The sequence below is a fragment of the Microtus oregoni genome, unplaced genomic scaffold (genome assembly GCF_018167655.1).
Source record: "Microtus oregoni isolate MIOR12 unplaced genomic scaffold, Mior012 000004F_ref0000308, whole genome shotgun sequence".
In the NCBI taxonomy this organism is placed as follows: domain Eukaryota; kingdom Metazoa; phylum Chordata; class Mammalia; order Rodentia; family Cricetidae; genus Microtus; species Microtus oregoni.
The window spans coordinates 29,802,542-29,874,630 of NW_024543063.1; the positions used below are offsets into that span (position 1 = coordinate 29,802,542).

The 72,089-nt window shown below is 47.8% G+C and overlaps 1 pseudogene; it reads right to left on the minus strand.

Annotated features, from left to right (window-relative positions):
• Positions 1–8,303: 8,303 nt before the first annotated feature.
• Positions 8,304–50,297, minus strand: LOC121447319 (annotated as a pseudogene).
• Positions 50,298–72,089: the final 21,792 nt, after the last annotated feature.

Sequence of the window (72,089 nt, forward strand, 5' to 3'; positions counted from 1 at the left end):
TGAGAGGCACACTTGGGTCATCAGGGCTCTGTTGTCAAGTCGGATGCTAAGGAGACGTCACCTAAGTTCCTGCCACACCAGTTTTGTTTCCCTCCAGCTCTACGAAAAGAAGTGGAGCTGAGAAAAGTTAGGTAACTTGACTTGGAATTCTACCAAACAGAGACAATTGGAGAGTTCATTACAGGTTTTGTCGATAACACATAATTGGCCTGTCTACAGCCATAATTAGCTTTGTCACGTGGCCAAAAGGCCAATTCAGTTCCATCACCAGCTGTTGTTTTGGCTGAACTGACAGTCAGGCGCGGCCACATGAATCCCAAGATCTGCATATGAGTCAGGACTGACATCTGAATTTATAAATTCAGATAAATGCATGAGCTGTGGTCCCCTGCAGGGTCTAGACCAGCGACCTGGCATTGCAGTGATGCCCAGGAATCCTGGGAACAGGGCATCTTAGATGGGAGGTCCTACGACTCTAGTTCCAGGCTGTCTCTCAGCACTGGGCTTTGGTTTCCATACACCTTCACTCTGCCCTGCAGAGGTTTCATTGTTCCTTTTTCTCCCCAAGAGCTCAGGATTCTGCTGCTGTTTTTCACGGGTCCCAACACATGGAGGGTACCTTGGACCAGTCTCCAGCCTCAGCATTTGAATAATCTACAGCGCCTGAAGCCCAGCCCATACTCTGCAACCCACTGTGCTTGGGACGTCTTCATCATAAGGCCAAACCATTGCCTCACTGAACATACACGACAGGCACACACACTTCATACGATGGGAACAGTGACTCCTGAATATTCTATCTATGCATGTTTATCAAATATAAACCCAAAAAGTATGTAGTCCACCCTCCTGACGCCTCAGGGCAGACTGATGTGTCCACTGTAGATGCCACGGCCTTCCCACAGTATGAATGGGGACCCCGCAGTGCCAAGGCAAACACGGGCAATGCTTAGGGTCCCCAGATTTTCAGCATGCTTGAAACATATTGGGGTCGATTGGGGTGCTTTCTTATTGACTAAGTGGTAGCAGTATTAAGTTGTGGGCTCCTGTTTTCTTATTGACTAAGTGGTAGCAGTACTAAGTTGTTGGGCTCCTGTTTTCTTATTGACTAAGTGGCAGCAGTACTAAGTTGTTGGGCTCCTGTTTTCTTGAACATTTACTGACACCTCACTTCTAAGTCAAGCGTATCCTCTGGGGAAGTCTACTTTCATTCTTCAGGGAGACAGCCCTGGTGAGAAGCTGGCTGGTGGTAGACGGCTGTGCTGTGACAGTGGAGGACTGTGTGCTGAGGCCACTGTATTGCTGCTTTGGGGCATTTGTGTCCAGCATGACAAAAGTTTTGGGACTCCTTTAAGAGTGCACCGCACAATGCCTGTCTGTGCTCTATGCGCTACCATACAGTTCGTGAGCTTCGGGCAAGGGGCTGGAGGTTGAAACATACAAAGACACACAGACAGAGACACAGAGCTCTAGTCACTGGTGAGAAACCCTTTATTCAATAGCACCATGGAGGCTTAAATACCCAACAGTCAGGTGGGCCAACAGGTGAAAACCTCATCCTCTGATCTTCAAGGCAAGGCAACACATGCTCGTGAAGCAGAGCTGGTAAACAACTTTGACACAGCTTTCAGTAACTCAAATCAGAAGGAAAGTAAAGGTCACTAGCAGGGAAGAGCAGCTGGAGGCCAAGACTCCAAATGGTCCCAACACAAGGGGATGTACTTGATGACTGGGACAGGGCACCTGTCTAATAAGGGCTGGAATGGTCTCATCTCTGACCTCCTGTGTTTTTGTTTTCTGCTCTGGCAGGCTGCCAGCAAGAGCAGCAATAACCTCTTAACCAAGAAAGGATCATAGAACCTCCTTGCTTTCGGAGAGGCTGTCACGTGAAGTCCGCATTCATCTTCCTAAGTATGAGGGCTCTGAGTTTGCTTTTTCTTAGAATGGGGGAGGAGAGAGAAAGAAATTGATGTTTCTAAGAACCACAGAGCACATCGGTGGCATTTGGAAAAGCCTGCCTTTCTGTATGCTCAGGGTGGTGATTTAATTAGTCTGTCATGCAAGATCACTAATTTATCAAAAGCCCTGAATTCCACATGAGACAGGTTATTAGTGGGGGACACCATCGATGTTATTCTTTATAGTCAAATACACAGAGCTTGCCAGGCTCCAGAACAAATCACATTTTGCTCTCTTGCCAAAAGGAAAATCTATTTCTTGATATTATTTAGAGCAGAAAACTGCGTATTGATTTAAAAACACAAATGAGTAAACCAAGTCCCCCAACTCAGCTACAACATGACAAAGGATAAAGAAGGAGCAAGTGGAAGTCAGCAGATACAAAAGAAGAAAGACTCCAGGAAAAATAAAAAGGATGAACTCAGAGTTTCAGACGAGGTTTCCCCCAAGCCCCGGCAAGGCTCTCATCACATGACATCGGGTCCATTCAGCGAGGGATAGGAAGAAATGACTGCTTTATTTCCTTTTCAGATGGCAGGGAAGAAGTCTGACCACTGAGTTCATGTAAAACATCAAGCACACGTCCTCGTCTGTGATCCCACCTCCTTCTGAGAGATAAAAGGTGGAGACAGGACAGTCCCCAGAGCCTGAAGTCACAGCGCAGCAGCAGAAATGAGAGAGACCCCGCCTCAACAAGGTGGGAGCTGAGAATTGACTCCTGAAAGTTACACTGTTATACCACGGTACTCGCGAGCCACAACACACACACACACACACACACACACACACGCACGCGCGTGTGCGATATTACTTAAATAATTTAAAACTTCATTTTAAGAAATGGCGTGGGTATCATAGTAATTCAGACTGTGGGGGGGAATTGGCCATGAGGTTGCTTGATGGCGTGGTGGAAAAGAAATTTGTCCTTGTAAATATTGCATGGCCCCAAACTGTCTCCTAGGGTCCCTCAGGTGGTGAAAATGGCAGACAGCACACTCCCTGGGAAGGGAGATGAAGGGTACAGTCCATCTTCAGGACTGTGACTGACATTGGCATTTTTCAGAACGCTAGGTCTTCAGAGCTGTGAACTCGGTGATCCATTCAGAGCCCAATCCTAAGCTTACTTAGACATCACTTTCAGAGCAAAGCAAATGTTTTCAAAGTTGTATATTGTTGCTTTTGTCGTGAGCGTGACAAAGCACCAGACAAAGACTACTGAAGGAAGAAAGAATTCATTTTGACTCGCAGTTCTAGGAGCCTGTCCAGCATGATGAGGGAGGCAGCTTGCCGTGCTGAATACCCATCGAAGAACCCCAGAACGATGAATGCTGGGGTCCAGTCCACATTGGTTACTGCAGTGTGTGTGATGTATGTGGGCGCATGTGCCTTGGCATGTGTGTGGAGGTCAGAGGCCACCTTTGGAGAGCTGAGTCTCCATCTTTGCCCGGGTTTCAGGGACTAAAGTGATGTCAGCAGGACTGCCTGATCATCTTTTCTCTGCTGATCCGTCTCCTTTTAATTCAGTTCAGGCTCTTAGACCAGAGGGTGGTATGACCCACATTCAGACTGAGTCTTCCTCTGTCAGTTAACCCCCTCTGGAAACCCCCCTCCAGTCATGCCCAGAGATGTTGCCATGGTGATTCTAAATGCTTTCAAGCTGACAGTGAAGACTAACCATCACACCTTGGTTGCAAATTTTATATACACAAAGTGGAATCCTTCTTTTCACCGGATCCTTCTGTCTCCTCTTCTTCATTTTTGCCAAAACTTTCCTAACTTGGTTTCCAAGGTTCCTGGACCACTGTGTCTCCTGTTGAGGCTGCTATCAAGCACGTGTTCCTCTTCACCTTGTCAGAGTATCCTGTGATACAAAACGGTACGCACGCGGTCTCTGTCGTAGCTTTAATTTGCTCATTTATTGCACTCTTCTGGAGATCCCGGAGTCCATTAACCTTCTAGTCAGTGACATCAGTCTTCTCACACACGTGGGTATTACGACAGAGAACTTAGCAGCCAGGGCTGGGAAGCCAGAACACCTGATACATTCCAGGCTTCTCTGTGTACGCGCTGTGTGCATCACTTAAACTCCACCCCACTTTCCTTTCACATGAGAGCAAATGATTGGCTCTTCAACATTACTGTTAAAAAAGTTAGGGCTACTTTTAGGTATCAGTATGGCGATTTCTCAGAAAATTAGGAAACAAACTTCCTCAAGACCCAGCAATATCACTTTTGGGTGTATACCTAAAGACATGTGCTCAACTGTGTTCATAGCAGAACTGCTTGTCATAGCCAGAACCTGGAAACAACCTAAATGCCCCTCGACCGAAGAATGGATAAGGAAAATGTGGTATATTTACACAATGGAGTACTACACAGCAGAGAAAAATAACGACATCTTGAAATTTGCAGGCAAATGGATGGAGCTAGAAAACATCATATTGAGTGAGGTAACCCAGACCCAGAAAGACAATTATCACATGTACTCACTCATAAGTGGCTTTCAGACATAAAGCAAAGAAAACCAGCCTATAATTCACAATCTCAGAGAACCTAGACAACAATGAGAACCCTAAGAGAGACATACATGGATCTAATCTACATGGGAAGTAGAAAAATACAAGATCTACTGAGTAAACTGGGAGAATGGGGACCATGGGAGAGGGTTGATGGGAAAGGGAGAGGCAGGGAGGGGAGCAGAGAAAAATGTAGAACTCAATAAAATCAGTAAAAAATAAAAATAAATGAACAAAAGTTAGGGCTAACGGGTGATAGGTGCTTAAGAAATGGCCAGGCAGAGCATTAGTGACATTTAGGAAAATGATCAATAAAATAAAAGGAAGATTCTTTAAAATAACTTTAAGTCAGAGAACGCGAAGAAAGGAATGAAACAAGGTGCAGGTCCTGGGGTGCTACAGGACTTAGGGTGCTGCAGAGCTGGGGTGCTGCAGGTCCTGGGGGTGCTGCAGAGCTGGGGTGCTACAGGACTTAGGGTGCTGCAGAGCTGGGGTGCTGCAGGTCCTGGGGGTGCTGCAGAGCTGGGGTGCTACAGGACTTAGGGTGCTGCAGAGCTGGGGTGCTGCAGGTCCTGGGGGTGCTGCAGAGCTGGGGTGCTACAGGACTTAGGGTGCTGCAGAGCTGGGGTGCTGCAGGCCCTGGGAGTGCTGCAGAGCTGGGGTGCTTCAGAGCTTGGGGTGCTGCAGGCCTAGGGTGCTACTGTTCATGTGCTGCTCCGTAGAGAATTAGCGAATCCGAACAGAAGCTCCTGCCCTGGGGGGAGGCTGCTCGGTAGCCCGGGATTCACACAAAGGAATTACACGGGTGTGTGCACACATAGGGCTATACCTGCTCATGCAAGATGCAAACAGGTTCTCATCGCGCCACTGCTCCTTCTTGTGGGGTAAAGTGCACGTGGGGCCGTGGAACCCGGTTTCTCTGAGTAAGCAGTGACGGCACACTCCAACTCCTTGCCAGCCCTGTCTTTACCACCTCTTTCGGTGGGATACACAGAATCGGTGCTGGGTCTGGTCAGCCTGTAGTCTTTATATTCACACTTCCCTCTCCCCTTTCTCTTAAAATTTCTAATATATTTTTAATGCATGTTATTTAAATTTTTAGTGGCTAACACTGCAGAGTTTTGCGTGTTTCCCGAGATGATACTGACTAGCGTTAAATAGCCAAACACTGGCCTTCTGGGAACAGGGCACAGGAACCAAAGTGGTCTCAAGAAGCAGCACTTTGACCTTCAGGGAAGGCAAAGAGCCTCCATTTGGGTAGAATAAAGGAGCTAGGTTGGTACAGCCTTGTGGGTGGCAAGGTTGGGGGACAATGTGTGTGCCTAGGTGAAGAAGGATTATGGCTTTGTTTAGGACATGCCCAGAGTAGCCAGCAAGTGCACCCTGCAGGGAGAAGGGTATTTCCCATGCTTCTGCCCCACTCTGAGCTGTGGGAATCAACACTCCAGGGTGTACGAAACAGCCCCACCAAGGGCACAGGTGGACAGGACACCTGGTGACCTTACCAGCTTCTCAGCATCCAGAGTTGACAGTATATTGCCTTAGAAGAGGGATCAAAGGACGGAGCTGCAGCCCTGCGGTGAACAAGACGCAGCAGCAGGCAGGATGGAGGTGGACAGAGAGGAAAGTGCCAGTGGGAGCGACCCCACCCTGCCTGTAGGCACTAAGCTACCTGGGTTTCTCAAGCATAGGGCTCTCTCTCTTTCTCCCTTTCCCCAGGACCCTTAACGTCTGCATGTGGAAAAATTATGGATGAACAAACAGTGAAAGAAAGAAAGAAAGAAAGAAAGAAAGGAAGGAAGGAAGAACATGTTGATTCCCATGCTCAGAAAGTTAAAAAAAAAAAAAGAGGGGCAACATGCATAAAGCTCACCGTTCTATACCACAAGCCTGGCTGGGCTCTCCCTGGACGGCCACAGCAAGCTGCTCACTGGAGAAGGCCGAGCTGCTCACACAGAGCTCAGGATGTCAGAGCATGTCCGAGCCCAAGAGTAGGAGTGGTGCAGATGACGGTGGAGGGGCTGTGCCTTACACACACACACACACACACACACACACACACACACACACCATGATGGACTACGCTCACAAACTATGAGATGAGCTAAATCTTCCCCCCTCATGCTGCCTTTGGCAGGGTCTTTTGACTCAGCCCCAGGAAAAGCAATGAATACAGAAACTAACTCAAAATTAGTATGATTGACTGAAAACTGATTTCTTCCACGCACTGATGAATCTACAACTTACTTCTGTCTTTAAATTTTTTTTTTTTTGCCAGCTGGGGTAGAGGGCAAGACAGGGTCTCTTTGTGTGACAGCTCTGGCTGTTCTAGAACTCTCTTTGTAGACCAGGCTGGCTTTGAACTAAGAGAGATCCGCCTGCCTCTGTCTCCTAGTGCTGGGATTAAGAGCGAGCACCACCACTCCTCCCGGTCTTAAGAACTTTAACAAAGAAGTTTTCTTTAAGAAGAACAGATGTCTAGACACACTGAAGCCAAATTTCAGAATCATCCCTTTATGCTGATTAGAGCATTAAAGATAATAAGAAATATTATTTTTGATACGTACTCACATCTTTAGACCAGTTTGTTCTATCTACCTATAATACAGGCACACCTGTATATGAGCTGTCCCTCTTCTGAAGAGAGATTTGGGGCCTTTCTTCTGTGTGCTCTTCCTACATTAAATGTTTTCACAGGATGGTCTGTGATCTTCAAACTTTCATTTGGAATTCAATTTGAAAGCATTGGCGTCTTTGGCCTTTCTTCTATGGACATTTGTTTATTTGTTACACAGGATTTGAACCGAGGGCTCACGTGTCAACCGCATGTTCTATACTGAAGCACACCTAGAAGCTAAAATGTTTAAGAAAATGCTCCCTGCGCAGGCACAGAGTACCTAGTGACTCAGACTGCGTTGTGCCACGTGGAGGACAGGCTCCACGGCAGAGTATATAAACGTTTCGGCTTAAATACCCACACAGGAACAGCTACTCACACTGCCTCCCTTCAACAGGATCTTCGCAAGACAAAAGTTGCCAAGTAAGTTACCTCTACTATGTGTTTAAGTGTTTTGCCGAATTTAGATGTTACAAAAGCTTAACCTTTCTCAATTTCACACTCTTTCAGTAAAATCAAATGGGTTAAATTCGGAGTGCTATCCAAAGATTCAGAACATTCCAAAGCCCACTTAACAGAGCTTCAAGACGAAGCTTGTGTAGTGTCCTAGGCTCGCGTGTGGCTCTTTTACATTTTATTTCACGCTTTCTTCACTTCAGTAGAGAGATAAATTTGTTATTTCCTTATTTGCAAGTCTTTCTTTGAATAAATTTAATTCCCTGGAAGTGTCAAAAATTCTAAAAGAAGATTGTGTGTGCTCGCGCATGTGTGTTACAGGCACTGATTCTCAGGATTAAAGATTTACACATGATCTAGAAAAAAAACCCTCTCCCAAATTTAGAGGACTTACTTACAAGACTTCCATATCATTACTGAATGCATTGTTAGCTAAAACACAATTCCCTAAAGGTTTGTGTGGTTTTGGTGTCTGATCAGCATCGGCCAGCAAGCAGAGGAAGTCCATCTCCCCTGCCGAAAGACTTTTGCGTCCACGTCAACTTCCAAACACTCAATTTTAAAAGATTAATTTTTTTCAAAACTTAATTTCTGTTACTGTACAAAAAGCACACCCAACCCCCAACCTTTAGCTGTCTTCACCCAACCCCACCTCCACCAGAGAGCTGGACATGGTGTTCAGGGATGGAGTGACCAGGGACCTTTGCTCCACACCTTGCCCATGGGCTCAGCACCCACATTCACACATAGTTGGCTCATGACTTGGGGTAGAAATGGGGTGCACGGTACATAGCAGACCCTGCCCAGTCGATATAGATGGCAAGACCAAACTTGCACTTAACACTCTTGGGTGCCAGGGGTTATAAAGGTCGGTGACAATCTGATGACCAAACCAGGAAGTGCTACCCAGGCGGTGAGACCTGTTACTATGGAAACAATGCCTCCAGTCAGGGCTGAAAGGACCTTCTTCACCTTGTCATCCCCTCACAGCACATTGCCCTTCATGCCCATCATGGTGACAAACATGGCCAGGAAGCCCAACACCAGGGACACCACCATTAGGGCTCGAGTGGCCTGCAAAGTGGCTCGCAGAAGGAGCACTGAGTCCTAGGTTTTGCAGGTCCTCAAGGCAGTACTCTTCGTGATGCACTCCGTCCTTACATGACCTTACATGATGATGTCACCCGCATCTGAGCTTCTCTGCTCCCTTGGGATGGCAGTGCTCACCATCAGGTCCACCCAGCCAAGCATGGCCACCCAAAAGCCCAGCAGCCTAGGCCCAAACTGGCCATTACCATCTCAAAAGATGGCAACCTGACATAAAACAAAGTCTGGGGGAGGAACAGAAGAAAATCTGGATCGAGATTTAAGTCACCCACAGCGGGGTCAGGGGGATATTGGTTGGATAACTCCAAATCTTAACTGAAGTAAACACAAATCATTCCCTCCGGTGGAGTGCCATTCTCATGGGTTCCAGACAAAAGCAATCCTGGAAGGCTCAGAAACTACCCAGGGAGTGGAAGCCTCTTAGGGCGTGGTCTCCAGAAAGGATAGGGGGAGGCGTGCCTCAACCCCAGGCTGCAGTGTGCGGCAGACAGAGCTGAGTGGTGAATTACCAGGTGCACAGTTTTGTGTGTATGTATGTTAGTATCTCTATGTGTGTGACACATATGTGTGGTTGCCTAAGGCACAACAGGGCATCAGAGCCCTGGAGCAGGAGAGGCAGGTGGTGTGAGCTGCCCAGCGTGGGTGCTGGGAACTGTACTCCGGTTCTCTGCAAAAGCAGCACATACTCTTAACTGCTATGCTATCTCCCTGGCCCAGCAACACTACATTTTATAGTCTACTCTGACGCTTGGAATCTTTGATGCTGATCATTGTTATTTGATGGGCAGACTAACACAACTTTTTAAAATCTAATTATGCAATATGCATGAACCAAAGCCAAAGCCAAATGTACCTTCTGTCGTTTTCTTAGTGAGACTATTTCTTCTAAGACAATTCTGTGCCTTGTCAGGTTGGTGTCCAGATACATAACATCACTTTAAAACCAAGAACTTGGGTGTGGCTCAGCGGCAGAGCGCTTGCCTAGCATGCATGAGGTCACGGTTCGTTGCGGGGTCCCACTGAAAATCAGGAACAGAAAACAAAACCCACTCCATCTCCAATACTGACCTTTTAACTGAATCTGTAATAGCATCTACAGTAAGGTCAGCGGCTTCACCCCCAGCAGAGTGAACTTCCAAACGCTTGACTTGGAAAAATATGTGAAATTCATGAAAAAATCCAATTATCTTCTGCTTGGAGGGTTTGGTGAGACCATTAAGTGTTGGCATCATTTATCTGTTTGCAAATTCCCCTTCTGTCAAGCAACACAAGCCTCCTTTGTTTTGTTTTTACAAATGCAACTGGGAAAGCTGAGAATTGCAAACAGTAAAATTAAATTAGACGACCAGCTATCAGGCATAAATGAAGATCTTGCTACTTAAATGCATCTCCTGCCGCCCATATCACACTGGCAGTTTACAGGGTTCTCTTAAAGGAACACGGGCTCATGAGGCAGACATTGAGGCCTAGACAGCGACTCGGATCTGCTGGGCTCCAGGTGGTCAGCAATTTGATTCTTATAAACCCTGGCACCCAGTCTGTGTGCATCACGTTAATCACCGACTGTCTTGGGGGATAAAAATGTGCAGCTTGTTTTTCCTGCAGCAAACTTTTTGGTGTTCCACTCATTTCAATGTTTAAAAACAAACAAACAAACAAAAAACACCAGCAAGCAACATAGGAGCGCGCTTCTAAACTTAAACACACGAGAAAGCCACGGCAGATGCCATTTCAGCCTGTCCTGTCCTGTGTCAGACTTGCCTGGCCTCCCGCTCTCATAGACAGGCCCCTGCATCATCCTGACCCCCCCAGCTGGGTCCTGGTGCTGTGTGCACAGCATAGCAAGGGAGGGGTTTTACTGTACCAAACACCCAGCAGGACAGTGACATGGAAGAAGGGGCCATGACAGCAAGACAGGGAGAACAGCCACCTGCATACTGAGCACTAGCAAGACTTTAAAGGACTGCCATGTTGTCCTTAGAAGAAAGGCGTCTGCTGAACCACATTTGGGACGGGCAGGAAATAGATAAAGCAAGTTATTCGCAACCCAGAGCTAAGCCACCAAATGAGAAGCTTTTCGTATTTAGATTACTGGATTTTAGTCCTCTTTTAGCACATGTATTTTAATTTGTACATCTTAAATGTGATCTTAAAAGACTTGTTTCGGTTTTAATTACGTGTTTGTGTGTGCGCATGTGTGACTAGGCATGCCTCTGTGGGACCAGAGAGAACACCAGGGCCCCTTTTCTGTCACTCTCCACCTATTCTTTTGAGGCAGGGTCTTTCTTAGAGCACGCAGCTTGAGTTTTCTCAGTCAGGCTGGGAGCCAGCGAGCCCCCTTGACTTTGCTGTCTCCGGCCTCTCGGAGCTGAGGTTACAGGTGTGGGCAGGATGCTTGTTCTGTGGGTCCCACACTGCCGTACTCATTGTTACTCAGCAAGTGCTCCCCACCACTGAGACATCTTCCCAGTCTCCGTCTGCCCCCCACCAAGTCTTTTCTTAAGGCACCAGTGACAATAACTGAGGCAGACAGTCTGTGTGGCCTGGCTGTCCCCATTCCTGTCGCACCTGCAGGGAGAAGGGCTCCCTGAGAGCGAGCGGCCTGGTTTTGGTGTAGTCGCATAGGTCTCATGTAGCTTCTGCTGGTCTCAGACTTGCTAGGATGTGGGTGACCTTGAACTTCTGATCTTTCTGCCTGTATTTCACACACACACTGGGATTAGAGTGTGCGCAATTACACCCAGTCTATGTGGTCCTAGGGAGTTCATGTTTACATACGCTTTCTACAACAGAGCTACAAGGCTGTGCCAGGAAAGCATCCCTTAAATCACCTTCTGAAGATCTACTCCCTCGGAGTTGCCTGGTTTTAAGAGATCTTTGTAAGGATCCTTTGGGGAACCACACTATTTCGTACAATGGTTGTCTCTGATTATTCTCTTATTAGAAATGTAGGTTGCTAATAATGTTCAATTTAATCAGTGATCTGGAGGGATGCTAAGCTTGTACAGAAATATTGGTTTATACATTGAGTTGTTTTCCTGGGTTAGATTACCTTGGGAGGAAATTACTTTAACCCAGCACAAACATGTTAAAAGCCCCTGATACACCTCCTCCATTGCTTTCCTGAAAGATTGAAACAGCAGTCTTTGCTCCCGTTGGTACCCACGGCTGTTCTGCACACCTCTGTGTGGGACCACGGTGCTGGATGCAAGAGGCAGGGACCACGGTGCTGGATGCAAGAGGCAGGGAAGACAGAGGTCTCTGCTTGGGAGGAGAGAGGAAGATCATGTCTCCACCTCAAACATGAGGCTGGCTCTGTGTGTCTCAGACTGGAATCCTTTTTACCATAAACACATCTGCATACATGTACACACACATATGTGCACATCAGCATACTCTGTGCATGACAAAAACGCACCCGGGGAAGAATCTATTTGCTCCAGTGTCTACCCGCATTTATAAATAACCCTGTCCCCTCCTGTATCATCCATCTCGCTTACAGCTTTACAGGGTGGCCTTATTAAATTGCTATTTTGGTATTCATAGCATGTATTTTATTATGCTGCAGCCGTAGCACCTTGGGGGAACGCAGCCCCATAAATAAAATATTCACCTATCACTGCAGCCAAGGTTCTCTTGCTACCTCTCCTTATGCTTTGGTTTTTATTATAACCAAAGCATTCAGTGAGTAAAGGCTGACCTCCAAATTGCCACACACCTTGCTGGGAGCCCACCCGAGTAAAATCAACTATAGAACAAGGGACCTAAGAACTTCGGGCTCCACCTGGAACTGATTTAATATCACCCATGAGTGGGGCATCCAGGTGCTCTCTGGGCTTCCTGTCCTCTAAGTGTCTCCCTTTAAAGGGTTTTGGGGCATTGCTACTGTCAATGTTCCGCCCTTGTGTCCCAGGCACACGTGCCCCACAGCAGGATGCATCCTGAGAACTGCCTTTAGGTGACTTTGACAGTAAGCAAACTTCATGCGGGTGATACCATCTCTAGGCAGACGGTCCCAGGCTGTATAAGAAAGCTAACTAAGCTTGAGCCAGGGTGAGCTAACGAGCAGTATTCCTCCATAGTTTGTTTCAGACTTTGGCTTGGGGTCCTGCCTTGATGGCTTTAACGATGGGCTGACACCTGGACGGGTAGGTCACATAAATCCGCTCCTCCCCAGAAAAGAAACTAGAGCAGTCTTCAAAGACCTGTTTCCAGGTAAGGTCACATTCTGAGGTCCTGGGCCTAGGATGCCCACATACAGCCTTGAAGGGGTACAAGGAGGACCTTCACCCTAGTTACAGCAATGTACCCACCTTCTCCAGGCTCTGCCTGCCCTACTTCTGATCACCCGGCCCCTGTGAGTCCACAGACTCCTTCTGGAGAAGACTGAAACTCAAGCAAGGTAAGTGACTGACTCAAACCGGAGAGACAGAAAATTCCAGAAGCAGATGTAGAGCACTGAAAGCCCTCACTGCAGTCGTCCCAGAAGTCGATACTGGAAGTTTGCAAGTCTGGCTCTGGGCGGTCATTTTGTGGCTCTACATGGAGCTGGTGTCCAATCGGCCATGAGAGGGGTGGGTGCCCCCACTAGTCACCCTGCATCCTGGAGAATGAGGACAGAAACCGGTGGCCCACACAGGTGTCCAGTCAGACCCCCTATTTTCAGCTCTTTCACCCAACACAAGCTCTTCAGCAACTCCCAAGCCCATTATCCCATTTGTAAGACCTGCAGGACACGCAAGGGCCGTGACTGCCAGAGAGAAGACATAGAAGGTTGGGATTTCAAATCTGACCTTGAGGGGACACTCAGAAGCACTCTGGGAAATGCGATGCTCCAGTAGAATGACATATTAGTAGCTCTTTGGGACGATTGAGCTCGATGATGGCTACAGTGTGCGGAAAGCGCCTAGTACTTGGTACCCAGTGTTCATGAAAGTGGCCGCCATTGGTGTTGCCGTCCTTCCCCCGTCCTTTGTCATCCACTCATCCCATCGTTTCTACTCAAGCTGCCTGTCCTGATCCTATCCCTCCCTGAGTGTGACCCCCCTGCTCTCTTGGAACTCTTCTGAGCCCCTTCCTTGGGAGTGGCCACTCATACCAACTGAGAGCAGGGCATGCCTTTGACTCAGATCTGCTTCACTTCAGACTTTCAGAGCCAAACACCGGCGATTTCACCCAAGAGCAATCATCCAGAGTGAAGTTGGCAGCTAAAACAGTTAACTCTTGATTGATTAATCTAATCAGGACTCAGCCGGCTCATAAATTGTTCAGGCATGCCGTTAACTCAAAAGACCTCTCCTCGGCTAATTGCTTAAGTGATTTTTAAAATTGTTTTAATGAGCCATCCTGAAATTGGATCTGTGCTATTTTCTTTATCAACAAGAGAAAGGCATATGAATATTTTGGTGGGAAAAAAGTCACTTACGTTCTGATCCGGACTTTGTGAGATAAAAAATAGACATAGAAGTCATTTTGCCTGCCACACTGAGCATGCGGTTTCTTGTTGTTGTTTTTTTTTTCATTCCATACATTCTGCCTTGAGATGTCACCTGGATATGATGGCTCAGTAGCCTATGAGCCTGTGTGAGCTCGGGCTCTTATCGTACACAAACTCTAACAGCTACGAAATGTCACGGATTGTTTACAGGAACCGCATCTGCCTCACAGGTGTGTGATACTTGCTCCCTCGATGGTTTCATGATGTCACCCCACTCATGGGTACCTGAACCTCCCTTTTAATAACTCGTGTCTGTCAGAAGGATCTAGGGGGAATCAGAGGTGATTTTATGAGCAAATATGCCCACGAACGTGAGAGAAATGAGAACAAGGTGGGTGGTGGTTCTTCAGTCACCTCCTGGTCACTCCAGGGCCTAAGAAGACTGTAAATGGGAAATGGGAGGTAGGAGAGAGGACAATGCCACAAAAGACAGTTCCAGTGAGAAATCAGAAACAAATAAGAGACCAAAGGAAGTGTCCAAAGTAAGAGTCACAAAAGATGACAAGGAATCTAGAAGTTAGAAACTGACCACTTCAAAGAGAAAGAACCGCCAACACAGAGGAAATCAGGAATCAGGAGACGTGGGGGTTAATCTTGATAATTCATTTGATTCAACCGACAGACAACTAAGCAGTCAGTAAAGTTGGGTGTTTCCGTGACAAGTCCTCAGAGGTCTGACCCAGTGAATGGATCTGAAATTCTAATGAATCAGTAGGAGGTGGCAGTGGCAGACTCGTGGAAGTGGGGGCACAGAGAAGACTCCCAAGAAGGGTCAACTAAGGAACAGGGGTAGCACGTTCAGGACTTTGCAAAGGGGACACAAAAACAACTTACTCGAAAAATGCATGGGTGAATCATTATCCTAATAGGCCCCCAAGATGTAACACACAGAGATCCGAGCTAAAAGAAAAGGTATCAGGTCAACAAGCACAGCATACGGTTCGGCTTTGCAGGAACTTGGTCAAGCAGCTACGCTGGCTTCATGGTTTTCACTGATCCCCTAGGGGTGAGATGGCTGTGCCACTGGAGGAAGCAGGTCACTGGTAGCTTGTCCTTGGGGGTTGTACCTAGTTGCTATGGCCTCTTCTTATTTTGGCTTCATTGTTTCCTGTTCACCATTATGTATGCTGTTCTTGCAAGCAATGTTGTGATCTGTTCTGTTCTCCCGTTTCTTGTCTGCAGTGATTTGACTGTTCCACTCTGCTTCCGGTCCACCGTGTTGTGTGCTCCTCCACTCTGCTTCCTGTCCACCGTGTTGTGCACTCCTCCACTCTACTTCCTTTCCACCGTGTTGTGTGCTCCTCCACTCTACTTCCTGTCCACTGTATTGTTCACTTCTCCAATCCACTTCCTGTCCGCCACACTGTGAGTTTCTCCACTCTTCTTCCTGTTTGCCTGAGTGTGAACAGCCTCCTCTTCCACTCACTTCTGCTACCATGATGTTCCACCTAAATGCACAGGACCAAGTAACTATGGACTGAGCCCTCTGAAACACTGGCCAGAATAAAGCTTACCTCCTTTTAAATTGTCTGTTAGGGTATTTTAGGCACAAGTAAGACAGGTAATAAGCACAAAATAGGAGGGAAATAAAAATTGGAATTAAAAGAAAATTTTGTCCGAGAGGGAAAAATTAGGGAGAGAAGAGCAGGAAGAAGAATAAAGTTCCTGGGAATTTTATAGGCAATGCTGCATTAATAGTCCATCTGTGCTTTTAACAGTGAGCCATAGTGAACAGTCCAGGACCTCTCTTGTTCAAAACACTTGTTAGACAGCAGCGCCACTGACCTGAACTTGACTTCCGCACCCCTTTAGTGCTGCATGGCTTCAGTGATTAGCTCTTGAACTTTGGGGAGCATCACTGGAGTGGGCCATTAGCACCTTCTAGATCCTTCCATAGAAGCTGATGAATTCAGCCCTCTGATCTCGAACTTCCTGGTTGTTTGTAAAGTATTTACTGTAAGATACCGGTGGAGCAGGTTTGGTGAGAAGTCTCCGGAAGAAGCTCCCTGAAGATCAGAGAGAGTGGAACTGACTGCCACAGGCCTGGCCAGAGTCCTGGTCTCTTGTCAGGCTGTTTGTCCTTGGGGATGTTTAGATGTCCTTTTCTGCCTCTTTTACTGTCCTTTCTCCCCTCTTTCCTTACCATTCAGCGCCTCATTTTCTCCCTACTTGGTATACGTCTCCCACAGTCATTACCTCTGCGTATCCATGACCAGAATATTTGAGAGAATAAAAGGTGGGAAGGTTTTTTTGACTCGTGGTTTTGGGGGGATCACAATGAAGGCTACTGTGTGTAAATGGAGCAACACTGTTTTAAATTTCCACGCTCTAAACTGTAATTATTTGAGATCTGCTTTTGTGCTTGATAGGAGAGAGCATCTCGTTTCGTTTATCGTTATTTGAGTATATAATTGGCCCGTCATCACGTGTTGAGTATATAATTGGCCCGTCATCACGTGCTGAAAGCAGCCATTCTCCCTTCTCTCTCTGCAGCAAGTAACAAATAACTTCTCTAAATAAATCCCCTGCCCAGCCTATTCTTGTCCTAACATCGAAGCCTGGCTTAGTAAGAAGGTCTTGGCCAGTCTTGGCATGGCGTTTCCTTGGATACCTGGAAATTGTATTTCCCCGTGAATTTTACAGTCAGTTCATCAATTTTCACATGAATGTACACCTGTAGGGGATATGCAAGGACTCTGACGAGAACTTATTAAATCTCCCAATCAATTTCAACCCTGTTATCAAAAGATAATATCATTACCAAGTTTCCTCTTCAGCTTTGTCGTTCTCTCTGGATAGTTTCAGCCCATGGTCTCTGTGCATTCCCCGTTCATTCAGGTCTGACTTTCTTTCTCTCGGTATTATTTCATTGTCTTAAACCATTAGACCTAGTCCTTTCTGATTTAACACACTACTGTTCTCAGTTTTTAAAGTTTATTTTATGTTTATTTCTGCTATGGGAATATAAGCATTGCTGTATTTTCTGTATTTATTTGGTAACTGGCAATTAATGGCAATAATCTATAGATTTAAATCATTTGTCTACCTACACAACAAGATTATTTGTTTAAAAAAAAGACAAGTCTCGTTTTTGCCTTCGAAACCTTGAACATTACAGTGTTGGTTTGGGTCACAAATGAAATAGTACATATAAGTGGTAAAGGCTGTGTTCCTTATGCCAGTCTCGGAGAGAGACTTCAGTATTTCACCATAGAAATGTTTGTTGTGGATAGTTCTTCATTTATCTATTATGTATGTAATATATTATGTGATCACGTGTCTACATACGTGTGCATACTTATGTAGCATGGCACTCTTTCTGCGTTTGCTCCTCGCTGCTGCTATTACACGTATTTTCAGCATCACGCCTGAGTTGCTGTACAGTTTTGAAAAGTTTCCTTATGAGGAAAAGAAAACATTGACAAATGGATACAGACTCTTACAATGTGCTTTTTTGTACCCATTGAGAAAACTATGTAATTTTTCTTGACTGTCACCAGAATAAACTGTACCGACTGATTTTATAATGCTAAACAATAAACTCAACTTGATCATAGTGTATAATCTTTTATATTATATTTACAATATGTGAATGAGAGTGGCCTGCGAACTTCCTAAATTTGTGGTTTGGAGACCAAGTTTACATTGGTCTGAGAAAATAGCCTGAGAGAAGGTCTACCCTTTCCTGCTCTACCGAAGAGTTACTATGTGGAGGTAAGCGTTCTCCGGGATATTTGGTGCAGTTTGTCAACAGAGTCATCTTATAGAAAGGAGTTTCTAAGCCATTTTTAAGGCACAGTACAACAGTACCACAGCTCAAAATATAAAAAAGTAAAATAATGTAACAAAACAATAACATATTTTATTAAAATTTTTGATAAAGTTCTATCTACCTTTTTTCCTTTTATACTCATGTTTTTAGTGTCTACTTTAACCTACAGATATAATTGTTTCCTGCGTTATTTTTTTTAATGTTTGTTTGTAGAAATTCTATGGTTTTAGTTTTTTGTTTTGGGTCATGTTTTTGAAGTCATTTTTGTGTATGTAGTGAGATAAGCCTCAGATTCTTTGAAAAATATCAAAAGACTTTGTAAATTATGCTTCTCCCTCTTCTTTCTCAGCCATCACCCTCAGCCAGATGTTCACCTAGCTATTGCTGTAAGGAATCTATATTAGTTATTTCCTCATTACTGTGACAAACACTGGACAGAAGCAACTAGAGGGGAAAGGGTTTATTTTGGTTCCTGGTTCGAGAGAATACAGTCCATCATGATGAGGGACGCATGTGTTGGGACTCCTCAGATCTCCATGAACCAGGAAGCAGAGAGCGGACAAGCAGTGGTCCCCAGACTATAAAATCTCAAGACACTCCTCCCGTGAGCCACTCCCTCCAGCTAGACCTTACTTCCTCAGGGATCCACGACCTATTGAACCAGAGTCACTAGCTGGGTACCAAGAGTTAAAACACATGAGCAGGTAGGGGACATTCTGTACTCAACGGTAACAGAGCCTCTGTCCCAGAAGGACCCTTTTCTCCTCGTCTTCCTTTCTCCTAAGCCACGCCACAGCCATGACCCAGACCCATGGCTGGCTCGTTCTGCAGACTTGCTCACCATAGAGGTGCTCAGGCCATAGTTAATGCTGCGGGGGCCGGGGGAGTTGACGCTAACTGCAGGCAAATAATGCGGGTCCTAATAATCACCTTCAAATGAGCTTCTGAGAAACTGCCTGTGCAAAGCGAACTTTCTCGAAGCTCCCCACACACCACTTATGCAGAGATTAAGAGAGAGTTGGCATCCTGTGGACGCGCCTGGGTGTTATTTTCCCCCCACTTAGCATGCAATTAACATGCAGGGCACATAATAACTGCACCCGGCACGAGAAGCTGGAGTCTAAACACTGCTCAGCAAGGTTATTTAGATCTTCAATCAGATCCACCCAATCGAGGCCAATTATTTTCCTGGCAGAGTTAATTAGAGTGTGTCTAGAATGAGTGAGACCTGAAAGGTGGCGCTCCATTCCTTACTCCTTCCCCTCTCACCTTGAACCTGGAGTCACGTCCTTAATTTCAAAAAGAAAGTGCCTTGAAGGCAGGAACAGATCTACAGAGAGCCTCTTAAGCTTGGAACCAGACCATCTTCCTGTAATGCTGACTGAAATTTTCAACTAAGAAGAAAGTTAGTCACAACTGTGTGGGAAGAACCACAAGCGTTGAGTGACGGCCTGGGAGAAGCGTTCCCTCATTCTCTGGCTCACATCTGTTTGTTTGGGGTAGAGCATCTGGCAACACCAGTCATGACCAGCTGTGACCTTTCCCGTTCACCCTTTGGTCTTTCTGCAAAATGGGAACATCACTTCCGTTGCAGACTGGTGTATGTAGCCCCGTGACAAATGAGCAGGGGAGAAAACATTCTTGGGGAAAATAACTTAGGAGTTATCAACTAATGAAGGAAAATAAGGGCAGGAAATAAAGTAAAAGCAAGACCGATGGACTGTGTGGCCCGGGCCTGGAAAGGAGGCCCAGTGCACGCGAAGGCTTCCCTGAGTGTTTCCTGACTATACACCGCAGGAGCATGTGGGAAAGGGAAGAGAGGTAGCAGGTTCTACTTGCTGCATCCAGTGTCCTCTGACCCACCTGTGTGTGTGCCCCACTCCTGCCCACCGTGATGCCCTCTGCTCAGGAAAGCCTGCAAAGCCCAGCTGCAGGTCCCACCACAATCTCGCCTCAAGCCAGCAGCCATGTTTTCACACAAGTTTGCTTCTCAGTCCTGACTCCTGATGCTGTTACAGACTGTCGTGCCAAGCTGAGCTGGTCCGCATTCTGAGAAGCATCACTTGAACTCCCATCACCGTCCCGTTCTTCCCATCCCTTCTGTTTCTGAATTCCTCCCAGGTCTCAAAGCCAAGGCTGTGATCCTCTTGAGCCTTTACTTCTCTTTCTGTTCCTATCTTCTCAGAAAGGGTCAGATTCTTTGTGACTAGACCACACGGTATCCTGTGTGATCCTGCGGGTGGGTACTGTGGTATGGATGTTAAATGTCCCTCACCGGCTCATGTATTAGCACACTTGGTCCCTGTTTGATGATGCCCTTTGGAAAGACTGTGGAACCTTCAGGAGGCGGGACTTTGCTGGAGGAAGTGGGTCACTGGTGATGGGACCTTGGGGTCCAATAGCTGGCCCTATTTCCCATCCCCTTTCTGCTTCCTGAATGCAAATGCAATATGACAAGCCAGCATCCTGTTCCTGCAGCGGTGCCTTAGCTGACTCTTGACATGCTTTCCCATCGTGGACTGGGTTCTCTAGAGCTGTGAGCCAAAATAACCTTTACTTCCTTAAGCTATTTTTGGTCAGGTATTTTGCCCTAGCAACAAGAAAAGTAACCAGTCGAGTCTAGATTGCCCACCAGGGGGTGAGGCAGAAGCAGATTCGGACTTTGTACTCTCAGGCCGGGTCGGAAGATCTTTGCCCACCCCGCATGCCAGCTGCCTTCAGTGCAGCACGCATCTCAAGATCTCTCCTGGATCCAGCTGCACAGAGTGGAGACCGGCTATCATTTTATCTGCTACGGAGGCGGAGGTGGAGACAGGAGGATTGAGAATGCAAAGCCAGTCCAGGTTACACCCTGAGGCTGTTTCAAAATACAATTGGAAAGGGCTGGGAAAGTAGCTCAGAGGCAGAAGACTTGCCTAAGAGCACAGTTGAAGGGAACCCAGAGCCCCAAGAGCTCCACCAGCCCTTGTCAGTAGACAGACCTCTGGGAACTGCACCTCCCTGCTCCTGCCAAGTACATTGCCCTCTGCCCTCCCATGGTTCAGCCACATCTTTGGTTTTTGTCTAGGTATCATGAAAGAAAGCACATGACCGTTCTGCAGAGCCCCAGAGAGCTGACTCTGACTGTTTGGGTTTAAGAACCCCAATTCTGGGTGCCTCCTGTGGGTTGTCCTTGCCGGCTCTGAGCACCCTGTTGCCCTCTTCCCACAGGTGCTGTGACTCAGCCTATAGACTTCTTCCAGCGCCCCAACCCCAGCTCAACTCTGTCTTAGCCCATTTCTCGCCAGCTCACTGCACACACTCCATCCTTTTTCTCTGCCCTGCCTCCAGAGCTATTCTGCAGAGGTTGTCTGCAAGGCGAAACCTTTCTGAACAGATGTTCAATGTCCCATGACCTGGAGCATCGAGATGATACTTGGAGCCATTACAGGTGAGTTTATTCGCTCAGACTCCGTGTGTTCTCATGGCGCACTGAAGCAGAACCGCTTCCTGTGAGTGCAGCTTGGGCTCTGGAGTGGTGTTTTCCTTTGAGTTTCGAAGGGCCCCACCACCAGCAGGTCCATAGGTGCCCTCCATCCTCCCCTGTGAGATACTGCCAATGTCTGCCCTCCCCGCAAGCTCCACTCCCTCTGTTCTATCTCCTGCTTTGGGAGTCAGAGTGCCCTGGTCCTCCCTGTCTTCCTCCCTCCCTTTCTGAGGGCTCCCACACCCTCTCCTCACGCCTCTCCTTCCTCCCCATCAATGAGCCCTGCACCCATGATGGATATTGCTTGTACAGGGTGAGAGTTACCATGGAGATCTCAGGAAAGATTCCCAGAAAACTGAGAACATTGGCGAGCTTAGAAATAACTAAGGACGACTCCCATTAGATAGCCTGCCGAGGGCCTGTCTCGTAAAACACCAAGTGGCGTGAAGGACAATGGACATTGGTGCTGTATCCTGCGTCCTGCCTGACACCCTTTCCATGAGTCATTACTCCTCCCCAAAGCCTTATAGAGACATAGATACCATCCACATCTTACATGTGGGACACTAAGACCCTGGTACCCAGGGTTAGAGCCAGGCAGCCTGGCTGAGGACAATAAGAGGTCAGAGAGGTCACAGCCGTGTTGAACCCCTGGCCTGACCCAAACCCCACCCTGCTTAAACATTCATTCACCTTCTTGGATTTGCTTTTTGTTTTGCTTCTTTTAGTTTTGAAATTGGTTCCACATTGTGCTCCAGGCTAGTATTGAACTCACTCTGTGGCCCAGATGGATATGGAACTCTCAGCGATCCTCCTGCTTCAGCCTCTTAAGTGCTGGATTGTAGGCATGAGCCACCACAGCCAGCCCTCTTCAGGTTTTATTGGCATGCTCATCCATTCTTCATCTTAGAAATGTTGTCCTTTGTGGTGGTTTAAATAGGAATGGCCCCATAGACTCATGTGTTTGAATGCTTGGCCCAAAGGGAGTGGCGCTATTAGGAAGTATGGCCTTGTTAGAGTAGGTGTGGCCTTGTTGGAGGAAGTGTGTCACTGTGTGGGCAGGCTTTGAGGTCTTACATGTTCAAGTTTCACCTAGTGTGGTACACAGTCTCCTTCTGCTGCCTACAGTTCAAGATGCAGAACTTCCAGTTACCGTGCCTGCCTGCACACCACCCTGCTCACCATGATGGTAATGTACTAGCCCTCTGAAGCTAATCCAATCCCAGTGAAACGTTTTCCATTATAGAAGTTGCTGTAGTCATGGTATGTCTTCGTGGCAATAGAAACCCTAACTTAGACAGTCTTAATGTCACCGTCTCTCTAGCTGGCCACCGGGGCTTCCCACACGCTGCTCTCACCTGGAGGGAGTTTCTGACACCTTACTTCCAGTTCACACTGTCCATCTGTCTAGATGTTGCTCAGTAAAGCCTTCTCTCTCCCAGAGCAGAGCGCCCCCAGTCTCCCATGTATAACTTCATCTCTGTTGTGATAATTGGATCAAGGTCAGCCTGTCCCACTAGACCGGAGACTGCAAGAGGGGAGGCTACCATCTGCTTGCTACGGAGTCTGCAAGAATGGCACTGTGCCCGGCCTGCAGATTCCTGTAAAACAAAGACCCAAATAGCAGAACACCAGGGTCTCCAAAGCCCTAGGCCTGCTTTCCTGGGGTTTGAAATGTTCTTTGTCTGCACAGTGGAAGCAAACAGCCCTGTCGCCAAATGGGAGACTAGAGTGGCATCCGCTTGGCCCAGAAAACCACCAGATGCATTTCTTCCTGGTTTAGACTTCGTCCCTCCCCTCAGTAAACCTGGAGCTATTCACATTTCATTAAACTGATTCAGATTGAATCTAAATGAGGGTTAAATATAATTTTCTGAACACCACCAAGCTGTAATTCCTGTGTCTAAATAAAAAATAACAAGTGGCTGAAAACAAGGTGCTGGTGCGGTTTCACCTGCGGGGGTGGCTCAGGCCCTCTGCATTTGTCTCGGATAATTCAATTTGCCCACATTTCTGTGAGTGTGTTATTGCCCAGCCACTGCAGACACATTGCAGGCATAGGAGATTCACGAGCCACCCTAGCAATAGAGAGAGAACGCAGTAGACAAGAGACCTGTGCTAGCCAGAGGTACGAGCAGATGTGGGTTCCCTGACAGGGTTGCCCCTAGGGGTCCTTTGTGTCTGTGAGATGAAATCACAGTTTTGCAGTTCCTTGCACCCCTTTGCCAGCTCTCGGGATGACATTAAGCTTCCCTTCTGGACCCAAAGTCTCCTGTTGAAAAGCGATCAAAACAATCCCAGGAACAGGTGGACGATAAATTAATGAACACAATCTCTTCCTTCAAATTGCGCCCTGGAAGAAATTAATTACTGGGCAAATGAGAAACAAAGAGAGATCCCCGCCTCCTGCGGCCTCCAAGCCCTCTGTGATTTTGCTCTCCTGAAATCTAATTTCCGAGAAACACTTCAGGGAGGCGTTGGAGCCAGCATAAGACTCCTCGTAGCGCACTAATGGGCAGCCATCATTCCTCAGTAAGGAGCCTGCACCCTGCGCCGGGGCCGAGACTGACAAGAGCGATATTTCAGGGGAGCAGCAGCTGTTCCCCAGAACTGTTAATAAGCAACAGGCAGATGGGGTGCCAACGGAGCTGGGGGACTGGACCCCCGGAAGGTGGATGTAAACTTTATTTATAGGATAATCTGTACGAATACATAAAATCCTTTATTTTCCAAAGAGAGCCTTCTATTCCTTCCCAGAATGCAAATGGGCTTCCCGGGGCTCTCCAGCATCCTTCCAGAGTGTCTGAGGAGCATGCCTCTGACAAGGTCACCTGGCAGCTATTTATAGGACCCTGCCACTTGGCAGAATCTAACTAATGGTAGAGGAGCTGGGTGACCCTGAGGACACAGCCGCTGGCCCCTAAATCTCTCCTCTGTCGAGCCCGTGAGCTAGGCTCGCATCTGCCCTTTGCTTTGGGCTGATGGATCCAACTGCCTTGTCTTCTCCATCTTCTTTCAGCTCGACCCTCCCCATGGGACATGTCAAGCCCTGAGTCACCCTTCTGTCCCCTCACTGGGTCTGTTGCAACATTAATTAATCTCTTATCTCCAAGGCTTGCTCAAGGATGGATCAGGAAACCCTGTTGCTCTGTCTTCTTAAAGGCCCCAGGCTCTCCTAATAGCGGCAGGAGACTAGCTTACTGCCTAGAAACCTAGCCAGGAACACAAGATGAACTCTCATTCAGACACTCAATGCTGGCAACTGGCATCCAGCCCTGGTCATGCCTCATGCATCAGAGGCTGCGGCCAGTCTCGGCTAATACATCATTTCCAGTTCTCAGGGAGCTTTCTATGGGATTTTGCTTAACAGTTTGAAATCACAGACCCAGTCACCTGATGCTCCAGCGCCATAATTAGTGGCTTGGTCCTGCCAGGGTGCCACAAAGGGTCCTGCCTTTCGACTACTTTTGCCAGCACAACAATAATAGGTCTACTCAATTATATTGAACACTTCTCGATAAATGGGCGCTTTTAAAAGGGAAAGGACAATTTGCATGGAGCATGGGTAGATGCCAAGGAAGGAAGCAGGTATGTTGTGACTTAGGAACTGGCATTGTAGACTCCTCCTTGTGTGTACGGAAATGGAGATGGGTACTTTGTGTTGGCACCACACCTCCGGGGTTGCGGGAGCTTCTTAAAGCACAAGTTGCTGCTCTCAGTGCCTGTGATACTCTAACAATCATTCCTGTGCCAGACAAGTTCTGGAGTCATCTTAGGAGGCAAGATGTCTCAATTGGCCCTGTTCTTGCAAGCACAAGGACCCATGCTCAATACCTGTCACGGGTGTGAAAGTCTGGGCATGGTGGTCTACACCTATAATTCCAGCCTGGGCAGTCAGATGGGGTTAACCAAGATTTTTTTTAATAGGAATAAAATACTATTTTCCCCTTTTGCCATTGAGAATTTACTAAAGACGCTTTCCACTGACGTCACTAAAATGGTCATTTCTGGGCTAAAAACAAAGATTGAAGACTTTTCCCAGAACAACAGGGTACCATCAGCAGCTGTTTCTAGACTGTCAGGTCAGGGACACTTTTTGCCCACTGCTCCCCTTTGTTAGCACCCCAAAACAAGACAACTGTTCAAGGTCACTGACTAGCAGAGCTGGGCTGCGACCCAGGCCTGAGCTCTCTCTTCCACCCGTTCTCCTCAGAGACGAGCCACTCCCAGGACCCAAGGTGGTAGCCGCGAGCTGTGGGCCACAGTCTGTATCTACCTCGTCCTGTGTGCATCAATTCAATTTGATTGAATTTGCTTTAGGGAGATCTGATAAACCCAGATCTGTCATGGAGTAGAATAAGAAGCTTGTAAGTCTTAAATTAACACAAGCCTGCAAACGTGGTTGGAGGTCACTGTGCTGGCCCAGGGAAGGCTTGTTTATTTATCTGGACGGGGACTGTGTAGGGTAAAGCACTCCAGCATACTGTATCCAACATGCCAATGGCATCTGAAGACATGGAAAGTGATGAGGAGTTAGCCAGTCTCCTCCTGTTGACTTAAGTAGGTGTTAAAAGACTGGAAAGAACCTTATCTGTCCTTCCCGAAGATCCCCACCCTGAAGCAGTGTTTCTCACGGCCACGGCTGAGCACAGTTAGCGAAAGGCACTCTGTAAAAGGGCTGCCGTGGGTAGCCACTCAGGGTTACACCCACCCATGCCTGTTCATCCTGAACGCCTCCCCATGGCAACCAGGGGCAATGTCCAGAAAGCTAGTCTTGATCATTCATTGATCCCCAAGTATTGGAGCCTGTAATGGGAGCCACTGTCTTTATTTCCCGAGGCACTGGGGTCTTTATAAGGGTGAAGTTAGGTAGCTATTGAATGGCTGTAACTGGTTCTGCCCTGGGGAATGAGCATGTTCCATGAGAACGTTGAGGATATGATTTTTTTGTTTGTTTGTTTTGGTTTTTTTTTCTTTCTTTTTTTTTTTTTTTTGGATTTTTTGAGACAGGGTTTCTCCGTAGCTTTTGGTTCCTGTCCTGGAACTAGCTCTTGTAGACCAGGCTGGCCTCGAACTCACAGAGATCCGCCTGCCTCTGCCTCCCGAGTGCTGGGATTAAAGGCATGCGCCACCACCGCCCGGCTGAGGATACGGTTTTAAAGAGAAGCATCTCAGGGCTCTGCGTGTTTGCTGCCCAAAGCCGTGAAGCGTCAGGTCTTTCATGGCACATCTGTATCTATTCAAACAAACCCTACTAGACTACAACCCAGAAGAAACTGTGTGAAAGGGAAGAAAATGAGTGTGTGAGGAGGAGGAAAAACACAGGCAGGAGAGAGGAGGCTGACTGGAGCGGTAAACTGGTCACCGCCATGACAGTGTATGCTGCAGCCTCTTCAGACAGTTCCCAGGGCAGAGACCAGCAGAGCACTGCAATGTGGCTGCTCAGAATGCGGGGACCATCTGTCCCTGGACGAGTGCTCTTCCTCCTCACGGAGTGCTGCATGCTGAGAACTTCTGGAGAAGGCTAGGGAAGGGCCGCTGACCCCATCCGTCTGTCTCCCAGCATCCCAGTTTCCATCACCCTCTCTCCCCTCCACAGGTGACATCTTTAACTCCCTGTGCTAGAGATAACAACTCTAAGGTGTGTCAAAACAGAGAATTGTGCTCCTCGGTTGCAAGGCGAGACAAAGCCCAGAGGAAGGTGGGTATGATGGGACAGGGCAGAGACAGCAAGAGGAACTGTCTTGTGGGTACTCGTTTGTGCCTTCTGGTCCCAAAGGATGGGTCCTTCTTACAACCGCTCTAACACTGCATGGATGCAGTGGGCGGGGTAGAAGGCTCTTGTTTTAACATGCTGACAATCTGAAAAGGGTGTGTTGGGGTCCTGTGTAGGTTATAGCTAAAATTAAAGATGTATCTACCAGGATTTTGGTAGCACAATGTCAGAAGACGCACAATGCACAGAGAATAATGAAACTACAGCATGCGAAAGAAGAACTCCAAATTGTTATAATTATCTCCACCGTTGTCAGCCAACCTCCTAACGTGGAAACACAATGGAGGCAAATGATGCTACCTGAAAGAGGAGACCCGACTCGTCCCCCACATCTTCGCCCCATTGTTTCCTCTCCAGGCCCTATTCCCACTGTGCCTTCCCTCGCTCTCAGCCTCGCCTAATAATTTCCTTCCTATTAATATTTAATGCATGTGCATTGTGCACACTTTATAAAACACGTCCTTTGTAGAAAAATAAAAGGAATAAAATAGCAATCATTGGTGTGTGAGCTTCCGCACCTGAGAAAACACAGAAGGTTAATGTCTGCATGTAAAGAACCTTCTTTATGTGAACCATGCATATATAACCTCATTAACCCAACAGCCAGCTCCAGAATTGCTCTCGGGGAGATAACCAGCGTTGGTAGGAAAGTCATTTCAATGAATGTACAAAGTCAGTAGAAGTTGGAGAGCCCAGCACTGTGGCTCACACCTGAGAGCTGTCAAGGAAACTTCTGTGCCTGTTCCAAAGCGGTGGGTGCATTGTCTCCAGGGGAGCAAAAGAATTGGGAGGTAGGGGGTGGAGGGAGCAGGGTGGCACTGGGCTGTTTTCCTCATGTGACATGTTTATTACTCTGAAGTCCTCGTAAAGCTGGCCTCTCTAAGATGTGGATCAGTGACTGAGTGCTTCCTAGGCATATGAAAATTCCTGGGTTGCACACACGCGCACACACACACACACACACACACACACACACACGATGTTCGGTCTCCCCGCAGCCTGTGCACACATCTAATGACCCACAGGCACACAGTCCCACTCTACAGACACTCTGGACTGGAAGCACGGTCAGTGGGGAAATATGATTGCTTCATGGATTCTAAACATTCTGCAAAGGACAAGACTGTTAGCTGTAGATAAAGAGGAGAGGGAAACGGGGCAGCCACATTCACGTGAGAGTGAAACTTGAAGCACGGCCCACATCAACAGCAGTCCTTTCAACGGCATCTTTCAAGGCTCCTTGTCTCACCATGTCATGTCTCTTAGATGCCTATTTGTTTTCTAACGAGAGACCAAAAAGGGGTGGATGAAGTTGGGAGAGGAAGTAGGAGGGGAAACCATGATCAGGATATATTACATATAAAAAAATCTTTTCAATAAAAGAAAAAAACATGGACCACATTAGCAATTAAAGGGTCTTATTTCTTGTAAAATGCTTTATTAGAAGAGTAGATTTACTGCCTTGCAGCTCACAGCGTCTGGAGGCATATTTTCCTGCTATGGGAAAATACCAGCCTCCTTCCCAGTAGGATGGTGATCCTTTAGCATCAGCCCATCATGAGGTAGCTTGACTTCCATTAGCATCAGGCTTCTGCTGGTATCACTTGTCTGGTTTCATAGCTATCAGACTTTTTTATATGGTGTATTTGGTAGTCTAATGTATTTTCTCCCCAGCCTTGATTTGCTGTCATTATGTTGAAATATTTTTATAGCTTAAAAGATATCTGTGTGTGTGTGTGTGTGTGTGTGTGTGTGTGTGTTAATGGAAGCCAGAAGAAGGTGTCAGATCCCTTGCAGCTAGAGTTATAGTCAGCTAAGAGCTGCCTGACATAGATGTTGTGAACTGAGCTCAGTCTTCACTCCTGAGCCATCTCTACAGCCTATTATTTTACTACTTTTAATCATATGTGTAAGTATGTGTGTGAGTTTGCTTACACGAGTGTTGGTGCTCACAGAGGCCAGAAGGAGGCATCAGATTCCTTGGAGCTGAACTTATAAATAATTATGGGTAGCCTGATGTGGGTTCTAGGAACTGAACTTGGATCCTCTGCAAGACCAGTACATGCTGTTAACTACTGAGCCCCTTGTGTGGTTTTTGTGGCAGGGTCTCTGTTGCTCAGTCTGGCCCAGAACTCTTAGATCTAGGCAGTCTTCTTTAGTTGTTCTGAGGAGAAATGTGGACACCAATGCCTAGCTTAAACTTTTCCCTATCAATCCCAATACCGACTCCATAGTGCAGTGGATTGGTATATACCATGATGGTAAGGAAATGAACTCACCTTTCAGATCAGAACATGAAAAAAGGTTTATTGAGCACACTATAAGACAGCTACGACTGGCTAGTATCTGGAGTGCTGCCCATCCTGGCTTATTTTCTAAGTCTTAAAGTCAAGTCTAGTTTAACTTCTGACAGGAGAAATTAATTTTGTTTCTTTCTTTTTTGTTGGTCATTTCTTTTTTTTTTTTTTTTTTTTTTTTTTTTTTAGGTTTTTCAAGACAGGGTTTCTCTGTGGCTTTGGAGCCTGTCCTGGAACTAGCTCTGTAGACCAGGCTGGGCTCGAACTCACAGAGATCCGCCTGCCTCTGCCTCCCGAGTGCTGGGATTAAAGGCGTGAACTACCATCGCCTGGCTTGTTGGTCATTTCTATGTCAATTGTCCATTTGGGGTCACAATGTGTTTGTTGATGGTGGGGAGCCACAGAGACAGTTCTGCTGTACACTGTTGTGTGAATACTGAAACCTGCATGACAATCACAATATCTACACTGACTTTGGAAGGATTGACAGTGAACAACAATACCTGGGAGGACTTCAAGAAAAATCTACTCATGCTGACTCAGCTCAAGACAGATGGCACCAGCAGACAAAACAAATAAACAAAAAACTATTTTGTCCAAATCCAGCTTGGTGAACCAATAAGTTGACTAGAGCGATATGCAGGAGGACAGGTCACTCACGGGCAACCACATACATCATCAGGAAGTTGATGTGAGAAGTCCTTCTGTATATATGTTGCTTTTATTGGTGAATGAATAAAGAAGCTGCTTGGGCCTATGGCAGGGCAGAGCTAGGCTGGAAAACTAAGCTGAATGCTAGGAGAAAGTAGGCAGAGTCAGAGAGACGTCATGTAGCCACTGAAGGAGAAAGACATGAGCCGCCAGCCAGAACCTTACTGGTAAACCATGATCCTCATGGTAAAATACAAAATAATAGGAATGGATTAATTTAAGATGTAAGAGCTAGTTAGGAATACGTTAGAGCCATTGGCAAAGTGGTGTTGCAATTAATATAGTTTTGTGTGATTATTTTGGGTCTGGTGGCTGGGAAACAGACAAGAAGCCTTTGCCTACAAGAAGGCAAAATGCAACTGACAGGCATCTAAACGGAGAGTTCCACTCACATGACCAATTCATGAAAAACTGCACCACTGAAGACTTCCCTGGGCAGCTAACAAGCCCCTTCACCACCAAAGAGTACCACCCCAGCCAACTGGTCACCTTTTATAGAGCCTTGGGGAAGGAAAGGCCTTCATAAGGAGCTAACAAAGGCTGGTGTCTTGGTGAATTCAAGAGGGAGATGGTTAAAGAGCCACACCTCACAATGCATGTCCTCTGAGCCCTAGCTGGCTGTGAGGGTGGTAATACCATAGCTCTCTGTGCCCCAGATGCTGTGCTACTGGGGGACTATTGCTTCACACATTGGGTCTGAAATTCCTATGGCTCATAGTTGTTAAGCAAGGTCAATGGAACAGCACCTTTCTGATTCTTAGAGAAGTAAAATATGATTTAGAATTTCTCGCTTGTGATCTTATCTGGATCTCTCCTCTCCATTTACCTTTTGTTTTATTTCTTCTCAATTTTCGCATCCCGACCCCCTTTTGGGATCATGTACTTCCTTTACCTTAATTCCCACTTCCCTAAGTATCTTATCTTCATGACTGTTTGAGGATGTGAGAAACCACGTTCCAGGCAGAACTGGTCAAAGAGTACCCAGATCACCTACTTGGCCTGGGCTTGTCTCCCAAGATGAAACCGGGAATGCCAGCTCTCTAAATCAAAGGTCTATGTCATTCTCCAATCCTGAAAGCCACAGTCAGGCACCAACGAGAATAGATGAATTTTCCCAGGTGCCTTTGCTGTAAGAGGCCACAGAGACACTGTCATCATCAGAAAGACTCACAGAAGGAAGACAGCAGACCCACAAGGCTCATCTCTAGAAAGGTGAGTTCAGTGAGCTTTCTCACTAATGATGACTGTAACAGAGCATCGCACAGAACCAACTTAAGGGAGTGGGGCCTTGATCTGGATCCAGGGTCGGGGGAGATTTAGTCTACCGGGTCAGGAAAGGCATGGCAGTAGGAGCGAGAGGCTACTGCTTCTCCAAGATCTCCAAGATCAGGGAGCAGAGAGCTGGGCTAGAACCAAAAGCAGATACAACCTGCAAGGCCTGAACCTAATAGCTTACATATCCCAGAGGGTCCATAACTTCCCAAGACAGCGCCGCCAGTAGAGGACCGAAGTTCAGACCCATAAGGAGGGGGATGCATTTCACGTTCAGATCATAATCAGAGGTAGGAAGGAGAGCTGAGCTCTCATGGGCAGAAGTCCTGTGTCACTGATAGAGCCTGCACATGTGCCCCCTCAGCCCATATCTATACCAGTAGGACTCCTGTTTTGATCGTAGCTGGAATGGAAGCTGAGGTGACCTCACATCTCCAGGGCAAGGGTCCTGTGTTTTCATTGTCTATGAAGTGGAGAACACAGGCCTAAGTGCCACAGGTAGCTAGCTAGGTGGAAGCCAGAACCTCTCACCTGCAGCCCAGAAAGCGTCACACACATCCCTGTGTGCCGAAGCAGGCAGACTAGAGGCAGAAGATGTTTGTTTTGCTCTGATAACAGACTCCCCCCAGCAAATGCCCTGTTCAGGCTTTAGGGAGCCTGAGCAGCAAAGGCGGAAGACTGAAGCTTCCACAAGGAATTCAAGGAGATTTGAAGAGGAAAATGAATGCTACTCATGCATGAAATCCCAGCAGCAGCCTAGCTGGGGCTCATTATGGTTCTGCCCTCATCTGTTCCTCACATCTCCTTCTTGGTGGGGAAGGAATCAGAGCTGCTGACCCTATGGGAGTGAGTTTAAACCCAGCGAGTGGCGATGGTAGGCTACTGGGAGGTCACAGGCCAAAAGCCCTCTCAGTTGTCACTCAGTACCATCCGCAGGGGTATCTTCACAAACTCGAGAAGGTGGTCTCAACAAAGTGACGTTCCAGGTCCTGGCATTTGAGGTAACAACAGGCCCTGCCTGCCACAGAGACATCACACAACACTCTGCTTCTCCTATGGATTACTGATCTCTCTCCAATAGAAAGGATAGCTGGGAGAGCTCAATAGCAGAGTGCTTGCCTGGCAAGGGTCAAGCCTTGGGTTACATCTCCAGCAACAACTGGGAATGCATAGAAAGAAACAACAGTCTGATAAAGAGCGGAATCTTAGTTAGGCAAGAGTTGCGGATCACACCCGTTACTCCAGCACTCAAGGAAATAGACAAGAGGATTGTCTTAGGCTATGTAGTAATGCCCTGTTTTGTTTAAAAATAATAAGAATATAATCTTAGCAAATATGTCAGCTTGAATGAGAAATGCCTTCCCCCATTCTCCCCCACCACACACAGGCTCATGCACTTGAAACCTGGTCCCAGCTGGTGCAACTGGTTGGGGAGCTTTAGGAGTGTAGCTTTGCTGGAGGAAGCACCTTCCAGGGTGTGAGCTTTGAGTTTAAAGATTCAGCCATTCCCAGTTGCTCTTTGTGCTTGCAGCTCAGTCTGTGAGCTCTCGGCTTGGCTCTCTTGTCACCATGTGTCCCCACCACGATGTTATAGACTCGTGAGCCTCTGGAACTACAAACTCTTCCTCCTATAAGGTGCCTTGGTCATGTGCTTTATCTCAGCAGTGGAAAGGTGATTAAAACAGCTAGCAAGTGTGGTTAGCACCCACCTATGATCTCAGCACTTAGGAGACTGAGGTAGGATTGTGGAGCCAGCCTGGGCTACATTATGATTCTGTTTCAAAATAAGATATATTCTTATGGTTGGGTAGTGGGTAGTACATGCCTTTAATCCCAGCACTTGAGGGTAGAGGCAGGTGGATCTCTGTAAATTCAAGGTCAGCCTGGTCTACAGAGCAAGTTCTAGGACAGCCAGGGATGTACACAGAGAAACTCTGTCTTGAAACCGTCTCAAAACCCTGCCTCAGGCTACATAGGAACACTCTGTCTTAATATACATACATTATATATTAATACATTATATATACATTATATATATATATATATATATATATATATATATATAATCTCAGTAGGTATGGTGGCTTGAATGAGAATGCCACCCTCCACCCACCCCACATAAGCTCATGCATTTGAAACCTGTCCCACAACTGGCTGGGGAGCTTTAGGAAGGAGTGTAACTGTTCTGGAGGAAGTATGTTACAAAGTGTGTGTGTGTGTGTGTGTGTGTGTGTGTGTGTGTGTGTGTGAGATATATGTATATATAGTGTGTGTTGTATTTTTTATATATGTAAAACCATATGTATGTTTTGTTTACATATATTCTTGTGACTTTGTTCATGTGAAGTAAATTGCAAAGACACAGAAATTAAAGCAACTTCTAAGTTTTATGCCTGCATTTAAATTGATTGTGCTTTTGAAGGTAAATGTATGATCATTGCAGATGTATAGAGACAGCAACTGCCTGGAAGCATCCAATCCTCCCACCTGTTAGATGTCATGGTTTCTCTCAAGCTCTGAAGAAACCCACTAGCAGTGACAGGAATCATTAAAAATCCAGAGGCCTTAGTTCTCCCTCCCTTGTGTGCCGAGTTGGAACAGAACCCCAGGGCCCGGGAGTTTGCCTTGCAACAGCTCCCATCCTGTGGTGCTTGCTGCATTCTGCATCTGTGTCTGCAGCCGATGGCCAGCACGGGTCCCCTGTGGGATCCAGCTCCAGGCCTGGGCCAGCATCACTACTGGGCTTTACCACCTCAGCGACAGCTTCCTCTGTCCTTAGCTACAGGGACAGACAGCCTAGGGGCCTCAACTCTACCTTCAGGTGTTTACACATCGAGTGTGTTTCGTGAACAGGATGGACTTGGCAGGCTGTGGCCCTATCCGAGAAAGGAATGGATGTCAGTACAGTGGACAGCTGTCTCTAGGGACTCAGACTCTAGAACTTGGCTTTGACCCTCAGGGGGCTTCTGTCCCAATGAGAAGGTGACTAGAGTCTCTGTCTTCCTATAATGAAGAGATTGTCCAAGGTACAGGAGTTCCGGGTTTAAAACCAGCAGAGTCCTGGGCTAGGCATGAGTGATCATCCACCTGTCAACCAACTATAATAACACTGTCAATCAATTATAATGACCCTGCCAATCAATAATAACAACGCTGCCAAGCGTACATGCACTTAGTTTGGGATTTGAGGAACTAAGGCTTCGTATAGATTTCAGATAGCTCTGACGTAGTTATACCAGCAAGGAGAAGTCGGAAAGAGCCCGGCAAAAAGGGTCCTAGCTTGAGTCTTGCTTGGAAACTGAGAGTCTATAGCAGGGAAGGCAAAAAGTGGGGCTATTTCCTACTATCAAAGACCCATCCTGTGACAGGGACTGTGGACACCAGAGAGTTGTTGAGCAATATATACTCAGTCTCTTCACCTTTCAGAATGACCTTGGAGACTCTGGATGGGGTCTGTCTGGATTTAGGCTGCATGCAGCATACTGGGCCAGAGACTCATAGAGCTCATAAAAGTGCCATGAGATGACTTGGAGATTTGTTATTTGGTTGGTTGGTTGGTTTTTATTTGCTTGTATCTATCTAGTTATTTAAAGACAGGGTTTCTTGTGTATCTCTGGCTGTCCTGGAACTCGCTCTGTAAACCAGGCTGACATCAAATGCAGAGCTCCACCTGTCTCTGCCTCCCAAGTGCTGGGATAAAGGCGTGTGCTCTCATCACCCAGGGTTTGGTTTTGAGACAGTCCTTGCTATGTAACCCAAGTAGGTATTGAATTCTCATCAATCATCCTACTCTCTCTTCCCCAGGGCTGGCATCACAGGCCTTCACCACCATGCCCAGCTTACAGCTGCAATTTTATTATGAAGTAAACAAGCCCAAAACAGCCCAGTGGCCATGCTGCATGGGGCCAGGGCTCCACTGTCCACTTGGCAGGTCACCCTCAGATTAGTTCCCAGTGAGTTTTGTCATAGCAAGAGGAAGTTGAAGGGTAGGGGACTAAATCCATCAGTCCACACACTCACATTAGAGGAAGTTGAAGGGTAGGGGACTAAATCCATCAGTCCACACACTCACATTAGAGGAAGTTGAAGGGTAGGGGACTAAATCCATCAGTCCACACACTCACGTTACACTTTTTGATAGTTCAGTACATAGCTGATAAGGCCACCGTGTTCCGGAAAGCAGACCATCACTGACGTGCACAGCAGCAGAACTGAAGTGGATAAAATCCCCTCTCTACCAGGACCTCAACAAGGAACCCCTTTCTCACACTAACCCTGATGGCTATACTGATTCACAGCTTCGAGAATCATATCTGCACCTATCTTGTATCTTATTTGACTTATTTCCAAGTTCCCCTAATAGCTGAGGGAAAGTCGCTAGAGACACGATGTCATTAATGATGCTTCTCATGACTCATATGGAGCCGACAACAGTGACAATACCACTCACTAAGTCATCACTGTTAGTGCAGAAGCTGAGCTAGCCGCACAGGCCAAGGTCAAGGGCTGTAATGACCTCTCTGCCGAATGATAGAGAGGGCTCTGTGGAGTCCAGGAACCGGCAGCTGTAGCCAAGAGGCCATCGCAGGGTGACAACTCAAGAGGTGGCTCTGGCAAGAAAGCCACTGGGCTAGGAGCCCAACCTCAGGCTGAAGTCGGGGGAAAGACTTCTGCTGCAGGTACCCTGCTTTGCCTAAGAGGAACAGGGCCGGTGCCATCCAGAGCGCTGCTGAGAAGAGAGCCCCTGGGCAGTAACTTTCACCTGGTTATTTGTGCTCCTTGATGAGGGCAGAAGTGTGGGCTAGGCTGAGGACACAGGAAATATGACACCAGTTCCGGCGAACCAAACCCAGAGTCACCCTGTCCCACAATCCTCTCTAGCACCCAATGATCTGCACAGCAGCTCAGCTATAGCCAAAGGTGTCTCATGTGTGACAGCCCCAAGGTGACCACCGAGAGAGCTAGAACTACAGCCTGCACAGAGCCTCATACAGATAGCAGTGCCTGCCTGCTCAGCCTGAGACCAACGCCACCCTTGTTATGGCTCCCCATTCCCAATGATTGCTGTACAGATATCTAAACAGCCTCTTCATTTCAACATTGAAAACCTTCCCTTTGCCTCAGTCTCTTTCCCTCTAGCAGGCATGTTCTGCTGTTCCTACAAATCAACGAGATGGGTTGGTTGACAATAGCAACCCCACCCCCACTGGGCCTCAGGTAAAGCTAAACCCATGCTGGTCTGGGGCAGCGCTGGCTTGCAGAGCTGCTTTGGCTCCCTGGTTCCCGGTCTTTCTCTGCTGGGGAGTCATAAGTAGGCAGCTGAGCAACAGGAGCCCCACCCTGCAGCCCCTTCTACCAGGGTGATCCTCAGAGCTCTAATAGGCCAACCCCTGTGTTCCCCTACTCCTAGGCCAGTGAGCACAACCCAATGGGACACTGTGCCCTGGATCTGGTCAGCAGTAAAATGGGGCTGGGAGGAGCCTCTTGGAACCCAGGTCTAGAGAACTTAAGGCTAAGCAAGCCCCACCTTTGCAGAAGGAAGAACTTGCCTCCCGCCTCTGGACCATCTGGATCACTGGTGTAGCCACCTGTGAGGATCTGGAACATAGAAGCAAAAGGAAGAAACTAGAGGAGGAAGATGAAGCGAGAGGCAGAACTCTCTGCATGTGGTACTGTGAGGTAGGATGTGATCGTTGTCCCTCTCTTCTAGAGAGAACCATTGCACTAAGGCGGTTTTGTGGCATCAGTCCACCTTCAGGGTCCTGACATGAGGTTTAGGTTTAAACAGAGGGCCGGGGGCATGCATAGCTAAGCCATTCTACTCAAGGTGGGGTCTCGTCTGTCATCATTGCAGCTCCAGGCTGTCTTACAAAGTGGTTGACAAGTTGTCAAAATTTCATGAAGCTCTTCCTGCGAGACAAGTTCCTTTTCTGGCTGGCACAGGATGCTGGGCTTTATCTTATTCCCAGCATAAGATTCCTGAGAAATTCTAATAGCTAGAGATTCATTGGTTCAATCCAAATGGAGGGATACAAGTGTCTCTTTACACACGAGTGCCTCTTCATCCCTGGCAGCACGGACACATTTCTCCACTCATCTTTTTCATTTCCAAGCACCCACCTCAGCCCCCAAACCCACAGTGGGGCACACAGAAGGGGTCCTCTCTGCAGCCCTGTGTGTCACCCCTGAGAATGGGTTGAGGAGTGGTATCTAAGTTTAAGTAATCACTCTAAGTGAGTGTCTGGAATCCCAACACGTGCAGAGCCTAGAAAGAACCCAGTCCAGATACCACTCAGAGGCACAGGGAAGTAGCCAGCAGGCAGTGTGTTCCCTACAATAAGATGCTAAGAAAGCAAAGGGCATTGAGCAGGAGGGGAGAGGGGTATGACTAACAACCCAGAGAACTGGGAGAGGGGCACTGAACCAGAGGAGACATGTATGATGGATGACAGGAACACCTCCAACGTCTTCAGGCAGCCGGCGACTTGAGAACCTAACTAGATGCCCGTCAGCTAGAACCTCAGGACACCAGGGTCCTGGACGAGCCATGATGATGACAGGGTTGGTGAGCCAGCAGGTATCAGGCGGGCCATGTCAAAGTATAATTTCATTGGAAATCAGAGACTAGGAGCCTTGAGGGTTGTCCTGGTTGGTTTTGTATCAACTTGATACACGCTACAGTTATCTGGGAAGAAGAACCTCACTTGAGAATGCCTCCGTCAGCTTTTAGATTGCCTGTAGGAAAATCTGTAACATATTTTCTTGGCTGACAATTGCTATGGGAAGGCCTGGACACCTAAGATAAAGGTAGAGTGTAAATCACACAATGGCCAGGGAGGGGACAGACAGGCTTCCTGTCCCAAGCCACACTCTAGTCATCCTAAATACTGCCCAGTCCAGGAACTATCTCTTCCACGCAAACCAGGCTTAGACTTCATAAGCAAGCGTCTTGATGGCTGAGTGGAGACAACCATGAGGTGAGACCTCTGGGCAGGGACATCCCTCCCCTAGGAAAACAAGCCTCCTCCTAGGTCCCCAGAAGGTGGGCCATTTGCTTCTTTTGCCTGCCTTCTTGGTGTTTAATGCCAAGAACTGTAAAAACAGGGAGCTCACTGAGGCAGCCATGCCAAGAACTTTCAAGATGGACCTGGAACAACCCAGGGCAGGACTCTGGCCCATTCCAGCAGCTGCCAGTTGTGAACATTTAGAGGGCCCAGAGAGCGGACAGCTTAATCTTGCTCAGAGGCTCCAGGGTGGATCAAAGGTCGTCAGACTGGTTCTAAGAACATTTCCATTCGGTCCAAACATCCTTCTCTTTGACTCCTGTCTCCTCAGGCCCCTTCCATCTCACCATTCAGCACCTCCTCTGCCTCCTGCTTCCTTGGGATCCTGATAGAGCTTGTCGGACCTGCATTCCCCAACAGCAATTCCCAGACCCTCCAAAGAAGTTGTTCCACTTGGAGAGCTTTCTACATCTGGTTTATACCGGGGTGCTTAGGCAATCTACATGCCTCACTGGAAAGGGCGCGACAGATAAGTGAGTAGTTAGCTGAAAACTTTCCGTTGGTGTGTATTACTAGCACACTGTGGCGTTTTCATACACGGTGCTACGTATTTGAGCCATACTCACCCATTCCTGTTTCCCTTTCCTCTTTCTTGCTAGTCAATTTCTTAAGCTCCTAGAAACACATTTCACCTTGGACCTTTTTAAAAGGCGTGTTTTTGTCAAGGTGCCGGCTAACAAAGCCACGCTCTGACAGCGGAACTATGAGTCACCCACCAGAATAAATATAGGCTTGCAAAACAAGATGGTGGAGGTAGGTGAACCGTGAAACCGAGGCTAGAAGGCATGGGAACAGGCTTATTATCTTTATTTACTGACTTTTAAAGATTTATTTTTTATTGGGTGTGTGGTGGTGGGGAGTGGGGGGAGCTGTGGGTTTACGAGCCATCCCACATTTCCCAAGACCAGAAAGTTCAACACAGAGTTATATTTTAAAAGAACAGTGGGACAGAAGCCTTGAAGTGCCTCTCGCTTCTGTCAGACGCGCACTCCTGTTCTTCTCATGCTTTTATTCTCCATGATGTCCTCGCTGGGCAACAAGAATGCTCCTTAGCCTTCATCCCTCATCTCCCTCTGTCTAAGCATCACAGCTTCCCACACTCACTAACATACCGTGAAGCATGATTGGCCCTGAGCAGAAGCCTGCTATGACTCATCTCCTCTCTTCAGCACACTGCTCCCTCATCCTCAAGGTAATATCGCTGCCAATTGCTTTGCTTGGCTGTTTGTAAGATTTTATGTCCCCTGATGTTTGTCTTTTTTCTCTCCCAAGACCTCAATAACGTTATTGCATTATTATGTATCCAAACACAGCACCTCTGTCCTTCCTGGTCCTCCTTATTTTTCTTCCTTGTGTGTGTGTGTGTGTGTGTGTGTGTGTGTGTGTGTGTGAGAGAGAGAGAGAGAGAGAGAGAGAGAGAGAGAGAGAGAGTCTTATTTTGTAGCCCAGGCTAGCCTCAAATTAATAAAGATCCAACTTCTCTGCCTCTGCCTCCAAAGTGATAGGCTCAAAGGCATGTACCACCACGCCCAGCCTTCTCCTTATTTTCACTGACAGACTCTTCTCCCCTGTTCTTTTTTTTTAAATATTTATTTATTTATTATGCATACAATATTCTGTCTGTGTGTACGTCTGCAGGCCAGAAGAGGGCACCAGACCTCATTACAGATGGTTGTGAGCCACCATGTGGTTGCCGGGAATTGAACTCAGAACCTTTGGAAGAGCAGGCAGTGCTCTTAACCACTGAGCCATCTCTCCAGCCCCCCTTCTCCCCTGTTCTTAACCTGAGCCAAGCTAGAAGCTTATGCCAATACTAGCCTCCCCTTGAACCCAATTATTAACTGTTGCAGTGACACGGTCCACCCTCATTCTCTTCCTCCTCCTCCCTATGCCCTTTGCCGAGGCAAGTTTGCTGGTAGAGCATTCAGAGGAGGTATAAAAAGAAATCTGAGTCTTTGGTTTTCTGAAAATGCCTTTCTCCTGTCCTTATTCTTGATTAATAGTTTGCCTGAGGGCAGAGCTCTGCTTGAAAGTCAGTGTTCCTCCGAATATCGAAAGAATTGTATCATTATCTTCTATCTTTTGGTCTGTCTGTCAAGAATTCTAATGCTGTTCTGTTTAAAATTTCATTATATGACATAGATATGTGTGCACACACACACTCACACACACACACACTCACACACTCACACACACACACACACACTTTAGAAGTTATCTCTGGACTCCTGGGGATCTGGAACAAGGATATGACTTGTTTAATTCCTCATTGTGGCCAACCTGTCGCTTGCTTGTTTTGTTTTTGTTTTTCAAGACAGGGTTTCTCTGTGCAGCCCTGACTGTCCTGAAACTCTTCGTAGACCAGGCTGGCCTCAAACTCATAGATATCCACCTGCCTCTGCCTCCCAAGTGCTGGAATTGAAGGCACGTGCCAGCACTGCCTGGCCTAGCCTGCCTGTTCTCAACGCAAACACTTCAAATGTGGCAAGCGTCTCGAACACCCTGGGCTTCAATCATCTCCTCTCTTCCAGCTTCTCCCACCCTCTACCAACCCCTTGTCCCTCCCTCTTCTTCGGTGCCTGGGACACTCCCGCCCGTCATCTCTCTCCATCAGGTCTCAAATCTTCTCTTTTTCCACTTTGCCGCGTTTCTTTGGAACACTCCCTCTGCTGATGATCTTATGCCCACATTCGACTTTCTAAACAGTCTCTCATATTCCCCGAAGCTATTCACAGGGTGTGTTGCTTTCCTTTCTCTGCTTCCTGCACTATCTGTTTCCTCCGGACTCCTTTTTCCTCTTTATTTTCATCTATCTCTGTCTTTGATATTGAAGACTTCCTTTGAGGATGTGTTTGTATTGAATATCCAAACAACAAAGAGCTGGCTGGGAACTACATTCATAGAGAGCAGGAGGAATGAGTGGATCAGAGGGGGCACTCAAGTGTCTGCTGTGTAGGCTGTGTTTGCAGCCTGTGGGAGGGGTTGGTGCCGCTGGAGAGGGAGGGAACCATCCTTCCATTTTCCTCTGGAGACACAGAAGCAAAGCGTGAGGCTGCAAGGTTGCTGAGCCTCAAGAAGGACCCGACCGAGGTTCCAACATCTGCTCTGCCCCCCACAGCACACTCTTCCCAGTCAGCCTTCTGGAGAAAAACTCTCATCCTGGGAAAGCCTAGTGTATTATTTTTGCATTGTTGTAACCTAAGTACCTAGCAGAAATAGCATAAGAGGAAAAACACTTGGTTTTGTTTTTTTCTTTTTCTTTTTTGGCTCACGTTTAGAGAGATTTCAGACCATCTAGGTAGGGAAAGTAGGCAGAGCAGCTCCATCTGAAGTGGTGGGAGCAATGGATGGCAGCTGCTCCCATGGAGACAGAACAGAAAGCAGGTCAGACCAGGGACTGGTCTCATCTTCAAAGGCCACCATCAGGCCGGGCGATGGTGGCGCACGCCTTTAATCCCAGCACTCGGGAGGCAGAGGCAGGCGGATCTCTGGGAGTTCGAGACCAGCCTGGTCTACAGAGCTAGTTCCAGGATAGGCTCCAAAGCCACAGAGAAACCCTGTCTCAAAAAACCAAAAAAAAAAAAAAAAAAGGCCACCATCAATGACCTTCTCCTGCCAGCCAGGCCCCACCTTCTAAGGGCTCCCCAGCCTTTAAAACAGCACCACAAAGCTAGGCACCCATAGTTCTGAACGTGAATTTAGGGGGCATTTCATATTCAAACTAATACCCAACCAAAGAAAGAGCCCACATGTCCTAGCAATGAATGGATTAATAAACCAAAGTAAACGGATTTAATGGAAGATTACTGATCTATAAAAAGGAAGAAGGTACGAACTCACACTATAACTTGGGTGAATGTCACATACATTAATAAAGAAGACAGCCCACAGGCCGCATGTGGCTTCATTAATATGCAATGTCTCAGATGGGTGACAGGAAGCAGGTTGGGAATTCTGGGAAAGGGGATGTGGGTGGGAGTGGATAATAGAAACGGCTGCTTACTTGGTAAACTTTCTTTTTGGCAATGAAAAAATAATGTTCTAAACTGGATGGTAAGGATGGGTATAGAACTCTGGAAATCCACACAAGACTCCCGCAGTGCTCACTGTACAGAGAGGTGAGCCATGTGGGGTGAATTACTTCCTGACAAAGCTCTGTCTCAAAAGTTGCTGACAAGCTATAAAGTAAAATACGAGCCAAGCCTGGTGGCTCAGGCCTGTGATTCCAGCTACTTAGGAGACCAAGGGAGGCAGATAAAAAGTTCAGGGCCAACCTGGGCTACAGAGAGAGTTCAAGGTCAGCTTGGGTATATAGAGGACCAGAGATACATCTCAGTGTTACATAAAACCTGGCACCCAGGAGGACCTGGATTTAGTACCATCAAGATAATAAGAAGAAAATCGCATATAAAAGGCTATTTTCCCGTTAATATTGTTGATGTTGAGCAGAGTATGTACCCAGCATCAGTCTTATCTCATCACACTTGGGTGACAATCGGTTTTCAGTTGCATCCTTACTGCTCAGAAATACAAACCTCACAGTAAACCAGAGACTCCTGGGAAGGTGATTCAGATGTGGGAGCTGCTCAGACACACAACCTGAGGTCCACGGGTCACTGGGTGCTGGGGGACAATGGTCTTTTATCCCATCACTTGTATTATTTTTTAATAAACGCTGATTGGCCAGTAGCCAGGCAGGAAGTAGAGGCGGGGCAACGAGAAATCTGGGAAGAAGGAAGTTGCAGACTGTAGTCATCACACAGACAGACAGAAAGCCAGATACAGAGCCAGTAAGATGTGACTGCCTTGGCAAAAAAGGTACCAAGCCGCGAGAATAAAACAGACAAGTATTATGGGCTAATATAAGTTATAAGAGTTAATAAGAAGTCTGAGCGAATAGGCTAGTTTATAATTAATGTAGACCTCTGTGTGATTTCTTTGGGACCTAACGACTGTGGGAACTGGCCAGGACAGAAACTTAAGACAGCAACTGGGGAATGCAATCTCCATGCAAGTACTCTTGGCTTGAGCCAAATTTGAGGGCTTTAGGACCTAAGCAAGTTCTCTGCTAAGCATATGTTTCCCTCCTGAGAAATCAGAGGCTCAGCTTTCCCTCATGACCATGTGACCTAAGGAACCATTAGAGCCACACAACGGGGAAAGTCCTCTCCCCTCTTAGGCTTCAGGAGTGGCCCACTAGCCAAGGCTCCTGGAACTGGGCACCATTTGACAATTAAAATGTGATTATGAGCCAGAACTGGAGTTGGGGGGGGGGGGGCGGACCTCGAGCGAGACCGCTCTTCGGTACCCAACTCCTAGTAACTGCACCTTGTTTCCAAGCCTCAGTAGAGAGCTCACAGTGACAGCGTCACATCTTCAAGAAGCCTTAGGCGCCATTCCTGCTCGTGAATCCAGTGATGTGTCCTGACATGGGAAAGGCGGAGAGGAAAGTATTAAAAAGATCCATCATCGGGAGAGCCAGGCCTCTGTGATGCTCACCAGTAGCCAGGCCTGGAAGGCCCTTTTCTCTGGAACACAGGTGTCTTGAGCCAGCAGGGAGATTTCCCTACCGGACTCCTCAGCTTCAGGTTGCAGAGATTACTTGAGCCTTCGCTAAAGTTGGGAACGATTCCCAAGCCCAAAATAAAGGTCATTACCGTCAACCCTAAGCAAGTCCAACCTTTTGGCATTACAGCTTGACAACCACCATCTACAGTCACAAAAAAAAAAAACCCTCATAAAGTCTTAAGTTTAGTTTTATTCATAATATTTCACCACATGCTCCCAGCATGCCAAGTGTCAGATCTGCCTTAATCTCTTAAGAAATTTTGCTTCTTCACCTACATGTTCTTCCCGAAAGGGAAGCCACTCAGCTTGTTCCCTCTCAGTCCCTGCTCCCGTATCTCTGTGTAAGCAGAGCCCTCTGCCTAGTGGTCTGCGTTAGTGATAGACCTTCAGGTTGGTGTTCTCTAGAAGCAAATGAGTCATCTTCATTCAAAAACAGTGTTGGTGTCTAGGGACATAGCTCAGTTTAGTGAAGCGGTTGCCATGCAACCACGAGGACCTGAGTTCAATCCCCAGTACATACAAGATCTGGGAACAGTCACAGGAATCTGTGATTCCAGTGGCGGGAAGGCAGAGACAGGTGGATCTCCATGGCTTTCTAGTCAAACAGCCTCACAACTGGAGAGCCCCAGGTCCTCGTAAAGGACCCTCATCCCAGAAAACAAGATGGACTGCACTGTGATGTTTTTGTTCTTTCACTCTTTGGCTTTCTGGACTTTTTTGGGGGCCCACCACCCAGCTCCCAAATACATCATACACAGAGGTTTTTTCTTAGTTATGAGTGCACAGCCTTATCTTGGCTTCTTTCTGGCCAGCTTTTCTTAAATTATCCCGTCTATCTTTGGCCTCTGGGCTTTTATCTTTCTCTATTCCTGTATTCCTTCTTACACCGTGTCTGGCTCTGTGGCTGTGTGGCTGGCCCCTGGAGTCCTCCTCCTTCCTTTCTCATTGCCAAATCCTTTTCTCCCAAATTTCTCATATTTACCCTCTTTGCTTGCCAGCCCCTCTTAATCCTCTCTCCTGCCTCGCTATTGGCCAATCAGCTCTTTATTAGCCCATCAGGTGTTGTAGACAGGCACAGTAACACAGCCTCACAGAGTTAAACAAATGCAACATAAACAAAAGTACACACCTTAAAATAACATTCCCAATGATGGACATTTCCTAAAGAGGAACACTTCCGACCTTCACAGGCATAGATGGACACACACACACAGTTTGGAAGAGATTGCTGGTCAGTTGCAGGCAGGGAAGGTGGTTGGATGAGACACCATCTTGAGGTGCATGAAGGTCAGGAAGTGTTTTAGTATTGCCTTCCTGTGGGTGTGTGGCTGGATATGAGCCAGCTGTCTTCAGGATGAAAGGCACAGGGCCCCAGAACTGGTTCACAAACCACCCTACCCTCCCTTAGGTCCTTCCTACAGCCCCCAGCCCAGCCTCTACATCCTTCTCAAGCAGGCCTGGTCCCATAGTCCCCTCAGACAGAGGCTGTGAGAAGCCACAGTGTCTGTGTTTGAGGGTGCTGTAATGTTGCCTCCAGAGGTCACACACATCGCTGTCATGAAGACAAGACAGAACTCTGTCAAGGGGAATCATATTCTTCCCTTGTGTGCCTCTATCCCATTCACACCTGTCACACCCTTGTGTGCCTCTATCCCATTCACACCTGTCACACCCTTGTGTGCCTCTATCCCATTCACACCTGTCACACCCTTGTGTGCCTCTATCCCATTCACACCTGTCACACCCTTGTGTGCCTCTATCCCATTCACACCTGTCACACCCTTGTGTGCCTCTATCCCATTCACACCTGTCACACCCTTGTGTGCCTCTATCCCATTCACACCTGTCACACCCTTGTGTGCCTCCGTCCCATTCACACCTGTCACACCCTTGTGTGCCTCCATCCCATTCACACCTGTCACACCCTTGTGTGCCTCTATCCCATTCACACCTGTCACACCCTTGTGTGCCTCTATCCCATTCACACCTGTCACACCCTTGTGTGCCTCTGTCCCATTCACACCTGTCACACCCTTGTGTGCCTCTATCCCATTCACACCCATCACACTTTTGGGCCCCTCCCCATTCACACCATCACATCCTTTGTGTCTCTATCCCATTCACACCCATCACACTCCTTTATGCCCCATCCCCTTTCACACGCATGTTGAATCTATGTTAAAAATGCCTTTTAATAAGCACCACGTCCCCTGCCTCTCGAGTCCATGAGTCTCACTATGAGACTCCCAAAGACACAAATCTTCACTCCAGAACTGCTAACGGAATCTCCCCGCAAAGCATCTTCTTGCAGAGTATTCTTTATGGTGACAATGAGAGAAGCGACCTACTTTCCTGAGGGTAGCTATGGATTAGATATGCAATGTACCCCCCAAAAGGCTCATGGGTACAGGGTTCTGAGGTGACACTATTTGGCTCTTATGATACTATAATCATAAGGGTTCTGACAAAGTCAATTAATTCTTTGATAGGTTTGGAACTGAGGAGATAGCTCAGGCAATAAAATGCTTGCCACACAAGCATGAGGAGAAAGACCAGAGTTCCATCCCAAACACTTATGAAAGTTGGGTGTGGTGCACACGGGTAGTCCCAGCACTGGGGAAGTGGAGACAAGTGGGTTCCTGGGGTTTGCTGGACAGTGATGATACTGACCCAAAAAACGTGATAGATGGTAACCAAGGAATGACGCCCAAAGTTGACCTCTGAACTCCACACTTATGAGTGCACACATGTATGCACACCAGCACATGTATGTAAACATGCACCTTCAGAAATTCATTATAATCTGATTCTATTATTTGGAGCTCCATGAGGCTGAGGCAGAGTTTGAAGTTCAATCAGAGGAGACCAGAATACAGCCACTAGAAGGTTCACACCAAGTAAAGCACCTGAAAAGACCAAGGCCAGTTCACAAGGCTAATGTGAAAAGTAATGGCCAGGGACAGAACAGAAACAAGCTCCTGGGAGCAGGAAAAAGTAAATGAAGCAGACAGTGAGGTTATAAAGTGAAAACCAACAGGGTGGCATTGTCGCAAGAGGCCGAGAGGGATGGAAGCTTGCTGCCGTAGACACGCACGAGACACACTCCTTCTGGCCCAGGAGGGTCATACTCATCTGACCCAGATAAATCCATCTATCCAATACTGTGAAACCCAGCAGCTTCTGTTCCGAATGCCTGCTCTAACTGCACAGGATAGGAAATAAAGGAGTTGCATAGACTTCGGGTCTGTGATATTTTTAGTTATGGCAAAGTTTATAAATTAAAAAAAAAAAAAAGCTGGAAGCCGGGCGGTGGTGGCACACGCCTTTAATCCCAGCACTTGGGAGGCAGAGGCAGGTGGATCTTTGTGAGTTCGAGACCAGCCTGGTCTACAAGAGCTAGTTCCAGGACAGGCTCCAAAACCACAGAGAAACCCTGTCTCGAAAAACCAAGAAAAAAAAAGAAAAAAAAAAAAGCTGGGATACACAAGAGAAACAGATCGGAAGCAAACGTGAGCCCCAACAGGCAGATGGGCCATCTGAGGAAGGTACTGCATGGATCAGAGGCCAGGGGAGAAGGGACCTCTGTGCCAGGAGTTTGGACTTGAAGTTCATGGTGGCATGAAGTTCAGGAGAGATGACGGCGTTGCAGTATTGAAAACATTCACCCTGGACCAGTGTTTCTGAAAAGGTGACCCCCAAACTGAGTTTGCCTTGCAGTTTGGTCTGTGAGCACGTGAGAGACCATTCCTAGGCATCAAAACCCAATTTCCTGTGCTCACACATCCTGATTTAAACACCAGTAGACAAGACCTCATGCTCTGATGAGACCTCTGGGCTAATCCTTCGTTATAAAAGTAATTTACTCTCAAGAGGGTGGAGCGACATAAGCTCTGGGATAGGAATTTAAGTTGGGAGCTTCTTGTGTCCTTGCTCAGAAACTGCTCATCTCTACCTCCAGGGTGACTGCTCCATTTTAATGACACGCATTTACCCAACTTCCCCTCTCACTGTCCACAGAACTCTGCCCCACATAGGGATATAGGAAATATTTAAATGATATTCTGTGAGGCCCTGGATTCTAAAGTCCTAAAATAGCAGGAGTGACCCGCCAACCTGCTGGTAGTTCAAGCTTGTCTACCCTGTGGGGCACACTCAGGGACACTGGGTATGACATCTGCTCAGAGCCACTGAGGACGTGTGAGTCTCTGGAGAGATGCCCGTGTGGACCAGGAGAAGAAAGGCTGCTTTGCTCTCTTTCTCCCCAAGAGAAATAAGAATGGCAAGTGTCATGATCAGGGTTCTCATGTTTTTACTGAGCCAGCCAATCACAAGAGGGCTTGCAGGCAGGTGAAGTGGTGCAAGCCTGTCACCCCAGCACTTGGGAGGCAAAGCCAGGGGAATCAGGAGCTATGTAGCCAATGTAAGGGCTACATAAGACCCTGTCTCAGAACAGCAAGCTCTCTGTCCTTCACGGCTCTTCTTAAAGGCAGGGTTTTCTAAAGGCCCCACTTTGGCCTCCTTCCTGTGCGTTCCTTCCATCCAGTCAGGCTTGCCCCTAGCTCACATGAGCTGCTTCACCCATGCCCATGCCTGTACCACTAGGCTCCCTCAGACTCCCTTCCTCTTCCTTGCCTCTCTGCAGCATCTGTCTCTCTACCTCCTCCCCTTTCCCGCAGCCAAGCCATTGTCTCCCCATGCTACCTCAGCGGTCTCTCCTTCCCCTTCCAGGACTACTCTCTCTGACTACAGATTCAACGCCCCTAATGCAAATATTTTAAATCCAATTTGCTACAGAACCCAAAACATTTTGATACGGATACAAAAATACATGTGTAAAATTCCACACCTGACCTTAGGTGAGGCACAGCCAATGACTAGTCAAATAAAATGTTGTGTTAAATTCCCCCACAGGCTATGGGATGAAATGTGTGTAAAACACAGATGAGTCTCATGTTGAGACTTGAGGTCCATTCCCAAGATATTTCTTTACAGACACAAAAGCATTCTGAAATAATAATTTAAAAAGAGAAATCTGAAACACATCTGGTCCCCAAGCACTGGGCATAGAGGACAGTTAGCCACGTGACTGACCTGCTATGTGACTGCCGCCACAGAGATGCTGGCTGCAAGGTTACCCTCTTACCACTTCACCCTTACCCCACGTCAGCCTTTGAGTGGGTGACTAGGTCCTGCTTATGTCTACAGGGAAGCCCTAATTAACATTAACCCCTCCTATATCCCCTGTGACTTCCAGCCTCAAAGTGTGTTCTCAGCTGGCTTCTTTGGGACCTCAAACTTACCTCAGCCTGGACTGCCACAGAGCACCCTGGAACCGCATTATAGAAGGAGGTTCAAGATAGCCCCTGTGGTGGTGCAAGAAGTTAAGGTGCACCTAGTTGTCAGCCACACCAGCCCAGAAGAGCGTGCAGACCTTGTCCACACTGTTGTCTAGCTTGGGAAGACCCATCAGGAGTGTTAAGTACTAGATAGGACTACCCAGAGACTGGGGTGGGTCTGTGTCCAGGCAGAGGCCTCCCCATGGACTGAGGCAAAGATGATTGGTGGACACTGGAAAGGAGCAGGCTTCCGGAGAGCCCGCTGGTTCTGCCTCACTGGGTCAGATCCGGGAAAGTTCGGTCGCAGAGAAGTAGCTCTGTGAAGTCTTTCACAAGGGCATGATCCCCTTGTCAAACCCCCATTACCTTCTGGATTTTAGAGCAGTCGCAGGCATCTGGGCCACAGCACTGCACATCCCTTCGTGCCTGCAGCAGAACGAGGGCTACTGTCGAATTAACATCACAGTTGGTAAGGCACCTGGCTGAAGATGTTGCTAGGCCCCCTTTATAACCAGGCGCTCCAGGAAATGAAGCTGCCTGAGATAAAGTGTGCGGTGCCATGGAGGGACATGGGGGTGGGGTCTTAAAGAGGAGCAGGCTGATGAGGAGCTAGCTGCCCTCCCCATGCCGTCTCTTGGGAATGCAGATAGGATGTCTGGAAGCCCAGCAGCCAATCTGGGTCACGAAGGAGCCTTGGGTATGGAAGGCCCACACAGAATGGGGCTGGTGGTGGGAGGTCCCTGGACACCAGATGGGACCTGCTGCCCTAGCCCAGTTCTAAAGAGCATACCTTAACATTTCTGTTTGAGTAAATTCGGTGTTCATCTGAATCGTCTCTTAACTGCAGCACGTCTAATCCTGCACCACCTCGTGCAATAATCATCTTTGGTGTATGAGTTGACCGCTTCTTTCTGGCTGGCAAGCATCTGTAGGGAGATGGCAGCCTGCACTGCATCCCTCTATAGTCCCTGGTGTCCATTGTCAGCTGACCTGCCCACGCCAATCCTATTCCAGCCTGCGATGGGGGCGACCCTACGCAACTTTGGGATTTGTTTTGGGTTTGGTATTCCCAGGAGGGATGAGCGGGTTTTGTCAGCCCCGCAGTATAGGTGACTAAAGACAAGAATAAGCTGGGATGTGTAAGCCAGATCACAGTGGGAAGGCACTGACACTGGAGCCTATCAAGAGAGGCCGAAAGAGCCCATCCAGCAGAGGAGGAAGGGAGCCTGCAGAGAACCCAGTGCAGCAGCGTTACCATGGCAACACTGGGCTTGGGTGTTGAGGTGCTGGTGGAGCTCCTATGAGAAGGGAGCAGTGAGGCAGGAGGTCTAAGCCGGCTGGTCCCCCATCTCTCCTCCCACGCCTGCCCACGCATCAGCCTTTCTCTAAGACAGGCTTTCTTGAAGCCTTGTGTTTAACCCTGACAACTCATGAGCTTGGTGTTCTGAATCAGTTCGATGTACAATTTCATACAGAAAGAAATCATTTGAAATCTACAAGTCAAACAGCCTTCCTTGTTCTGTGACCTTACATGTGCCCTTCCACATCAGGTACGCCTGATTACAAAGTTTGCCTTCTTCACATAAGCAGCAGCAGCAATTAGGAGAAAAGCCTGGGTTTGCAGCAGTTGCTGGTCCTGTGGAAGCCGTACCAGAGCCTTCCTTCATTGAAGACAAGGACATAACTGTGGCATCGTCCCGGAACCTGGGACCCCACTCATGCTGTCTTTACTTTGGCCCATCTCTGTTAATCCAAGGCTTCTTTCATATCTTAATTTTTGTTTTATATTTTATGCATGGGTCTGGGAAGATGGCTTGATTAGGGAAGTACTTACTATGCAAGTGTAAGGACCTGAGTTCAAATCCTTAGAATCCACATAAAGCCAGACATGGTAGCACCTATCTGTAATCCCAGGCAGGGGTGGGAGGATGCTTGGAAGATCACCGGCAAACCAGCTTGGCATATGATTTCACACTTGTATGCTTTTTTTTTAACTGTTGTGATTTTATCAACCCCCCCCCCATGACTCTCTCTTGTCCCCCTCTCATTCCTGGTGACCCCCTTTTCCCCAACCAGTCCCCCTTCTGCTCTGATGTCTTTTTGTGCAGGTCTTGTACAAGGAGCCATGGAGCTGGGTGGTCATGATTACAATGGCCCTGTCATAGTCAGAAGATGTTCCTAGCACTCCTGCCCAGCCCTCAGCTCGGACAGCCTCTCCCTCTCCACACAGTTCCATGGGCCTTGCAGGGGGTGATACCCATGCCTTATTTAAGGCTGAAGACTTCACTAGAAACTTTCTCTAGGCACTAACTCACCATCTCACACTCATGGGTGACATGAGAAACTCCATGGCTTGAGACCTGCTGTGACAGTTCCAGGTCCTACCCTATCTTTACCCTATGTCAGCAAACCAGCAGCCATTGCTTCTTCCTGTATCCCTAGCCCTGCCAGGGCCCTTCCTTTCCATCTGCGCATGGAATGAAGGAGTCAGGTAATCACGAGCCAAAGTGACAGTGACCTTCCCTACATGTGTGCCCATTGCCCACCATAGTCCAGCCAAATTCCCTGGACATCTGATCTCTTTTATTTATGTGAAAATGCACCTTGTTCTGAGGTACGGGTTTTTTATTTTATTGCTGTGTTTTCTTTTATGAGATGCAATCTTACTATGTAGCTCAGGCTGGCCTTCTGTGTCAGCCTTCCAAGCACTGGGATTATAGGCCCGGCCATCAAGCCCTGATTGACCACCGGTTGTGTTTGCTTTGCTCACACCCAGAGTACTGGGATTGCGGGCATGCACCATCACTCTCTGTTTATGTCATGCTGCTAAGCACTAAGCCCACGGCTGCATGAATGTCAGGCAGGTTCTCTATCAACTAAGCCACATCCTTGACCCCTTTTGTGCTAATGACGAGACGTCATTGAACCAGAGAACTAACCATATATAACAATCCCTCCAAATTGCTGCTTCATAAAACATTCTGAAGATGCAGGATTGCAGCGCACAACGCCCATCTGTGCTCTATGCACTACCATAAAGTTTGTGAGCTTCGGGCAAGGGGCTGGAGGTTGAAACATACAAAGACACACAGACAGAGACAGGGAGACAGAGACACGGACCTCTAGTCACTGGTAAGAAACCCTTTATGCAATAGCACCACGGAGGCTTATATACCCAACAGTCAGGTGGGGCAACAGGTGAAAACCTTATCCTCTGATCCTCAAGGCAAGGCAACACATGCTCGTGAAGCAGAGCTGGTAAACAACTTTGACACAGCTTTCAGTAACTCAAATCAGAAGGAAAGTAAAGATCTCTAGCAGGGAAGAGCAGCTCAAGGCCAGGACTCCAAATGGTCCCAACACAGAATGGTGGGATGGGAAGACTGGATTCACAGAGAAGCTGCATCTGTACTGCGCCTATGGCACTAAGCAGCAGGGCCTTCCTGGAAGGCCCTGATTCCTGTGTATTCTGGCCTGGGCTTGTATTGAAATGTAGAATGTTAATGTATGAGGATTTGATTTCATATGATGTAAATGAGATGAATATGAAAATTAAACTTGTGATTAGCAGAGGGAAGGGGAAAGAGAGGAACAAAGAATAATCCTGGGGGCAGGACGGAAGGAGGAGATGGAAGAGGGCTGGTCGGAAAGAGCCTTCTGGGTGCCCTTGACCATGGGTGGCAGTGTGCCTGCTGACCACAAACGCCTTCTCTTCTGAAGTCCAAGGAAGGCTTCAGGAATCCAAATGCCTTAAAGGAACAGAAGTGGAGCGGAGTGCGGGATGCGGCTTCAGTTATCTCAGCAAGCGTCCCCACCCCACACAGGAGGGAGGATGCTGCAATCGTGTTCCTGTGAACTTGACAGTGGCTGCTTGAGAGGCTTTCTGCATCTGAGCCAGGGAGCGAGAGTCTGGGAGCAGCAAGAAGTCTAAGGTGCATGAAGACGAGCGATTGAAAGGGACAATGAGATGGGTATTGCCACGGGGACCCCAGTATCCTTTCCCTAATGAATGGAAGGTCTCTGACTCCTTCAATGTAAAATATCTGTAAATGAAATATCCAAGAATAAATAATAAACAGAACAGAAAGGTATGAGCATCCCGGTCCGACTGGAATCCCCACCGCTGAGTCTTACGCTCCTGGAAAAGATCACCTGAGAGCTTCACTCCCCACAGGGGGACAGTGAGGGCAGCTCCCCATTCTAGGGGAAGCTTGGGGAATCTGGGGATCACTCACATACAAACTCCAAGATTCCTCCCTCTTACAAGAACGTTGCCGTCATGGGTCTTTAGGACATCATTTAACCCTAAGCACCTCCCACGTGTACTGTTTCTAGACACTGTTAGGTCTCAGGAAGTGCATATATCCAGACATGAGATCGTGCTGTGAATCGCGATTAATAAAAACCGAGACAGAAAAACTGAGGTTTAACCTGAAGACCAGAAAAGCAAAGCAGCCAGCCACTGGCTCTTACCTCCACCTCAGTTCAGAAATAGCGATCCTGCCTCCAGGAATCTCGGAATGAGACCGTGTCTGAGAGCTGTCTCCTCCTGTTTTTTAATCCCAGAATTCTCTCTAGTTCTGGGATTAAAGGCGTGTACCACTACCAGTTTCTATGGCAAACTAGTGTGGCTCCTGGGATTAAAGGTGCGTGTCATTGGTGCCTGGCCTGTATAGCTGGCCAGTGTGGCTGATTTCCATTCCTGATCCCCGGGCAAGCTTTGTTTATTAAAACAAAACTGAAGTGCCACCACAGTACTGGACTAAAAAAGGATTTCTGGTGGTTAGATAAAAGCCAGAATTCCTCGGGTTCCCAAAAAGAGTCATTTCCCTTGCCTCTGGCAGAAGGGACATAGGACTCTTGATTAACATATACCTGTGGTTGTACTCTAAAGCCGGTGATGACCTCCAGGCTCCGTGAGGACCTATTTACAAGTCCTACTAAACTTGTCAAAGTGCCCATGCTAGCCCCTGACCCTTCTCAGCTCCCTGCTCTCTGCGAGGTCCCCTGCACCCCGACCTGGGAATTCTCGTAGTTCTCTTATTCTCTCTTGCTAGTTCCGCCAGTCCCTTGTCCCAGCGTTAGCTCCGTCCTGTCTTCCTGTTCTCTCTGCTCCGGACAGTCTCAGGGGGCCTCTGCATAGTTTCTCTCTCTTAGCCAATAAAAGCCGTTTCTCTAGTCATGGAGCTGCCATTCTGGCGGTTCCTTCACTGTGCCCCACGGTAGATACCACTAATAGAGGGCTTCGGGCATCAAGTTTCCAACACGAGAATTCTGGGGAGCAGACACTTAAGTCAAGATGGTATGAATTCTTCAAGATTAATTTTTAACTATGTGTCTCTGTGTGGGCGTGTGCACATGAAGGCACACGTCTGTGGAGGCCAGAGGGCGGTCCCAGGCGTCATTCCCTAGGAATTACCCACCTTGTCTTTCGAGACTCTCATTAGCCTGGAGTTCACCAGGTAATCTAGAGCGGCTGGCCTTTGGACCGTGGGGGTCTGCCTGTCTCCGCCTAGCCAGCACTGTCATTTTACACGCTTGGCTTTTTCACGTGCTTTCTGGGAATCGAACTCAGGTCTTCAAGCTTGCAAGGTAAGAATTTTACTGACTGAACCATCTCCCTGAGCCTTTGATCACAATTTTAAGGAACAAAATAAATGTGATGCTTAGATACAAGTCCGAGAAAACGTGCAGGTGCTGTTTGACACGCCACAGAACCAGCCACATTGTAAGTTGAAAATATCATTCATCTGTGCTACTAACACGCCCAACCTGCCCGGTTCCTGCCTCAGCAACAGTAACGGCCCCCTGTACCGTGCCGGGTCAGGTGTTTCCCCTTGTTGCCATGGCCACCCACCATCTAAAGGAAGGGCTTTAGCACGTGTGAGTAGCCTCGGCAACGATCGAAATTCACAGTATGGTTCTTACTGAGTGGTTTATTACACAGAGATAAAGTAGGAAAATACCTGCAAAGAATTGTAAATCGGGGACCATTTGAAGAGAAGGGCAGAGGCCTTTACGCTGAAAGCTCAAAATGCTGACAAGGGAAAGAAAGGCAATTTAATTGAGTGGCACTTTGTGTTCATCCTTCCTTGGACCAATGTTCCACCCGTGAGCAGGGCCAAGCGTGCTGGTAACACCAGTGATCACAACACTTCTGAGGCTGAGACAGGAGGTCAGCTGAAGGCCAGGCTGGACAAGAGAGCCGGACTCTGGATTAAACACAATGTTTTAATAAAAATTTAAAAAGCAGGGGAAAGCAGATTTCATCCAATCATTTCATAAGAAGTAGTGGGGGGTGGGGGCAGCAACGGTCACTGGGACCAGAGGCCAGGCCCAGCTTCTGTGAAATAAGAACTTGGGAAATAAGACTTGGACTGGGTAAAAGAAAGAGAGGCCAGAGGCCCAAGGAGGAACAGAACCTAGAGGGGAACAATAGTCCTAGAGCAACCTCAGGAGGCTGACGCATTCATAGCTGAGGCTTGGAGCTCCCCCCACAGCTCTGCTGTCCTTTTCCTGATGGACGGCTCTCTCCTGGGAAGAGCCCTAGTGCCAGCTGCCATGCCCTTCTTGTCTGCAACAAATCATGGCACAGGCTTTATGCTGTGTCTTTAAGAATGGGGGAGGGGTGGCTGGAGAGAGCGCTTGGTGGGTTAAAGGGCTTTATCTGTTGCTCTTCCTAAGGACCTGGCTTCAGTTCTCAGCGCTGTCATGGTTACACACAACCATCAGTGTCTCCAGTTTTAGGGGATCTGACTCCCTTTTTCTGAACTCTTCGGGCACACATGCAGGCAAAACACTCACATATACACGTAAAATAAATATTAAAAAAAGAAAGAAAAGAAATCCCAAGGGGATAGGAGAATCAGTTCCTCCCACCATAAAGAGAAAAAAAAATCAAATCAATTGTGAGGTGAACCCAGCCTTGGGCCCATCAGGTAATGTTGGCCTCTGTGATTCCAGGGAAAGCCTCCCCGTGCACACCAACTGCACAACCTGTCTCAGAGTTTCCTCTGCCTTGGGTCTCACCCCCACCCCCACCCCCACCCCATGGGCCTATTGATTTTAGAGCCACACACAGTCTACCTGGGGAGAGACAGGCCTCCCATTGGCCCCTGCGTGGGTCACAAACCCTGTCTCAGCGTGTTCACCAGCAGAGCAGGGCCCAGAACTGGAAGGATGAATCCAAACGGGCAGCAGGAAGCCTAAGAGACTGGCGGAGATGCCGTGGGTCTGTGAGGGGGGGGAGCCGGCAAGGCTCCAGCCGCCGGTCTGTGAGGGGGGAGCCAGCAAGGCTCCAGCCGAGGGTCTGTCCTCCAAAGTAGGCTTTGTGTTCAGAATGTAATTGTGGAAGTGTTCCCAGCAGCTCCAGCTTAGCTCCTGTTTGTCTGTGGGAAGGCATTGTTATTCTGCGAGCAGCTTTCTTCAGGCAGCGCGCAGACCTGTGTGACCTCAAGGCAAACTGTGCTTCAAGCTGGAGAACACAGAGTGTGGTCCCTGGCTGCAGCTGTCAGAGTCAGGTCCCAAAGGTCAGAAGACAGGGTCCTTCGGCCGAGCGTGAGGCTTGGCCTGCAGATGGACAGGGCATTGGCCTTACATCTTGGAACCCCCAACCCCCACCCCCATGCTTATTCCCTGCTTCAGTATCAGAAACCCCGGTGTGGCTCATCTTAGAATAACAGTCATTTTCCAGCCTGCCTACAGCCAGGAGGAGACCATGACTAAACTCTAGCCAGTGTGGACTCTCTCAGCATAAGCTCCGCAGCTATCCAAGTGTGAAGCCAGGCAGTGGGGACAGGTCAAGGCATCAGAGCCTGGATCTCTCAGCAGGACTCTGGAGCCCGAGTCCCTGGTCAGAACAAAGGAACACTTGAGTTGGATCTCAGTGATAGAGCCATCATCTCCTTGCACAAGGCCCTGGGTTCATTTTCCAGCACTAAAGAGAAAAAGCAATGGGATCTTGGGTCCCAAGTGACCTTTAAACTAGTGTTATTTAAGGTTCCAAGCCACGTGGAGTTTGACCTACCCAGGACAGACTTCATATGATGAAGTGGAACACCGGGAAAGACCAAGCCACTGTTGGTGAAGGGAGAGTTGCCACATCAGGCCATAGCACAGCCCTGGTCACATGCAGACTGCTCCCGCTATGACCCCTGAGACCTGGTAGGAAGATCTAGGGCTGGCAGGAAGACTTTGGGAGTGGGTGGGTGGTGACTGAGGTGACTTCCTAAGGTACCAGTTCACCTGCTCAGCCCATCTCTCCCAGAGGGCTATTCTGTAGTCCCAAGGCCACAGGGAGATTTTCGGGGGAGGGGACGTTGAGAGGCTTCAGGAAGAGCTGTTTTGTGCAACTCTTTACACAGACCCATCACGGCCAGATGATGTCTGTGGCTTCACAGGCATACCAGCCAGGAAGAGGGCCTTGATTATTTCAGTGTTTCGGGAATGCACGTAGCCAGGATACTTAATGTTTCAGCATCTCTAATTAAACCCCCCAGAGAGATCAAGAGAAAATGAGAGAGAGGAAGGAGGATTGGGAGTTCAAGGCCAGCCTGGGCTAAATAGCAAGACCCTTTCTTACAAGGAGGAGGAAAGGGGGGCAGGGGAGGGAGGGAGAGGAAGGAGATAAAGCTGGCCACAGGTGCCACAATTCAGAGTGCAGGGAGGTTAAAGTGGTATTGCCCTCTGTATGCTGTGAGTCTGGGCAGCCGGAAAACAAAAGTACAGTCTCCCATTACAGGGGTGTCCCTGGGAAGGTGTCTAAGTTCCCAGTTTGCTTTATCTTCTGCCTACGTAAGGAAAGTGGTCACACCTTGATGACAGTGCACAGACAGACAGAAGCCAGCGCCCCTGACCCACTGCAAGGAGCAGGACTTCCAACACTGAGGAACAGACACTGGACCCACAATTGCCAAGGAGAGAAATAGACTGGCATTCTGTGGCCACTGACCACTTGGAGTCAGTGCAAAAGCAGCCTGGCCTGCCTCAGGAAGCATCTGGGCCCTGGCCATGGTGGTCTCAGGCCTGAACCCCTGTCCTAGGAGGGACAGGAGGAGCCCAGTTACGGAACTCCTAAATTTGTCACACAGTTGAGATGACCCTCCAGGGTAGGTAACTGCAGTCAAGTGGACCCAATGGAACTTAGTCCATGTCCTCTGCGCAGCATGCTAGCTCCAGGTCATACTTGCAGAATACATGGCCTTGACTGTGAGAGCCACTTGGGCAGCAGCAGTCCACTGGGGAGAGTCCAACGCTGGAACCTAAGAGCTTCCAGGGGCTGGGGCTGACCATATCAGCCCTAGCATCAGTCTATCTACATCTGGGTCCCTAGGGCTAACACGGGGAAGTAGCTAACTCCCGAAGCACTATGCAGCGTTGAAGTCAAACATTACAGAGTCCACTCTACTTACAGTTTTTCAACATAAAAATGTTTGTAGCTCCAGCCTAGGAAGATGGAGTGGGTAAATCTGCTAAGCCTGGAATTAAGGTGCCTCGAATAATAATACCCAGCGAGACCTGGCAGCTGCGGCTACTGACCTGGGGTACCTCAGTAGTTCTCTGGGTTCTTCTTCTCCACCCTCAAAACAGATGTTACCCTGGGACCTATCTCTGAAGGTTGCTGGGTTAAAGTAAGAAATAGATGTAAAGCTAGCATGGTGTATGTTATATGAAAGGGCTCAAAAGCTGTAACGTGTGGATTGAAAGCCGTGAAAGTAGGTGGACCAAAGCATTAATTAGAGCAGAACCCATCTTACTTCCTTTGCCACCAGCATGGTTTCTGTAATCTCCTGTGGACAGAGAACCCTGCCAACAGCTCTGTGGAGCCCAGCCGGTGGTACACAGCAGAGTGTCTGTATGCCTGTTCTGCAGGGATACATACTGTCATGTCTCAGGTCAGTGTGCACAGGACTCAAATATTAAATTCCAGTTCTGAGAAAAGTTCAAGTGTTTTTATGGTCATCTTACATTATATACTTTCCCCAGCTGATATTCACCCTTGGACAGTTTTAAAGGGCCTATAAGACGCCAGTGCTATGCACTGAATATTTCTGTCCCCCTCCCAACTCCTATTTGAAACTATCCCCCCAGAATGACTGCACTGGAAGACAGCACTTGAGGGAGGTGACCAGATCACAGGAATAGAGCCCTCCTGCAGGGCAGGTACCTGCATACTGTGAGAAGACCACAGTCCACCCTGGAGCTCGACCTCGCTGTCATGTTGGTCCTGGACGTCCTGCCTCCAGAATATCAAGGAAGAAGCAGCTGTTGTCCATCAACCACTTGGCCTTTGGTGGCTTTGTTGTAGCTGTCCAAGATGACTGAGCCAGTCACGTTTGACCAAGCTCCGAGACTCCTCATTAGGCGTGCCTTCTTGCTACTTGAATTGGAGTGGGAGCAGAACCAGGGCCACCCCAACTATGCAGACGGTCACCATCATTTCTGCACAAGGCAGACTTCAGACAGACAGGCAGCCTGGCTCTCATAGCTGCTAGCTTCATCCCAGGCTCTCAACGGTTTTCCCATCAGACTCTGACCAGGAATGCCTCTTGATTCTTCAGGCCACTCCATCATCACTTTCTTGACTCTAAATATGGACAGATCTTCCGAGGGCCAAGAGAGTTCCAGTAAGAAGGAAACCTGCCTCCAGTCACTAACCTTTTATGCTGACCCCTGCCCAGCAGGAACAGCTCTTCTTCCAAAGATGGAAGAGGTGGGGTTGGGTCCCTGGGCCCATTTGCTTTCCAGAGGATCTAAGATAAGTATCAGCTTTTCCGAGGCCTCCTCGTCCCACGGTCTGCATCCTGGAGGGCCCCAGCTCCTCGGGTTCTATGGCTCATACAGCTGAACTAGATGGACTGCACGAGGCCCTTAGCATTCACACCTGCAGCCTGGATGGGGACTTCCCTGCCAGAACTGAGCAAAACTGAAGGTGACAACAGAGGCCGTGTCACCATGCTCCCTGCGACAAGAGCAGGCCCAACGTGATGACACCCATGTGAGAGATGAACTCAGTGACTCTTGGCCGCGGGGCGATGCTCAGTCCTGGGAATAGGTCCCCACAGGCTGACCTGGAAAACAGCTTTGAGAACTGCTGGAGGGTCCCTGTATCCGCTGCTAAAGGCCAAGCTTTCATAATTAATAAGTCTCCATGTCGCCATTTGCGGGCTGGCAGTCCAAAGAGGGTCTGACAAGGAAGCTTGCTACCAATGCGTTTTGGGTGGAAGGCTCAGGGTGTAACCTCCAGATTTCCATGCAGCCACCCACAGCCAGGGCCAGGATGCTCGTCAGGCACAGCAGAGCACAGCACGCTCTGTGCTGCTGGCTGTGGCTCCTGTGGTGACGGCGTGTGAGTGGGTGAGTGGGTGTGGGTGTGCGTGTGCGTGTGCGCTAGCTGGCTTTTGTCAACCTGACACATCCCTGGAACATATCTGGGAAGAGGGAATTTTTTTTTTTCTTTTGAGACAGGGTTTCTTTGTGTAGCCCTGGCTCTCCTGGAGCTTGTTTTGTAGGCCAGACTGCCCTCGAACTCACAGCGATCCTCTTGCCTCTGTCTCCTGAGTTTAAGGGTATATTGAGGATTAAGGGTGTATGCCACCACTGCCCAGCTGGGAAGAGTGAATCTTAATTGAGAAAACGCCTGTACAAAATTGGGCAGTAAGCAAGTCTTGATTAATGATAGATGTTGGAGGGCCCAGCTCACAGTGGGTGATCTCAACCCTGAGTAGGTATCCCTGGGTCATATAAGAGAGCAAGCACGAGAAATAAACCGGTAGGTTATCATTCCTCCGTGGTTTCTGCTTCAGCTCCTACCTTGGCTTCCCTCGGAGGTGGAGTATGTACTGAGCTGTAGAATGAAATCAGCCGCTTCTCTCCACGTTGCTTTTGGTCATGCTGTTTTATCACGGCGGCGATAGAAACCCAAGACAGTGAACAACCATGAGGAGGAGCGGGCCGATGACTGTGCCCTATCACGTGCTGCAGTCATCTTGATTACACAGACTGCTGGCTGAATGCAAGTGTGACATGTGGCGTGTGTAGCGTGTGTGAGTTTCAGGGCACTCACTCTACCCTCCAGGAACAAGACAACAATGGCTAGCTATGTCTGCTATTGGATTCACCGGGATAATCCTCATAAGACTGCATCTCATAACATTGTGACGTAGGAGGGGGTGGGAGAGTCATCAGACTGTCTTCTGAGATCCTAGCCCCCTGCTTCTGTGCCCCACTGCTATCCACAGCTTCGTGTGGCATCAAGAGCTGAGGGTGTATAGAGGGTAGGAAGCTTGACTTGAGAGGGCTCTATGTGTGCCGCTCTCAGAGGCCACCACCCGTGCTGGGTGGGACTTTTCAGTGACGCAGCTGAGTCACCCATGCTCCTGTAAGTAACCCCAATAAACCGGCTAGTTCTTGAAGCTAGATTTAGGTAAAATTGGTTCTTTGGCCTATAAGGTCAGTGCCCCTAATCCGGGGTGAATAGACATTGGTTTGCATCTCTCCAGGAAATGTTACACAGTAGTATGTGGTGTGTGGACGTGAGACATGAACAGACATTTGCTTAGTCTCTTGCTGAGTGACTAAACTCTGGAGGGGGTGCTGTCTCTCCCCTCTTGAACTCCTGGCACCAGTCTGCTGGTCACATGAGTGTCCCAGATGCCTCTCTGTCACACCTATCTCCTCCTCTCTGCAGAGACTGGCTGAGCATCTAGACAGAGCAAAGTTCTCTGTTCTGGGGATGGAGCCAAGTGGATTCTCTTCTGCTCCCTGCGAGATCCTAGGACAGAATTGCCAGAAAAAAAAAAAACTTGGGCTGGTGAGATAGCTCAGTGGTTAAGAGCACTGCCTGCTCTTCCAGAGGTCCTGAGTTCAATTCCCAGCAACCACATGGTGGCTCCCAACCATCTGTAATGAGGTCTGGTGCCCTCTTCTGGTCTGCTGGCAGTGTATACATAATAAATAAGTAAAAGAAAGAAAGAAAGAAAGAAAGAAAGAAAGAAAGAAAAAAAGAGAAAAACTCAGGCCCTCTGCTAACACCTGAGACACATTGGGTGCAAAGAACCCATCACCCAGAGATGCCCCTGCAGTCTGGGTCCTGCAGCTGCCAGTTCTGTCTGGTCCTAGCAGAAGACAACAGATTTCCTAAAGCTCGCACTCCAGTGGCATTGGTCTGCAGATGTCCGGAGAGGTGAGGGCCCACCCTTGCAGCCATTGGTGAGCGCAGTGGCTCTTAGCAGCAGCAGCCAGGCAGTCCCCATCAGGTAGCTACACTCCCAGAAGCAGCAGCCCCAGTGAAGCAATCACACATTCTGTGATTCAAATACTGCAGCTGTGCCTACATCTAAATGACTGCACCATAATCCATTCCCACCATCACATAGTGACTTAATGCTAAAAACAAACTAATGGGAAAGACACACTGAGCCAAGGAGGCCAGCCCGGCTACTGCACACATCGGTGTGACAGACCCTGGTGCACACCTGACCATGCCTCTGAACCTCAAGATTTTGTGCCGCAGTGGGGAGCAGGGTAATCATTACAAGGCACCTTCGCCTGCAGCATTTCCCACACTCTACAAGCCAGCAGGCAGAGTGCAAGCCCTGAGACACTGTCCTTCTCTCTGGATGCCCGAGGGCTCCACAGACTCGGTAGCACTGGTCCTGCATCGCCAGGTGAGGACTCTCGACTCGGCAAAGCCTGGGTGTGTGCTTCATGAAAAGACGTGAGGGCAAGCCCACGCATGTCCTTGCTAGTGGCAAGGACCTAATTTCATCTGACAAGAGAGACTGGAGTTCGATCCTGAATAGAAAATCACGTGGCTAGGACTCCAATCCAACACCTCCCCCCTGACATTTCTGTCCTTTCTGCCACGCTTCCCAGGCCCACTCCGGGTTTAAACAGTTAGCTGCCCTTCTCTCTGCTTGGGAAAAGGAGAGATCCCAGGCTTCTTGAACAGGCAGCAAAACATCTGGATTCTATAACGTTAACTGGAAAAGGCAACACAGCTGGATTTATGGGCTCTCAGGAGTCAGTGTCCTTGTCTACTGTGTAGGCCATACAGCCCCCGAAACCCCCTCTCACTTGCTTCCACTGTGGGGAGACTGGCCACCTCCTGTCCTCCTGTCCCTAGAGGAAACGTCCATTGCTGCTCAGTTCCAGCCTTACAGAGCCAGGAACTGTATTTCTGGGCCCCCTCTATTCTGCCCGCAGTTTGGCCCCCTAGCCCACTTGGCAGGATCTTAAGTAATAAATGGTGGGCACGTGACAGGGCAGAGTGCGTGGGAAAGAGGCTGAGAGTGAAGTGAAGGCATTGAGGGTAGCACCCCATTTTCCCTATGACTTTTTACCTGGTGGCAACAAACTCCCCTCTTTGTTCTTGGGTTTAAATAGTCAAGTATGATGGGACACGTCTGTCATCCCAGCACTCAAGAGGTGGAGACAGGAGCATTGCCTCAAGTTCAAAGCCGTCCTGAGCTATATAGCAAGACCTTGTGTCAACATAAACTAGAACTCTCACTTCAAAGGAGAAAAGACAGTTTATGCTGAATGCAAATATCATGGCGTAGGAACAGAGACTAGGATTACCCAGAATTCCAAGTTCTAATACAGTAACACTTTGATGACATTTTTTAAAATTTATTTTAATTTTATTTTATTGAGACAGGGTCTTTCTATATAGCTCTGATTGTCCTAACTGACTTTGAACTCAGGGATCCACCTGCCTCTTTCTACTGAGTGCTGGGATTAAAGGTGTGGGCCACTGTACCAGGCTTTTGATAAAATTTTTACAGCAACAGAGCACAGAAAGTCATAAATACACTTTTCCAATATATTGCTGAAAACTTGAGATAAGCTGGCTCCAGCAAGGCTGGAAAAACCTCTGCTGTGGGCCTCAGATGCTGTCCGAGGACACGCTTAACCCTTTGGTTAGCAGGAGCTAGTGATCTATTATGTGGCTACATTCCAAGAGGCTTCACCTGTTAGTACCAAGACGTTAGGTCAGACACAGAAGTAGGTAAGAAGTGGCTGTTTCCGGGACTAAAGATAGCCCAAAATAAGTTCCGGTTAAACTTTGGACATGCAACACTGCAATTTCTCCAGTCACTGAAGTTCTTATCGGTTAAACAGTCCCAGAGAAGGAACAATCCATGGAAGGCGGTTCTTTCCAGGAACTCTTACTCAGGGAGGAATGCGTGATAGAGGCCATAATCTAAACCTTCCTGCTGTCTCGCCAGCCTTCCACAGACGTTAACATCCACAGACCTTAACATCCGAGGGGAACTCCAAGATGCATGGCTCCATGTCTGAGGCTCCCCTCTCCCTCGCGTGTGCAGCAAACCCTCCCGTGCTGTGTGTTCAGAAAGGGAGAACAAATGCCCCTGATAAGAAATTAAGAGGAAGTGCTGCGGAATCGCCATTGCAAATTAGGCAGGTGGTCGATCCCTGTGATGGAGAGGGCTGCTCTCAAGACGTTTGCTTCTCAGGGTGCATTTATTTTTCATGAGCTTTTATTATTCAGCAGCTTTAGATCTGATTGCTGTGCATCCATCTGTCACAGGTAACCAGGCTGATAGAGGGAAGCAGGCAGGAGGCACCCTCCTACACAACCCCATCGAAGGACCAAGAAGATATTTGCTTCCAAGAGCTAGTACAGAGGCATTTCAAGGAACTTTCTGAGTGGACATGATGACATTTTAAAACTTTCAGAACTGGACACAATGTAAACCAACACATGAGGGAGTATTAGATTTTTTCACCCATGGCCCTCCAGGTAGTTCCATCTAGATTATCCCCTCGTGTGCATGCGTGCGTGTGTGCAATGTGTGTACGCCTGTGTGAGACCAGAAGTTGACAGAGGGTATCTTCTTCAGTTGCTTTCCCCCTAATTTTTGAGACAGTCTCTCACTGAATCTAGCCAATTGGCGCTTACCAATGGGCTAGACTTGGGGCTAGTGAGGCCCAGGGATCCTCCTGCCTACACCTCCCCATCACCTGGATTGCTGTGCCTAGTTTTTTATATGGATGTGAAAAGCAGACATCAGGTCCTTGTTCTACGGTAAGTACTTCACCAAATGAACCATCTCCCCAGCCCCTTTTCTCAATCAAGCCCGCCTCACATCATTGGGCCCTGATTCAGACTTGCCCGTTCATTCATGCATACACGCATTCAACACATCCTTGTTAAGCACACGTTAGCTTTTCCATCAGAAAGGAAAGCAGGGCCGGGGCTGTTGGAATCCAGCACGCAACAGCATCAAACAGCCGCCAAGGTCTTGGCAAATCATAAGCAAAGTGGCCACAGACATTTATGGGCCAGTTTTTGAGTGGATTCAAATTTTCATATTTTTGGTAGCAAAAAAAAAAACCTTCATGTAGATTTGCAGAGTGATATGGTTACATGCATATGTGATGTTTTGAGACACCGCCAAACTGTCTTCCAGATGGCTGGATCCTTTCGCATTCCCACCAGCAACTTAGGAGAGCTCCAGCTCTGCTCGTCTTCCAACACCAGCTATATTATCAACATCTCTCAATGTTCTGCTTTCTCAGTAGGTGTGTGATGGCGTCTCCGGGAGGGTACCACGCCTGGCATTGTAACTGAGCAGTAACGAATCTAGCCCTCTTCCTATTGGCGTTGATTTTTATTTCTTGGGAGTGTTCCAGCACATATTCTTGGGTGCTCTTAGTTGAAATTTAAATAAAAAACTCCATTACCCATCGAATGTGGGACACCAGATGCCTCTAGAGAAGAGTTTCTATGCAGAGAAGGCTTCTGGGCACTTTGACCTTTGTGTCTGCACACAATACCCAAGAGAGGGCAGAGTGGGCAGTGCTCCACTCAAACCTGGCCATGATGCTAGTTTCCTGTGGACCTCATCCCACGCATCCTGGGAAAGCTATTTAGAAGACCCAGCTGTGATTCCAAGGGAGAAGGAGCAATGCGAAAACCCTACAGGCAGAAAACAGTTTTTCTCTGCGCAAAGTATGAGTCCCTGCTTCTCGTTTAGTGGCCTCCTCCTTCGCTGGGCAGCCCTACTCAAGAATAAGACTTTGCTGACTCTTTGAGTGTAGCAGGCTTTCTTTTGGGCCACCAACCGGCTCCCAAATCATGACGCAGAGATGTATTTAATAGTGATGAATGTTCGGCCTTATCTTAGCTCTTGTTTTAATATGTTTCTCTTCATCTATGTTTTGCCTTGGGGCTTTTTACCTTTCTTTCATTCTTTATCTCTTACTTCCTTTTTTTCTCTGGTGTGTCTGGCTGCCAGCTTCCTGACTTATGGCCCGGGACATCTCCCTCTCTTTCTCCCTTGTTTTCTCTTCTCTCTAGTTCTCCAAGCCTAGATTTTTTTTTACCTTTTACTTATACCCTCTGCCCACCAGCCCTGCCTACCCCTCTACTGCCTAGCCATTGGTCATTCAGCTTTTTTATTAGTCCAATCAGGTACCTTCAGCAGGCAAGGTGAAACTGCAACACATCTTTACACAATTCAATAAATACAACATAAACAAATGTAACACATCTTTGCCTAGTTAAACAATTGCAGCATAAACAAATGTAACACATCTTTACATGGTTAAAGCAATCTCCCGCAACATAATAAATGTAAGACATCTTTACAGAATTAAAGTCCTATTCACAACACTTGAGAGCATCCACACAGGGGTAGAGGTGACTGAAAAAGATGCTGAGATGGCTGGACCCCACACTGAAGACCAGTTCTCTGTTCTTATGTTTTCTCTTCAGAATCTATCTGCTCCAAGCAGGGTCACTTTCTGGTAGTGTAAACTGTCATGCATCACAAATGACATAAGCCAGTTGCCTCCCTGCTCCCCTCTTTTCTCGTCCCCCTCCTTGTCATTAGCTAAGGTGGCCCTGCTCTGAGTGCCTCTTCCTCTCAGAACGTACACATCTGCATATGAGCCCCATCCTCTTCAAGCCCATGCTCAGCCTATGTAATCCATTGCTGTATCTTTGTCCTATCATACCCGCAAAGGCCCACAAACTCGATGTGTTGCCACCCCTCCTGGAGGAAATTTCCAGAATGTAGTTCAGGTAAAGGCGGGGAGACACAAGGACTACAGAGGAAGTCAGCTGAAGGCTCTGCTGTCCCATCCAGAGAAAATTGAATCTAGGTCCTGGTGCACCTGTAGCAAGGATCCCAGAGGACAGAGGAGCAGGGGACAGAACTAGCCCAAAGCATCACTCTCCTGGCAGAACCACGGCTTTGCTCCCCTGCCTTTCCCACCTCCATCACGACAGAAATCGCGCTTAAAAAAATGGGTGGACTTCAGAAAAACAGCGATCCTTAGATCAATGGTCCCCTCAAACCCTCCGAAGACATTGCAAAAGCAGCAGCACAGAGCAGCAGCAGCCTCCCTAGCGAGGCTCTGGGCTCAGAAGCAGGTTTGAGCCTGAAGCTTAAATGAAAGCAATGGAAAGCACGGATCTGCCAGAAACATTTCCAAAGTAAAGAAAAGGGGCTTGCGGGAGAGCCGGGATCAGAACAACACAGCGCTATTTCATGTCAGCTTCCCACTGAGCAGACAGTGTTAACAAAACCAGGTTGAGTGTTACCTGAAGCCAAAGAACGCTCGCATTTGCCAGGGCTTGTCACCCGTGGGTAGGCAATATGCCATATTACAGGCAGTCATGTGCTTAATGTCGCAGCTATTGTTAAGCTGAGTTATTTCCAGTTTTTTTCTCATAGGGACAAGGTTGCTACAACCCTCTGGGCACAAATTACAGTGTTTTTCTTCTTGGCTATTTCCTCGGGCAAAGGCCTCAGGTCTCAGCAACACTGGCATTTTCTGACAGCAGGCCCTCAAGCTCCCTTGACACCTAGGTAGATCCTTTCCCACACAATGTCTTAGTGACCTTGCCAAACCCAGTCACTGCATGGTGATACAGCATCAGGACACTCAGTGGACACAGGCAGTGTTGCGCAGGGGCTAGGATACAGCTGATTCTGGAGTAGCTGACGCACTAGGAGACCCCGAGGATAATACCGCAGACCACCCTGATGGAACCGGCAGCAGGCCTGTCAACTCTGGCTCGGCGAGTGTGTCTAACCGTTGCCCGGCCTCTCTGCAGGATCCACCCCGTCTTCAGCCCTCAGTTCACGGGATAGGAGGCTCTGGGTCCAGCTCTGGGACTCATCCCTTGACGAAAAACAGCAGAAGAAAGTGTATTTCCTTTGTTAAATTTTGAGACAAGGTCTCGCTGTGTAGTCCAGGCTAACCTCAAAGTCAAGCAACCTTCCTGCTCCGGGTTCTCTAGTGCTACACTTACCTTTTGTATCTTTATAGTTTGTTTCCACTGAGCAACGAACCGACATCCTAGAACTTCGCAGCAGCAATAAGCATGAGGACATTTCCTTATGTGGAAGGATCTAGAAGAAAACATCATGGTTGTCCGGCAGAGAACATGGATCCCCAGTAAATCATCTCAGAGAAAGTATCAAAGCCAGTGTAGTGGTTCATATTGGGGGGGGGGAGGGGAGGGCAAAGGCAGAAAGGTGGCCATAAGTCTGAGGCCAGCCTACTACATAATGAGTTCCAAGCTATCCCTGGCCACAGAGTGAATCCCGTCTGAGGAAAAATGAACAAAAACACCTTGTTTTTCCATTCCCCTACTGCTGGTAGGAGTAACAAACAAAGTGTCTGGGGATGAAGCTCAGAGGGTAGACTGCCTGCCTAGCATCCACAAATGCTGGGTTCAATCCTGAGTGTACCCCATAAGCTAGGCATGCTAGCATCCTGAGTGTACCCCACAAGGTAAACATGATGGCATCCTGAGTGTACCCCACAAGATAATTTGTATTAGTATAGATTTTGCTTTATTGATAGAGATTTAAGGTCAATTTTGTTATATGTATATGCATATTTCTGCTATTGATTAAGATATTGTGATTGTGTAGTTCATTAAAAAATGTAATGTATAATTAAGAAATATAGGTTAATGGATAATCATCAGTAATAGTCAAGCTTATAGTCATTTTAGTTTGATTTTCTAGATATATAGAGATACATTTCAGTTAAATAGACATTCTTCATATCTTTCAAAGACTGCAGAATATGGCATTTAATGTTTTAATAACTTAGGACTTTTCATGACAATGAGACATGTCTGCTCCTGGCAGCACCAATTTACTTCAAGAAGAAGATGGGCATCGAAGAGGATCCTTATAGAGTTTGATAGCCATTTGGGCAAGAAACTGTTCTTGCTTGGACTATTGCATAAACTGGACACAGAGAACCTGCAGAGAGAGGACTACTGAACTTGCCTAAAGGTGAGATGATCTTTCAGGGTTCCTGATTCATGAAAGAGTCTGCAAGGACAAGCAGATAGTGACTGCCTTTGAAATTTCCTGCTTCATGGAAATGTCTGCTGAAAACTATGGGCCTGTAGGCCGAAGATGGATGGTACAGAGAAACTTTGGATGACTGTCCAGGCAGTGAGATGTCTTTGTCATTTCTAGAGTTTTGGATTTCTTGTTTACTTAGGTAATATTATATTCTTCTGGAGTCTTTGATAAACTTGAAGAATGGTTAGTTATAGTTATAGTTTTCCATTGTTATGATAAAAGATAAGGTAGATATAAATATTGTAACTGTAATTCTTGCTTAATAACTGTTTTGTTATATGTAGTTTTGCTATGTTAAAGTTAAAGCCTTTTCTTTTTGTTTAAACAGAAAAAGGGGAAATGATGGAGGAAGGTCATTGGTTAAGTAATAAAGAAACTGCTTGGCCTCATAGGTTAAAACATAGGTGGGAGGAGTAAACAGAACAGAATACTGGGAGGAAGAGGAAGTGAGCTCAGACTCGACAGCTCTCCTCTCAGAGGCAGATGCCTCAGAGAGACGCCATGCTCCCTGCGCCTGGGCAGACACACACGTGATGAGGCTCCGACCCAGGATGGACGTAGGCTAGAATCTTCCTGGTAAGCGCACCTAGCGGTGCTATGAAGATGATTAGAAATGGGCTAAATTAATATGTGAGAATTAGCCTAGAAGAGGCTAGATAGAAATGGGCCAAGCAGTGTTTAAAAGAATACAGTTTGTGTGTTGTTATTTCGGGCATAAGCTAGCAGGCGGCCGGGGAGCTGGGGACGCAGCCCCGCCACTCCTACTACAACAATGGCATCCTGAGTGTACCCCACAAGGTAAACAATGATGGCATCCTGAGTGTACCCAATAAGCTAAACATGCTAGCATCCTGAGTGTACCCCATAAGCTAAGCATGACGACATCCTGAGTGTAGCCCATAAGCTAAGCATGATGGCATCCTGAGTGTACCCCATAAACTAAGCATGATAGCTCATGCCTATAATTGCAGCTCTCAGGAAGTAGAGGAAAGGGAATCAGTTCAAGGTCATCCTTGACTACAGTTCAAGGTCATTTGAGCTATGTGAGTGTGAGGCCACCCATCCATTTTTCTTAAAGCCACATGGCTTTTCTTATGTTATTCTTAAATATTTACTTAATAAGACAGATGAAGAAACTAGTCCCTAAAATAAAGTCTCCCATATGGCCCAAAACAGAAAAGTCAGCTGTTTGCTAGCTGAGTGAGGCTGGGCGGCAGAGCCAGCCTCTCTGGGCCTATAAAATGGAGACAATGGTTGCAAACACATAAGGTCTTCCTTCATATGGTGAAACAAGATAACCGGAACAGAAGCAATGCTCTCTTGCCTGCCACCTTGTCAACTGAGCCGCCTCCCTCTTCCTGACTGAAGTTACCAGCCTCTATTGCCCTCTATTGTTAAGGTGCTCTGAGCTCAGCCAACCTGTTACCAAGGCTGCTTGGTAACAAGCTGAGGAGGGGGCTCAGTGGTAAAGGTGGAGTCACCAAGCATATACCATATACACATGTGTGCTGGGGAACAGCATACCATATACACACGCGTACTGGGGGACAGCATACCACATACACACGTGTGCTGGGGGACAGCATACCATATACACACGTGTGCTGGGGGACAGCATATCATATACACGTGTGCTGGGGGACAGCATATCATATACACGTGTGCTGGGGGACAGCATACCACATACACACGTGTGCTGGGGGACAGCATACCATATACACACGTGTGCTGGGGGACAGCATATCATATACACGTGTGCTGGGGGACAGCATACCACATACACACGTGTGCTGGGGGACAGCATACCATATACACACGTGTGCTGGGGGACAGCATACCACATACACACGTGTGCTGGGGGACAGCATTCCATATACACATGTGTGCTGGGGGACAGCATACCATATATACACGTGTGCTGGGGGACAACATACCATATACACACATGTGCTGGGGGACAGCACATCATATCAAACAGAAAAATAAATAAAAGTAATTTTAAAAGACTGTTATGCCAATCATATTTTTTTCTTGAGACACGGTCTCATACAGCCTAGTTCGGTTGCTTTTCTTTTTGGCTCTTTGGGGGCCTACCACCCAGCTCCCAAATAAATACATGGAGACTTATTCTTACTTATGAATGCCCAGCCTTAGCTTGGCTTGTTTCTAGCCAACTTTTCTAACTTAAATTATCCCATTTCTCTTTAACTACATTTTGCCTCTGGCCTTTTTTCCTTTCTTTTTCCTATATGTCCCTCTTTCCTTTTTACTTTGTGGCTGGCTGTGTGGCTTGGCATTCTCCTCTCAAGCCC